This window comes from Mesocricetus auratus, unplaced genomic scaffold (assembly GCF_017639785.1).
Source record: "Mesocricetus auratus isolate SY011 unplaced genomic scaffold, BCM_Maur_2.0 Super-Scaffold_4256, whole genome shotgun sequence".
Classification (NCBI taxonomy): Eukaryota; Metazoa; Chordata; class Mammalia; order Rodentia; family Cricetidae; genus Mesocricetus; species Mesocricetus auratus.
In genome coordinates, this window is record NW_024429182.1 from 70,922,777 (window position 1) to 70,993,769 (window position 70,993).

Genomic DNA, 70,993 nt, shown 5'->3' on the forward strand with positions numbered 1-70,993 from the left:
TACACAAGCTTAAAATTTTTTTTTTCTTAAGTAAAAAGCCTAGAGAGATGGCTTAGTGACTAAGGGCACTTATTGCTATTACAAAGGACCTGGATTTGATTCCCAGCATCCACATGGGGGCTCACAACCATTTATTACTCCAGCTACAGGAGATCCGATACTCTCTTCTGACCTCTGTAGGCACCAAGCTGTACATGGTGCACATACATAACAAGGAGGAAAAACAGACAAAATATATGTCTAATTTTTTTTATAAAATTGGAATGGGCTGATGAGATGTCTCAGCTGGTCAAAGCACTTGCTACACAAACTCACAACCCCTAGATCCCACAGTGGAAGGGAACAACTGACTCTTGAGAGTTGTCTTCTGACCACAGACACACCCCACAACACAAAATTCACACAATTACAATTTTAAAAGAAAAGATTCATGGGAGGGCAAGTCCCCTGCCCATTTCATCTTAGTGTTCTCCCTTTTAAGCAAGGAGTAAACTTGAAAGCATTTTAACTGTGTTTGACTAAGCACTAGTGTGCTGTGGCTTCTGTTATGCCAACTATTGATGCACGATGGACTTGTCACTGGTTTAGGAGTATAAATGTTATAAATAACAGCAAGGTGGGGCTATGGTGGCACATGCTTATAATCTCTGCAAGATGCAGGAGAATCACTACAGAGCAAGTCCCAGGGCAGCCGGGCTAAAGAGCAGGGAGGGTCCTGGCGTTTTGCTTGCATGCATGTCTGTGCACCACATGTCTGTCTGATGCCCATGGAAGCCAGAAGAGGGCGTCAGATTCAGGCCTGAAGGTACAGGTATTTGGAAGCTACCATTTCCTCTGGAAAGCCACTGGTGCTAATCATTGAGCCATTTCTCCAGCCCCAGGTACTTTTTAAATCTAGCCTCTACATGATGCTTTTGGAATGTTGTAGATGTTCCACAATGTAGAACTTTTGAACAGAGCTAAGGGATTGAGAGGAACCATATTTTAGTTTCTCTGTTGAGACCATACCACCCTGCTGGGTACTCACAATGCATTTTCTAGGGCTCCAGAATTGTAGATGAGAGTGTAAAGTAAGACTCACTGGCATTGGTTTCCTTTTTCCTCCTCCAGGTCTTAGAAGTACTAGGAGTTTTCCGTATTAATGATCTCCATGTCTGCCGCCCAGTATAGTTTGCCAAACAGCTTTCAGAGGTTGATTGGGATATATTCTTGTAAAAAAAATTGATTGATTGATTGATTGTGTGTGTGGGGGTGAGGCATAACACATATGCCATATGTGTACGTAGTAGACAGTGGACAACATGCAGGAGTCAGCTCTCCTACCATGTGTTGGGCTTCAAAGCAAGCACCTTTACCTTGTGGGCCATCCGGCTGGTCCTGAGATGAGCACTCCCCTTAGGAGTGCCCGGGTGTGACTGCATGTTCGTACTAGACAGCTTAGGGTGGTTGCATTTTAGAAAGAGGGGCTGCCAGTATGGCAGGAAGGAGACATCAAAGCCTACCATATGAGAGTGGCAGTTAAGTACAGCACAGACATCTAGAGAGTTCCTCGGCATTCAGGATAGATTAGTTAACAGAGGAGGGTAGTTTTTGTTTTCAAGTTAGTACCTATGATATTTATGGAGCTTGGTTTTGTTTTCTGTGACACAGTCTCACTGTATAGCCCATACTGGCTGTTTTTATTTTTTTAAAAGCTTAGATGTGTTTATTTTGTGTGTGTGTGTGTGTGTGTGTGTGTGTGTGTGTGTGTGTGTATAGTGAGAAATCCACATGCATCTGTTTAAGGGGCACAAAGGATTTATTAAGATATGAAAAGGGAAAAATACACTCCCAAGTACAAGATTTGGTAAATCCAGTTGCAGAGTCCTTGGGAAGCTGGGGACCTATCACACCTGCTTCAAGTGCCTGACCACCAAGGGAGCACAACAACGACCCCCTCCCTCCTTCCTTTTTAAGAGGTCACAGCACTGCCTCTATCAGGCCAGATAGCCCAAGGTCGTGGGCAGAGCTAATACCCACTGCTCATGTGCGGGCACATACAAGCTGTGGTGCATGTACAGAGAATCAAAAGATAAATGTGGGTTTGACTCTCCTTCCACCGTGCCAACTTTGGAGATGGGACTTAGGTTTCAGGCCTGGGAGCAAACACCTTTACCTGCTGAGCCATATCGATGGCCAAATATAATATTTTAATTAATAGCTCAACATTCTCCCCCCACCCTGTACTTTTGCTTATAATACCTCTAACCCTTCATATACAATGAGGTTGTGATATTTTGTACAGAAATAGGAAATTCAGCCTCTCCTCTGTCATGTCATTTATTTTTATAGCCCTTGTGATATGGCTCTGTGTATCTGTATAACGCTTTGCTTAACGATGCTTCCCACACTATAAATTCCACTGGGCTTTAGGGACTTTTCCTATTTTATGTAGTACTGACATCGCAGCCCAGCACTCGTATTGGATGTTTAGTGAATAGTTGTTGAGAAAACAAATGGGTTATTTGAGATAAGTTTGTAAACTATTTACAAACAAATGACTGTAAAAAGCAAAAGGGTACTCCTGCGGCCAGAAGGGACTAGAAGCCCTGTGTACAAAAATGGAGAATCTGGTTGTCTGCTGAAATGGGGAGGATGTCGTGACCCTGGAGACTCTTGGGTCATTCCACTTATTTTCTACATCAAAGTTCAACTGTCTCCTAAAGTCTAGGCAGTGTTCTACCACTGCCCTGTGTGAGGGGGTTGGACCATGGGGAGAACCCCTGGAAGCCCCTGACTGACGAGCAAGGGGGACTCTCCAGCGGGTTGGTCTCCTCTACCGCTCTCAGTGGGGCTCGTGGACGTGCTTGTGTGAAGGTTGGAACAGAATTTCCTAGAAGGGAGTGCTGTCTTTCCTTCGCCCTGGCCATGCATGCCCTCTGCCACCTGCTGAGGCTTTACTGTGTGTTCCAGTGAGTACCTGTTCTGCTCCCGGGCTGCTGATGACTTTTCATTAGGAATAGCCTCTGTCAGGGTTTTAGTAACAAGAATAAAGGCAGGATGTGTAAAAAAAGTGGAAATCTAAATTTAATAAAAGGTTTTGAAATGAAATGATAGTTTTTTCATATTCTGGGAACAGTGACCTAATTAACCACGTTTTAAAATCATGTGTGAGGGAGAAACACACACACACACACACACACACACACACACAGGGGGGGGAGGGGAGAATGAGAACACAGGTGCACATACTAAGACATGCGAATGGGTTCTCTCCTGCCACCTTGTGGGATCTAGGAATTAAATTCCAGTCACCAGTCCTGTGCGTAAGTGCCTCTCCCTGGCCTTACTATATTTGATTAAAAACAAAACAAAGCATTCACTTAAAACTCACTCCTTTTTTGTGCATGTGTGGGAAGGGGACAAGTGACAAGATGAGCATATAGAGGTCAGAGAACAACGTCAGGGAGTTAGGCATTGAGCTCAGGGTAGCTGTTGCCGTTCTCCCCTCCGTTCATACATGACACTTCTATATATTTTTCCTTTTTTGCTTCTTCTTCTTCTTCTTTCTTCCTCCTCCTCCTCCTCCTCCTCCTCCTCCTCCTCCTCTTCTTCTTCTTCTTTTGGTTTTTCGAGACAGGGTCGAGACAGGGTTTCTCTGTGGCTTTGGAGGCTGTCCTGGAACTCACTTTTGTAGAACAGGCTGGTCTCGAACTCACAGAGATCCATCTGCCTCTGCCTCCCGAGTGCTGGGATTAAAGGCATGAGTCATCACTGGGCAGCAAGGAGGATCTCAACTTGGCGGTCAGCCTGAACCACATATTGAGACTCTGTCTTATACAAGTGGAAAAGAAGAAATAGCAGAGGGAAGGAGGGTGTGAAACTAATAGCTCCTGCACTGTGAGGAACCATGAAGACGTTTTGCTAAGTGGAGTAAGCTAGATTTGTTTACATTGTTAAGGTTGTCAAATTAAAAACAAATAGAGTGTTAGAGCTGAAAGGAGTGCAGAGGGAAGCTAGCGAATAGGTAGTGTATCCGACTGACAAGATGGAAATTCTGGAGAACTGCAATGTGTATCTGGATACCTAAAAACAGGTGGAATGTGGAATTTGATGCTGTATTTATTTATTTTTGTTGTTGTTGTTCTTTTTTTTTGGTTTTTTTTTCTGAGACAGGGTTTCTCTGTGGAAAAGGAGGCTGTCCTGGAACTCCCTTGGTAGTCCAGGCTGGTCTCGAACTCACAGAGATCCACCTGCCTCTGCCTCCTGAGTGCTGGGATTAAAGGCGTGTGCCACCAACGCCCGGCTGTTGTTGTTGTTCTTTGTTTTCTGCTTTGGTTTATTTTTTGAGACAGGGTATCTTTGTGTATCCCTGGCTGTCCTGGAACTAGCCCGGTAGACCAAGCTGGCCTTGAACTCACAGAGATTGGCCTGTCTCTATGATTAAAGGTGTGCTGGGATTAACGGCATGCAGCACTGCCCAGCATGTTTAAATTGGCAACTCATGCTGTAGGGATGTAAGGGGAACACTCATCCTTTGTTGGTAGGAGTGAAAACTGGGGAAATCAGTGTGGTGGTTCCTCAGGAAGACAGGAACCAAACTACCTCAGGGTCCAGCTCTACCACTCTAGGACATATACCCAAAGAACACTCCCCCCTATCTAGGACATACACCCAAAGGACACTCCATCCTACCACAGAGACGCTTGGTCAACCATGCTCATTGTTGCTCCATTCACAATAGCCAGAAATTGGAAACAACCTAGATATCCCTCAGCAGAAGAGTGGATGAAGAAAATGTGTATTTACACAATGTAATTACTCAACTGTTAAAAAAAATAAAATCATAAAACTTTCAGGTAAACGGATAGAACGGAAAAAAAAATCATCCCAAGTGAGGTATCTCAGACCCAGACAGACAAATATGATACACATTTACTTATATGTGGACATTAGCTTTTAAGTCAGTAATAACTAAGCTACAACCCAGAGAATCACAGAGGTTAAGTATAGAGTAAGGACTGGCAGTGTGGGGAGGGCAGGCAGATCTTGCTAGGAAAGGGAAATAGAGCAGATAGTTATGGATGAATGGGGTGGCTGAAATGGGAGTACCAAGTACAGAAGGGGAGGGAAGAGGGGAACAAGGGAGAGAACATGGGGGAGAGACAGTTAAAACTAAGGGCCATTTGAGGGGTAGTATGGAAATCTAATACAGTAAAAGCTTCCTAAAAAAATATATATATACATATATACATATATACATATATACATATATAAGGGTGATCTAAATGAAATCGCCAAATAATGGAGAAGACAGAGCCCCAACTAGCCATCTTCTTGCAACCACATGAAGCTTCCAGTACCAGGATTGAGTACTAATTCAGTTTTTGGCTAAAGGCGTCCCACGGGCACCACCAAACAACCCAGGCTATCAAGACTACAGGTTGTTCTCCACAAACTGATGGCAAGGCACTGTGGCTGATGATAACACCACACAACTCATTGAACAAAGAGAGGTCAAGCTGGTGCCTCCATCGAGCCTTCACCCGTTTGTGCTAGCATCTTTGGTACAGGAAGGCACTCTGCAGGCTACTAAAGGAGAAACTTATACACCAACCCAGCCATAAAAACCTTTGATCCACAATGTGCCTTGTCTGCAAGATACGCTGATAAAACAGTGGCACAGAGCTTGTGGGAGTGACCAACCAGTATCTGATTGGGCTTAAGGCTTACTCCACAAGATGGAACCCATAATCAATGCTGCTTCAGTGATCAAGACTTGAGATCAGAGAGCTCAGGGGCTTAGGGTAAAACCAAACACTACTGTTCTAAAACAAACAAACAAACAAACAAACAAAAAAGCAGGAATAAAATAACGCCTAATGACAACCTGTTATACACATAGATGGCCTTGCTCAACCATCATCAGAGAAGCTTCCTCCTGCAGCAGACTGGAACAAGTACAGAGACCACAGTTAGACACTATGCAGAGAGTGAGGGACCTTGGAGCATTCCGCCCTAAAAGGGATGTCTCTATCAAATCTCTTGCCTTAGGGCTCAGAGAATCCTGTGGAAGAGGAGATAGAAAGAATGTAAGAGCCAGAGGGGAAGGAAGACATCAAGAAAACAAGGCTCTCCAAAGCTACGTGATCAAAGCTCATATGAACTCAGAGGCTGAGGCAGCAGGCGCACTCGGGTCTGCACCAGGCCCTTTGTGTGTTTACGGCTTCCAGTTTAGTGCTTTTGGGGATTCCTGGATGTACACACACATTTCTTGTGCCTCCCCTTGGGCTCTTTTCCTTCTGTTTACTTTGTCCAAATACAGTGTGTTAGTTTTGCTTTGTCTTGGTTTTATTTTATTATTATCCCCTAGAAGCCTGTTTGTTTTCTAATGAGAAGCAGAAAGGAAGTGGATCCAGATTTGGGGGGGAGACTGGAAGCAGTAGAGAGAGGGGAAACCATAACCAGGATATCTTATGTGAGGAAAAAAATCTATTTTCAATAAATGAAAAAAAAAAAAGACAGACAGCAAACAACTCAGAACAGCTTCAGGAAGTCCCTGAAACTGACCAGATTCACTAGGCCCCTCTAGATGTGTATGTATTGCATTCCCCATGAAAAGGCCGTCACACAACAACGTCCAAATGGGGGATGTGCTTGTCTCTGAAAGCCATCATCTGCCATTTTCCCCACTGTGGTTCTCATGAACTCTTTCCAGACCTTGGAAACAGACCAGTACACTGACCCAGCTCCTCCCCAGTCCTCAAACTGATTTCTCTGTTATCTCACACCTCTTTCTGTTCATTGTCACCAAAGAGCTATCGGCAGTTTCCAAAAACCAGTGAGAGTCTTAAAATACCTTACCTGAAACACTCACAGGACTGACATATACCAAAGAAGTTTCTGAGAAGCTCAAGCATCATGTTGCCCAGATGGCCTAGAGGCTGTGTAGTGGTGGCGAAGGCACTCAAAGGTTGTTGCATGAGGACAGCATTTGAAACCATACTTTTCACTGTGCCAAGCACCTAAGAAGACTTCAGTCACTAGTACTGCCACCGTCACCAAATCTTCCCTCTTGTGTGGACTAGGCAAGTACAATCATCAGAATTTTAAACATCAGTTTAGTAAAATGACATATGCACATTGTAAGAGTATGAAAAACCAGACACTACGCCTTCCTTTCCCATCTTGGGGACTTTCTCTTCAAGGTTTGCAGCCTTTGCTTTCTGGCCATTTCTTGTGATTTACTTAGTGGGTTCACAACTGAAAACAATGACTCACTCGCTCCCAGAATCTATCAGTAGCCAACATTGCGAGTAGGGAAGGGGGTTAGGTGACTGGTATTCCATTATATCCACACGCCAGGAATTTTCCTTCCAGTCAACTGTTGATGGACATTTGGTGTTTCCAATTAGTGCTATTTCAAATAAAGCAGCTGTGGACATTCTGTATTCGGCTCTTACATACACTTCCATTTGAGATTTTTGTGACATTCTTATTTGGCGAGCGTGAGTTGAGTGTGTGTATGTGTGCCCATGAACATGAGGCACAGTGTGTGGAGTCTGGGAACCACTTTCAGGGGTTGGTCATCTCCTTCTACCATATGGGTCCCAGGGACTGAACGCAGGTCATGACGCTTGGCAGCAAGCGCTTACATGCTGAGCCATCTGCGGGACATATGTTTTCATTTTTCTGTGGAATGTTTGGATTAAACAACAGACATATGTTTGACTGCCTTTAAAAAAAACATACTCCTGTACCCCAGGCTGGCCTCAAACTACTGTAGCTGAGGATGGCCTTGAACTTCTGATCCTCCTGCTTCTACTGCCTGAGTAGTTGAACGACAGTCGTACAGTTCACTCCTGGCTCCTGTGGTGCTGGGGACTGGACTGGAACAACACTGCCGAATGAGCTGCGTCCCATCCCTTAGTGTTTCAAGCCAGATTGTTGTTATATATCCCGGGCCGGTCTGGAACTCTTGCCCCTCCAGCCCCTGCCTGCCCTAGTCCAGAGCCTCTGTGCTCTAATATTTCCCTAAATAGTTTCTGCTCCTTAGGTGGCTGGAGAGGGAGCCTGCTCACACGGCCTTCTCTCTTGTCCCTAATGCTAACTAACCTTTGCGGCTCCGTCTTCCTGCTTCCTGAGGTCTGAGCTTTCCAGGCAGGAGCTCTCTGAGCTCCGTGGGGGCACCGCGTTGTGCTCCCCGGGGCACTTCTTGCACTCACATCCTTCCTCCTGTTAAGGGCAGTTTCTGCTCCTCTGCCCACTCTCAATGGGTTGTGATCTCTCTGCGCGCATGTGCTAACCCTTCTGCCATTTCAAGTGGCCTGCAGGAGGAAGGAGAGCTTCGCACCTTCCTTTGATCCATCAACCTAGTGTTGACTGTTTCCTACATCAGAGACCTTTGCAAGTGCTGGGACAACAGTGAACCAAACAGAGCCCATGTTCAAGGGAGAATGTAATACGGGGAGTTAGAGGGAGGGGCCAGCAAAGAAGAACCCTGAAAAGTATACTGTGTTGGAAGGGACCCACTGTAACACAGGACGCAGGGATGGGGAAAAAGAAGGTGTGGAAGGGTTCGCTTGCTCGCTTGTTTAGAGACAGGGTCTCATGTAGCTCAGGCTGGCCTCAAACTTAGTATGCAGCCAAGGATGACCTTGAACTTCTGATCCTCCTGGGCTGTTCTTCAGGCGCCAGGATTACAGACATGCATGAAAAAGCCTAGTTTATGCAACACTAGGGGTTGAACCCAGGACTTTATGTATCCTAGGCAAGTAGTGCACCCACTCACCTGCATCCTCAGTCCTGGCTCTGCCATCTTAAACATGCGTTGTGGGGACTTGGATGAGAAGGCAAGAGAGGGACAGGACCTGTGGAAACAGCCCTTGAGCAATACTTACACCAGGGAAGAGTGCTCTAGATACATGTAGGTGCTGGGCACAGGCAGGGTACAGGTGAAGGCGTCTGGAGTCCTGAGGAGGGTGAAGTCACCACTGGGAGCTCACAGGTCTCTGTGTGGCCCAGGGCTTCCTCTCAGGGTGATATCAAACAGTGTCAGGCAGAGTGTTGGCATGAAGACTTCCCTGGGTGGGGCAGTCTCCCTGCAGACTAGGTTTATGGCAGATTACAGCCAAGAGGAAGCGGGCTGGGAGACTGCTTCATTCATGCAGACGTGGTGGCTTTGATGGAATGGAGGGAGCAAGAAGGGTCAAATTCTGGATTTATAAGGACTACTCAGCAGAATCGACGCAAGATGGGAACAATGGCTGGCAGATACTGTCTGAGTGGCTGATGAGGTACTGTTACCTGGTAGAGAGCAGGAGTGGGAAGGGAGAATTTTTTCTAGAAACATCCCATTTGAAATGTCTTACTAGACTGCCCGAGGAGGAGTTCCTCAGAGTCAGGGGTGGGGGTGGCTGAAGATACAAGCATGAGCACCCTGGATCTGGAAGGCACACTTGAACTCTGGGTAACCATGGCTTGTCAGTGTAGGCTCCAGCACAGATCACAGATGTCTCTATGGTGTGGGAGGCCTGTTGTGGGGGGGAGGCTGCCCATGTGCAGGTCTGACAACAGGAAATCTCTGTTTAGTTTTGCTGTAAACCTAACCATTCTCCACAAAATGAAGCTGATTTTTGTTTCTCTCTCTCTCCCTCCCTCCTCCCCCCTCCTCCCCCTCCTCCTCCTCCTCCTCCTCCTCCTCCTCCTCCTCTTCTTCTTCTTCTTTAGAAAATGCTTAGCAAAGAGAATAAGGGGGCAGGAGTCAGTTCCAAGGGCCAGGTCTTTGGTTCACTGTCACCAAGGAGGGATAGGTGACTGTGGGACAGCAAGTGAGGAGAGGGCAAGGAGCAATGGGGTCATAGGAAGGGGCCAGTCATGGAAAGTAGGGGCCCTCAACAGACCTCGGAGTGAGACAGCGGAGGGTTGACTGTCAGTCTTCCTGGGTGGTAGATAATGCACCAGTGAGGGCTGGGAGATTAGAAGAGGACCCAGGCACAGTGAGAGAGGGTCAGTTCACTTGAGGCTTTTTGTTGAAAACTGCTGTGATGAGGTTGGGTAATAGAACAAATGGAGAAGTGAGGACTTTTAAAAATTGTTTTGAAGATGTATTTCCCTATGCAGCGCAGGCTAGCCTCGAACTCATGATCCTCTTGCTTCTGCATCCTCATTGCTATGATTACAGACACATAGCACTATCACACTGTGGAGGGAAGTTTATTACTTATTGTTTTGTGTGTGTGGTTTTACGAGACAGGGTTTCTCTGTATTGTTTTGGAGGCAGTCCTTGGAACTCATTCTGTAGACCAGGCTGGCCTCGAACTCACAGAGATCCACCTGCCTCTACCTCCCAGGTGCTGGGATTAAAGGTGTGCACCACTAACACCTGTTTATTACTTATTTAATGAAAAATATTGAATTGGGGGACTAGAGAGTTGGTTCAGCAGTTAAGAGTGTGTATTACCCTTGAAAAGGATCCAATTTCAGTTTCCAGAACCCACATTGAGTGACTCACAGCTGCATGTAACTCTAGCTCTAGGGGTTTCAGTGCCTTCTTCTGGCCCCCTTGGCACCTGCATCCACCTGCACACTCCTATAGAACACACACACACACACACACACACACACACACACAGCTGAAATTTGTGCTCTGTGATTCCCAGTTTCTGTCTTCCCCACAGCCCTGATCCCTGGCAACCACCATTCTCCTTGGTGACTCTCCTGTTGAGTGGATAGACTCACAGTATTTATCTTTCTGCGTCTGGCATATATCACTTAGCACAATGTCCTTCAAGTTTACCCAGTGTGTCAGGAACAACAGTATTTCCTTCTTGGGACTGTTTTGATTTTGAGATAGAAGAAATACAAACCTGAATACAAGCTGATAGACCTAATCAGCCTTAGCTTGGCATTGGTGGTGCACGCCTTTAATCCCAGCACTTGGGAGGCAGAGGCAGGCGGATCTCTGTGAGTTCGAGATCAGCCTGGTCTACAAGAGCGAGTTCCAGGACAGCCTCCAAAGCCACAGAGAAACCCTGTCTCGAAACCCTCCCCAAAAGAACTAATCACCCTTATTATTATTATTATTATTTTCTTAAGACAGTATCTAACTGTAGCCTAGCGTAATCTAGAACTCACATTGTAGTCCAGGTTGGCCTCAAACTCTTGGCAACCTTCCTACTATAGCCTCTCTACCGCTGGGATTATAGACATGAGCCACCACCACGCCCTGCTAGTCTGCAGATTAATCTGAAATGCTATCCAGAACCTTCAGCTTCCCCTCCATGGATGCAATGCAGTCCGAGGAGGATGCTCACCGTAGCCTAAGGAAGGTGCTCCCAGCATGTTCATTAATTGAAAATAGCCAGACCAAGTTCAGCCTTCAGCTTCCTGATTTGCAGCCCAAGATACTGGCCTCCAAGGATCTCTGAGCTGTGGCATGCCAGGAACGCATGGGGTGATGTTCAGGAGAGATCAAAGCTGGGAACAGCAGACGCTATCTGCCTGATCCTCCCATGGGGCACTGAGTTTTAAGAAAAACAAAAACAAACAAAAAAACCCAGATGTAAAGATGACAACCCAGAAGAGGAGGGTGGGGCATGAGCACAGTATAGTGATACATATGTACAAAATGTCATATGGGAACCACTAAATCATGTAATTTCTATATAATACATTACATTCACTAATAAGCAAACATTTATAAAAACAAAGCCTTACATATTTGTATCATTAAATCCAAATAGAGTTTTGAACTAGGTCCTGATTTCTGATTTCTGGCTCTCTGGTTGAAAAGTATGTATCAGCACTAGGGAGGCAGAGGCAGATGGATCCCTGTTTGAGGCCAGCCTGGTCTACAGTGAGTCCAGGACAGCCTGGGCTACACAGAGAAACATTGTCTCAAAAAGCCAAACCAAACATAACAACAATAAAGGCATAGGAACTGCAGTCATTTTGCAAAACATGAGTATATATATATGTATATATATACATATATATTACTATAATTATAATATAATGAAAACATAAGTCACCCAAAAGCATATTATCCAAGATAAATTCTAGTAACATTTAGTGTGGTTAACTGCTAGCTTTGTATGCATAAATATTGAACTCATTCATTCAAAAAGCTAAGGGCTGACTCTACCAACTAAACTATTCCCAGCCAGGCTTATCAAACTTTAAATTAATTAAATTTATTAATTAAAATATATAATTAATTTAAACTTTTAAATTAATAATTAAATTAAAATATTTAAATTAATGACTAAGTTATTAATTTAATTGCATTCATTCATTTATTGTTTATGGTTGTTTATGTGCCATTGCATGCATGTGGAGAGCTGACTTTACCACTGAGCTAGATCCCCATCAGGGCTTATCAAAATTTTATTCTATGTATTTATTGTTGTGTATATGCATGGTCATGCATGTGGAGGCCACATGACAATGTGCATGAGTCTGTTCTTGCCTTCCACTATGTGGGTCTGGGGATCCTATTTTTCTGTGTAGGTTTTGTTAAAAGTCTGCTCACACAATACCACATGAGCTTCATTTGGTTTTTTTGTGGTTGTTTTTTGTTGTTGTTGTTTGTTTGTTTGTTTGTTTTGGCAGGGTCTCACATAGTCTAGGCTGGCCTCAAACTCACCATGGCGTCAACAGTGACCCTGAATTTCTGGTGTCCTGCTTCCATCCCTGAATGCTAGGATTAAAGTCAACTACTACCACACCCAGTTTTTGTGTTGCTGGGGTAGAATCCAGGCTTCCTGCTTGCTAGGCAAGTGCTCTACCAACTTAGTCACATTTCCTGCTAGCACATGATCTCTTACAACTGTTAAATAGTCTATCATAGGAATGTGTTATAGCTTGGTCATCGTCTGAGTGGGCATTTTTAGCTACCATAAATAACACCGAAAAGAAGCTTGCGATGATACATGTAATAATTGCACTGATTATCCTTTTTGTATTTTTTTTGGCAGAAATAACTGGTTGCCAAATTATTCACTGGCTCAATGGATGTAAACACTTCAAAGACTTCTACACATAATGCCAAGTAGCATCTTACCATGTCTGTCTCCCTGACCAACTGAGCATTTGTAAGGACTTTCTCCCCCCTTACATCTTGTAGGAATTACTATTAGTAATTATACCTTGTATACATCTCACCGTTACTACCATGTCAGCTTCCTATAATTAAAAAGAAATTCAGAGCTGGGGTCTAGCTCCGTGGTAGAGGGCTTGTCTAGCATGTGTAAGGCTCCAGGTTTCAGCTCCAGCACCACAAAGAAGCAAGGCAAACACTCCCCAAAACATTTCAACCGTGTGTAGGTTGAAGTTTAGTATTTATGGAAACGACTTGAGGTGGGAGTACGAGTAATTTGGATTCCAGTGATTTCTTTGTGCGCCTACATGTGCTAGGCACCATGCCAGGTGCTTTTTCTGTTTATTACTCCTGCAACCACACCTTCAGAATGTAGGTGTTATCCTGTCCCATGAGGCTGAGATATGCTGAGGACAGAGGGCTTGTCAGTTTGCATGGTCAAGATTGGTACCATGCTGTTTGACTTAGAGTCCAGCATTGATCGATTTGCAGATTTAGCCCTACCTCAAAGGGCTTAAGATTGATCTGATATATATACACCTGTATTTATGTAATATATGTATATACTATGATATATGTATATATGATACACACATATATGTATGCACACATACACTATATAACATGTGATTATATGTGTTATATATGTGTGTGTGTGCATGTATCATGAGATGTATACTAACATTCACAGCTTACCAGTTTTTTTTTGAGACAGGGTTTCATGTAGTGTAGGCTGGCTTTAAATTCACTATGTAGTCAAGGATGATGTTAAATTTCAGGTCCTCTCCCTCCTGAGTGCTGGTGTTACAAGTGTACATCATCATGCCCTGTTTTATTTAGTGCTGGAGATCAAACCCACAGCTTGGTGCTTGCCTAGCAACTGAACTGCATCACCAACCAAGCCTACCAAGTTTTGCTACATTTATTTATTTAGCTATTTTTTACTTTACCTTATGTGTATGAATGTTTTCCTTATACATGCATGCCAGTTGGATCCTCTAGAACTGGTATTACGGACGGTTGTGAGTTACCATGTGAGTCCTGTGAATTGAATCCAGGTCCTCTGCAAGAGCAATGAGTACTCTAATCACAGAGCCGTCTCTCCAGTCCCCACATATACTCACTTCAGTTTGTGTAAGTGTATAAGAGTACATATTGGGCTGGGTGTGGTGGCACACGCCTTTAATCACAACTCTAGGGAGGCAGAGGCAGGGGGCTCTCTGTGTGTTCAAGGCCAGCCTGGTCTACATAGTGAGTTCCAGGACAGCCAGGGTTACATAGAAAGACCCTGCCTCAACAAAACGAAATAACAACAAAATGAGTGTACACGCCATGGTGCGAATGTGAACATCAGAGGACAGCGTGCAGGAGTCGGTTCTCTGTTTCCACCATGTGGGTACGAGCTGAGCCATCTCACCCATCCTCACTAAAGCTTAAAGTTCCTGGGCAGAAAAAGCCACACTGACCTATAAAGCTCTGAAATCCTGATCTATCTGAAGAACTCTAGGGCCACTGCTTCTGATCTGATGTGGTAGCTGGTCCTTTATCTAAAGGTAAAGCCAACGGGAGGAATGGGGCCTAACCTATTTGCCTTCTTGGTCAATCAACTGCCATCATTTCTTTTGAAGACTTGATTGAGAGGAGCAGCTGAGGGGCAAGACTCGGAGGAGTGATGCCTCTTGGAGGAAGAGTGACTTCAGTTAGGATGCAGACTGTGCCCAGAACCCACCCAGGTGAGCACTGTGAGCCGGCTCTGACAGCTTAAGGCTTTTTTACTTTTTGTTTGTTTTATTTTGTTTTTGAGACAGGGTGTCACTATGTAGCCTTGGCTGTCCTGGAATGTCAGAGTGGCCTCAAACTCCCAGAGGTCCACCAGCCTCTGCCTTTGCCTCAAGTGCTGGCATCAAAGGTGTGCACCAACATAGGCCTTTTACTTTTATTCTTGGTCTTCTGTGTACTACATGTGAACCCTGGATCTTGGATCTATGTACATGAGCACTTTGTCTGCATGTTTGTATGTGTACCATTTTGGTACCTGGTGCTCAAAGAAGCCAGAGGAGGACATCAGACCCCTGAGACTGGAGTTACTGATGGATGGGAACTGTCATGTGAGTGCTGGGAGTCAAAGCCTGACCCTTAACCCCTGAGCCATCCGCCTAGCCCCAGCTAGCAATTTCATGAGTCTCATAAAAACAGAAACAAAAATAACAGAAAACTAAATGTTTACTAACTCGTAAGCTGTCTTTTGGCAACCTCACAGGAAAGGGAGACAGGTTTCTGAGCTGTTAGCTTTCCCCATTATCCCCCATTGTCTAGGATGCTTGGAGCTCTTAGCTCAACCTGGGCCCCAGAACAGCATATCCTAGGCCACACCAGGCTGGTTAGGGCATGGTGAGGTAGACCTGGCTGCTAGTGTTGGGTCTGGCTGGCTGTGTCTAACTTCTACTCCATTGTGTCAGTCTCCTTGTTTCCTGTGTTAGCTTAGGCATATTCGTGATTAGCCTCTGGAGAAGATTTCAGTGGAGGTCGGTCAGGAAAATTCTGCTACCCTTCACAGAAGGTAGTGATTTTACTGAGATGGCTAAACTCTGCATCCATCTATCTGTCTATCAATCATCTGTCTGTCGTCTGTCTATCTATCTATCTATCACCTATCTATTGAGGAGACTCTCTATGTAGCCCTGGCTGTCTTGGAACTTGCTATGTATACCAGCTTTCCTCTAATTCAAAGAGATCCTCCTGCTTTGCCTCCAGAGTCCTGGGACTGCTGGGATTAAAGGAATGCATCTCCATGCCTGTCGCTTTAGGTTCAACTCTATGACCTAAGAGCCATTTCAATGGCTGGGAAACCTGTCCCGGGAGTGGGCGAGGGGCAGCGGGAAACATTCAGAAAGCCCGGCTTGGAAGCCAGGCTCTCTGATGACACTTACCTGCAAGCCACAGCTGAAGACCTCTACAGCCTCTAAGGGACGAGCATCCTTTTTGGATAGCACAAAGGGCCATGTTTGGAAATGACGGAGCAGGAAAGGGTAGGGAGAGAATAACCACAGAGGACCAGAGCTGAGGTGGCGTTGGGACTGCGGGGTGGACAAAAAAGAAGGAAAATAGAGCAAAATGGGGAGCTCAGAATAGAAGATATAAAGGAAAGTGCCAACTAGTGAAAATCCTGAGAAAGAACGCGTGGGGAGGGGGCTGGGGAATGGTTTAGAAAAATAGCAATTAGCACAGCTAAAAATAAAGACCAATTTCGAGACAAAGCCAGATCCAAAGGAGAAAATAAAACTCGCCAGAAAGACAATTCCTTGCAAACCAAATGCTCAAGGAAATGGGGCTAATGACACCCTCCCCCCTTGGGCTGTTTTCTAGAAGAAATGGGAAACTAGATGAGCGTGGAGCGCCGCGCTGAGCAGGTGACAGACACCGGGAGAGAAGCTATGAGCCGGGCGCTGGAGCCATCGGGATTCCCGTAGTTGAGCGTAAAGGTCCTCCTGAGACTGCATCCAAGTGTCGTCCAAGTTAAAAATGTGCCGGCGCGCTCCGATCCGCGCTGGAACCGTAGAGGCTCAGGCAGCTTTCTCCGAGGTCTGTCTGTTCCAGAGCCTCGAAACTGGGGGGCACAAGGCGTGGCGTGAACCGGAGTGGGCGTCCACATCTTGGTCCCGGCTCTGGTGACACCTCCCGGGCACCCGCGGCGTTAGCAGGCCGTGCACCCACGGAGTCGGAGTCGGGATCTGGGAGGTGACTCGGCCTGGCAGGGACATGGAACGCTGTGCGTCTCCCAGGCCGCGAGGGGAGGGACCGGGATGTGCGCGGGAGCTGAGGGTCACCCGAGGCCACCGCGCCCTGCCCTGCACCGGTAGCTGGGGGCTGGACTTAGTGCCCACGGGCGCGGGTGGGCAGGCAGAGGGGAACGCGGCGGAGAGGAGGCGGCGGGCGGGGCCTGGAGGGGCGGTGTCGCGCGGGCTCCTCCTCCTCTTTACCCTCTTCGGGCTCAGCAGCGGTGCTGCCCGGCTGATCCGTCCTCCGGGCGCCCGCGGCAATGTTCACCCGCGCCGTGAGCCGACTGAGCAGGAAGCGGCCGCCGTCTGGTAAGCGGCTGTGGGCGCTGGGGCGCGGGAAGGGTCGGGTCGTGGGGTCCCCTGGCGCGGCTCGCGGTGCCGCCCGGACAGCAGCCGCGCTCCTCCCGCTTGCTCTGTCCCAGACGCGGCGGGAGCGCAGAACCCCGGAGCCGCCCCGGGAGGAAGTTAGGCTTGAAGCTGGAGCCACAGCAGCTTTTTTTTTTTTTCTAGAGAAGGTCTGGGAGCCACAGAACAGCCCCACACTCTGAGGCAGCGTGGGCTCCTGTGTGCAGCCTCCGCCGCGGGCCGAGCGGGGAAGGATGCTCCACCGGACCTCTGCATCCCCCGAGCGGCTCGGCCCCGGGGCGCCAAAAAGTACAGTCCCAAGGTGGCTGCACACCCGGGCGGGGGAGGTACTTGTGTGACACGGCGGAGGAGTCACTTTGTCTTTACCCCTGGACCAGCCCGACCCACAGTTTGGGGCAACTTGGCAAGACAAAGAAAACACAGTGCAGAAACGGTTGATTCGAATTCTGCATCCTTTTTGTTCATAATAATACCTAACACTCTTTGATGGCTTATGTTGTGGCCAGGAGCTGTGTGTTGACACCTCTTGTCTTCATCTTTAGAAAAGCCGAGTCGGAGGGGTGGGGTTCTGAGGCCGGGGTGTTGGGTGACCTGCTCTACTCTTAGTTGGTGGATCTCTCAAACCCAGGTTTGTTTGCTTGCTTGACTCTGGCTCGGAGTTCGCCGCTTGCTTTCCTGTTGCCCAGAGAGTAGCTACGTTACGTGTCAGCCGGTTTCCTCTTTTCACCTAAACATCAACTGTGGTTAAGCGACTGTAGTCAGACAGATTGAATCCCATTGCCATCACTCACCAGCTGTGCAACTTCTTTGTGAGGCGTCGGGATGTGCAAAGTGTAGCTTTAAGTGCTTAATTGGAGCCTGCCCTCCACCAATCAACTCATGCAAATCATTTCATTAAATATTTAAGACAACCCTACTAACGTCAGAATCCATGGGGTTGTTTGTAAAGAGTTTGCACCGTTGCCTAATATGAATTAAAGTGTTCCATTAGTGTTGTCCGTGTGGTCGGATTCCCTTGTGCGTGTTGATGGCTGACACAGTGGTCAGATTCTAGGCACTGGGGTTGAACTTCTAATTCCAACCTTGACTCTGTAGTTCGGCCACACTGAATAGTGAATGTCCTTGGACCTTTCTGTGCCTCAGAGCTGCACTGTTGCTGGCTTAGTGTGGCTTGCAAGAGTCAATTGCTAAATATTCCGGGTATCTGAGAACTGGTTGCTAAGTCATAGGTGGGCTGAAATTAGCCGTGGTGGGACATACCAATATATATGTCAGATATCCAGGCTTGATGAACCTTGTACAGTGGATTCCAGAGAGTTGTGGACTTAATTACATACTTAATTTAAAAAAAATTTAGATTGTGTGTGTGTGTGTGTGTGCACATGCCACAACTTGCATGTGGAGGACAGTTGTGGAAATAAGTTCTCTCCAACTGTAATCAAACTCAGGTCATCAGGCTTGGATACAAGCATCTTTACCCACCCAGCCATCTTGCTGGCCGGTGACTACGGACTTTAATTCCGATAAATATGTGCTCATGTTACCAATAGCAGGGCCAACAGTTAAATATGAGAAGCTCCATATTCATGAGAAGCAATTCTGGATACATGATAAAGATGGAGGAGTTACTAGCTTCCTTTTCATTCTCTTTTTTGTTACATAGAGCAGTTGTGAATAGCCCTGCATAGGTTTCTTGTTGCTTTGAATTATATTTGGCCTAAATCTAATACAAATAGAACCACTGAATCATGACAGACACATGGATTTTGGAAGCTTTTGCATATGGCCACATTGCATTTCCAAACTGAAGGGCAGTTTTAGAAGTGTTAGCAGCATGTGCTCCAGGGCAATAGACTTTTAACTCTGAAGAAGTTTGCCCACCCCGCTGATGATAGAAAGGGCAGGAAATAAACAGCAGGGGGTGGTGTGGGATGTCAGGAATGCAAAGAGTTCAGTTTCCTTGAAGTCTGTGGGTATAAGGTCTGCCACCCTTGTGAAAGGACATGAGCCAGTTTGGTCACTTACATCACTGCCCAACAGCAAGAAAAGAAGGAGCCAAGTGAGAGAGGGAGGATGAGGGCTTCTTATAGAGAGGATGGGCAGCAGGCGAGCCGCCCACAAGATGGTTAAGGATTTGGGGAAGGGTAGTTTTGATTATGTTTTTCTTGTGGAGCTAAGGGCACACCCAAGGCCTTACACAAGGTAGGCAAGTGTTCTGCCACAGAGTGACATCCCACCCGAACTGTTTTTTTTCCAAGCTATCCAACCAAAGCTGGGTGCACCCCACCAAGAGCCTGGACTTGGAGCTGACAGTAAGCCTGTCTTCCCCAGTGTATTTTATGTGTGGCAGAAAGAGCTAAATCTTATCGAAGACGGTATCCAAGAGCTGTAAGCTCCACCCATTTCTAAGGTTCATAGCTGGAGGCCCTTTGTCTCATTTCTAAGGTCTCAAGTATATCTTGCCTACTAGGTGGGGGAAGTGGAGACTTGATAAGAGTCAGACCCCAGTTCAATCTTGGGAACCCAAGAGGAAGAGGAAGAACCAACTACATTTTTAGCAAGTACCCCAGTGGTTTTTATGCTGAAGTGTGAGGACTCCTCAGAGGATCTTGTCCCCTACCTACAACTTACACTACTAATATCTGACAAGATTCTACCTCAGAACCGAAGTAAAAGCCATGCCCTACAGTCAGCCGGCTATGCGGCCTGTCAGAGAAGTTCTCTTTACATTATCCCACTAAGCCCTAAACATTTCAGAGTTATGGCTGGGCTTAAGTTTTTATTTGGAGGTGATAATCTGCACAGAAATTTACCGTATTGGTTTTCAACAATTTGACAGAGTGTCTTGGTGGTTGGGCAAACTTGCATTTGTAGAAACTCATGGGCTGGGTCTTGGGGCTGGGGGAGAGCCAGGCTGGCGGGCAAGCATGGGTTGGCCAAGATAAGATGGCGTCTTTGTTCAGATGACATCAGCTCAGCCTGCTTGGGTCCCACCAAGAGCAGCCTGGCAAAACAGGCGGGCAGGAGGTGCAATGTGGCTTCAGTAGCAGCTGCTCATCCACGTTTTGTCTGTCTCCTTTCCTTAGAACAGGAGACTGAGAGACCCAGGCAGGGTCTGGACTGGCTGCTTTCTAGAGCTTTCTTGGGGAACCACGTACTTCCCTCCCTGAGTTGAGCGATCCCCTCGGGCCCCTCATGCTGGGTTCTAAGAACTTGTTTATACTGTACTAAATATACTCTGGTGGCTTCTGCTTCCCCCAGATAGCTAGCTGTCCACTGCAGCTGCCTCAGGGTGGCAGTGAGAAGAGAGGGGGCCTCAGGCAGGCAATAGCAGCAGCCCCTTGATAAGGGCTGTCAGGAGGCGTCCACTATGGAAAACGGTCCCTGTAGACTTCCAGGGACACGTTTCTCTTTGGATCTGGATCCCATCTCTTGAGGGTCCTGCCCAGTGCCCAGGGTTGCCTCCACCTGGTCTGTCCTTCTTGTCAACCCGTTCTCCCACCCCTCACTCTGCCTGTAGGGTATTGGACATTCCTCACCTCCTTGAAGGTGTCCTTCCTCCAAGCCTGACTGGCCCTCAGCACCTGACAGTAGCCTGGGAAGTTGAGTCCCAAGGTGTGGGAACTACTTCAAGGCTACTCATTTCCAAAGAAGCAGACAAGACAACCTGTCTCGGACCCTAGTCCAGGGCTCCCTGCTCTCACATCTCAGTCAGCTTGTTACACATGCAGTGGATCAGTATGGAGGTGACGGCCTGTCCCCTGTCTCCTTCCTTCCCATCTGGGAATCCTGGTTTTATTTCTCAGTTCATAGTAAATAAGTCCGTGACTGAAAGTCAGGCTTTCATTTGCTGCGTCTTTTACTCCACCTCCCATCCCAGCTTCTCCAGCCAGTCATTCTGAAATAGAATCTGGCCTCCTCCATCCTGTCGCTTGCTTCTTTGTAGTAAGTTCTTTCATTCACCGCTGTGCGCCTCATTTCCGTGCTGGGCTACCATACATTCTCAGTGATTGGCATCTGTCTTAGCAGCTGCTTTCAGTGCTTCTGACCCCTTGGTCAGATTATGAGCCATATGCAGGAGTCCAGATGTGGGGTTGACCTTGGAGGTGTGGACTGGAGCCAGGAGAGAGAGTGCGGTAGTGAAATTCAACATTGTTGTTTATTCAGCATTAGGACCGGACCCAGTCCCCAGAGCCCTGAGGGTGGCACATGCTTGTAATCCCAGCATTGGTGGGTGGAGTCTTGTGGATCCCAGGAATTCACAGGCCATCGAGAGCCTCGGTATCAAGAGGCAAGGTGGACAGTGCCTGGGGACAGACACCCGAGTCTTCACCTGTGCTTGTGTGCACTCACCAGCACATGTGTACAGTAGCAAACACAGACAGGAACAGACACACATGTACACCAGCACACACAGGAACAGGCCCACATGTACACCAGCACACATGTACACCAGGATGTGTATACCAGCACACACAGGAACAGGCATACATGTACACCAGCACACATGTACACCAGGATGTGTATAACAGCACTCACAGGAACAGGCACACATGTACACCAGCACACATGTGCACCAGCACACACAGGAACAGGCCCACATGTACACCAGCACACATGTGCACCAGCACACACAGGAACAGGCACACATATACACCAGCACACACAGGAACTGACACACACGTACACACATGTACACCAGCACACATGTACACCAGGATGTGTACACCAGCACACACAGGAACAGGCACACATGTACACCAGGATGTGTACACCAGCACACATAGGAACAGGCACACATGTACACCAGCACACATGTGCACCAGCACACATGTGTACCAGCACACACACAGGAACAGACACACAAAGAGAAGTAAGTGGGCTGGGGCTGGGGTGTAGCTCAGTTAAGAGAGTGCTCGCTTACCCAGCAGGCACAGATCTCACACCATGGTGGAGATCTACACACCATGGTGGAGTCTAGCACCAGAGAGGCAGGGCCAAGGCCAATCAGAGCTGCACGAAGCCCCCTCTCAACCCAAATGCACACACCAAAAATATCAGCAGCAACAATAAACCCAACCAGTCAAGCAAGCAAGAAAATGAATGTATGGGCTAACTCATGAATGACTGCTTGGGAGGCTGAGACCAGCCAGAGCTACACAGGAAAGACCTTTCCTGAAAACCGCCCAGCCCCTCACACACAAAGAAAGCATGGCTGATTCTGACAAACAGTTTTCACAGGGTTTGGGATTAACCCAGGGCCCTGTGCATGGTGGGTAAGTGCTCCTCCACTGAGTCACACCTCTCGCCCAGAAGTCCCTTATCTTGAAGTGAGGTAGAGACTGGGAAGAAAGAGTGTGGGGGAGGAAAGGTACATTTATGCATAAATGTCCAGCCCAGTTCTTGGAGACAAGGGAAGTCAGTGACAGAGCCTTGGGCCCGTTGTTGGTTTTTCAGGACCTTGGAGGCCATTATTGTTTTTCTGGGCCTCTTGCAGCCTAGAAAGTGGGGATTCTTGGGAGGGTACAAACAACAGTGTGGCATCCTTATTTCCTTCCCTCTTGTTAATGCTGGAAGCCGTGACCATCTGTTGTTTAGTCCACCCAAAAGAGGATGTTGAGGACTGTTTTCTTTTCGGACCGAGGGCGTTAGGGAGCCCTGAGCCCCTGCCTTTCTCCTACAAAGCAGCTTTGAGAAGGCAGCGGTGGTTTGCCTGCGTCGAACTTCTAGGTGGATTGGAGGATGGACCGTAAGGACTACCCCCAACTCCTTGAGAACATGTTCTTGGCTTGCCCAGGGATGGAGCAGGGCTTGGGGGAGGGTGTTTTATGGAGACAAGCCTGCCGGTGACTTGGTGCACACTTGCCTTTCTTTGAGTCCGGAGCTCTCTGATCAAAGTGTCCCAGCGCATGTTCAGAGCCGGGCCACCCTCTGTGGCCTGTTTTCCTGTTCTCATCTTATGTGCCGGTTCTTAGTAGGCTTGTTTTAAAACTTAAATTTCAGCATTGTTATTATTATTTTTTTTTGCTAACTGTAGTGCATTTCCTTCTCCCCAGCTGGGGCCTTGCATGTCTGTAAGGTAGTTCTCACAGACTAGATACCAGAGTGATAAATACGTAAAGTAATATTTAGATACAGGGTTTCCATGACCCAGTTTCTGTGGGGCCTTCAGCAGATCATCAGTTAAAACAAACAGATTCTCTGCTTCTATATTGGGATGTAACTTTTAAAAAATGTATTATGCTTGATGTGGTGTAGGAGATAAGAACTTTTTGAATAAGTTTTGTGGGTGTAGTCTTCCCTTGATACTTCATGGGAAGGGACATATCTGTTTTTCTTTCTTTCTTGTACCTTCTTTTGTTGTTTTAATTTTATGGGCCAGGGTCTTTTGGAGCTCACACAGGTCTGGGGACTTTGTTATGTAGCCAAGGCCAGCCTGGTCCTCCTATGTCTCAACCTTCTAGGTAGATACTGGATTATAGATGAGAGCCGCTATGCCGGGCTTGAAGGAAGGTGTTATGTCTAACTGCTTTGGAATTTAGGGCTAACATCTCTGCCTTTTCCTGGCTGTGAATGTCTCCTTTGTCTCCTTCAGTGTGCTGTGAGTTTGTGGGTACTTAGAGCAGATCCCGGGAGGATATAAGTTGCCTCTGCTATTGAGGAAGTTGGATGTTGAGAGCTTATTAAAATATTATTTCAGTGGGGGAAATTGTCTACTCAGGGTAGACACGGCTTACATGGCTCTCCCTACAGAGTATGAGCAGAAAGCTAAGCCTCAAGCACTCCGGTCTGTAGAGTGCTGCAGATGCCTTTTGCGTATGGATTTCTAGGGAATTCCTGTCTGGAAAAAATCTTGATTAGCCGTGACATCATAGCTACTATAAATAATGTATTACAAAATGGATCACAGGCAACGCACTCCAGCCATCTGCATGGCAGTGCTGCAAACATCTTTGGAGAAAGGCTTTTACTGAAGTCAGAAACCACACGGAACAACACTGATGGAAACGAAACTATCTGCGCATTCTGTCTGTGTGCTAGATGCTTCTCCCTCAATCTTACAGGACTCCTCCCCCTTCCCCCCAGTATGGAATTGACCTCAAGCTCAATCTTTCCTCACACTGTTCTCTCTCTCTCTCTCTCTCTCTCTCTCTCTCTCTCTCTCTCTCTCTCTCTCTCTCTCTCTCTCTCTTTCTCCCCCTCTTTCTCCCTCTCTCCGTCTCTCCCTCCTTTCGTCCTTCCCTCCCTCTCTCCAGGATCTTACCACAGAGCTCTAGCTGAACTCTTATGTAGACCAGGCTGACCCGGAACTCAGAGATGTGCCTGCCTCTGCCTCCAAAGTGCTGGGACTAAAGGTGTGTGCCACCACGTCCTGTTGTTGTCAGTCTCTTTAAACCTGCTCTTTTCTGGCCTCTCACCGTAAAGATGAACAGAAGTCAAAATTAAACACAGCAAGGGAGCCTTTTGGGAAAGAGCAGGTGCCCTGAAGCCAGACTGTCTGCCTTTGGACCAAGATTTCCATTTCCTAGCGAGGTGACCCATACAGGTTCCACAGCTCAGCTTCTTCACCTGTAAAATGGGATTGCTATAAGAGAGTGCTTTGTGAGGCCAAAATGATTCAAGCCACATGAAAGTGTGGAGCGCAACCTCACACCCGGCAAACAATTTGTAAGTGGTATTGTCATCAGCTAAAGGTAAATTTACTGAAAATTTAGGGCTAGGCATATAGAAAATTGAAGATCTAAAAAAGACTAGGAGTGAGTAAAAAAGAAAACAAAGCAAAAAACAGTTGAACAACGCCAGAACCCCCTTTCTTTATTGCAAAATGTGAACAGAAAAAAAGAGACAAACTAATATTACTGCAATTTACTTCTTCTAGCTTGAGAAATCGTAAAACTGCTAGAAAAACTCATTTAATGCATCTTTCCCCACCTGGGCATTCTAAGCCTGCCTTTCTTGCCTAATGGTCTAAAATGGAAACTTGTGGCTGAAAAAGGATGAGCGGACTGGGAGCTGGCTCAGGCAGCCAAGTGCTCGCTCTGAATGCATGGGGACCTGAGTGTGATTCCCAGACCAGGCAGAAGAAGCCAGGTTAGTTTGCCGTTGTAATCCTAGTCCTGGGGAGGCAGAGGCAGGAGGACCCCCAGGGGCTCATGGGCAGCTAACCTGGCAGAACCAACCAGTTCTGGGTGAAAGTGAGAAACTCAGACTCATAACCAAGGTGGAGAGTGGCTGAGGAAAAACACCAGGGACCTCTGGCCTTTACACAACACACACACACACACACACACACACACACACACACACACACACACACACACACACACATGCACACATCCATGTGTATGAGTGAGAGAGTATCTGAATGTTTTGGATTTTCAGGACAAGGTTTGGGCATCTGTGAAATCTTGGTGTTGCTTTATTTGTTGTTTTTTTATTAGGATTAGTCTTTTGAGAGGGTCTCCCCATGTAGCCATGGCTGGTCTGGAGCTCCCTTTGTGGATCTTGAACTTCTGGGGACCCTCCTGCTACTGTCTCCCAGTGTGTGATTACAGACATTTGCTGCCATGCTTTTAAGTTTAGAAGTAAGCTTGCTTGCTCTTCTGAAAAGTTATTCTCCCTTTTGTATGTTACTAGGTGAAATAGCACGTTGAGAGTGAACTGAGATAGTGTAGGATCCTTTACAAAGTACATTAAGTCTTCTGAGCAGGGGACATTGAGTCACAGGAGTGCCTTGAACTCAGGGTGACTTCTTGGGCAATGCCAGACGGAGTGGGCTGGTGATCGTCTTTCGGGAGCCTGGGGACAATGGCTTGCTATGATCCGGGTGCAGTTTGAATCTGTCTTGAAATGCAGTTCCCATTGTGAGGCATCAGGAAGGTGGAAGGAACATTTTCCAGATATGCTGTTGTGATCTGGGGCCTCTGGGAGCCGAATTAATGTGCTAAAATAAACCTCTTGTTTTCTAAAGTAACCTGCTCCAGGCAAGTTGTTGCAGAAATGAAAAAACTAGACAAAACATAAATGCCATTAGGTGAATTGTGTTTGCAGATGTTGAAGATCTGTTTGGTGTAACAACAACAAAAGTCTTACTCTGACTTGAAAGTCAGGCTGACTCTGATGGCATGGACCTGTAATCCCAGCTCCTCAGGAGGCTGAGGCATGGTGGTTGTGGAGCTCGGTACCTATCTGGGCTACAGAGTGATTTCAAGGCCACCCTGGGAAATCGTTTCTCATAATGAAGAAGAGGAGGGGGAGGGGGAGGAAGAGGAGGGAGAGGTAGTGGGTGGGAACATAGTTTAGCAGAAGAGCATTTGCCTAGCATGTGCAAGGTCCTGGAGTCAATCCCCAGTCTTGAAAAACAAACAACAAAAACCCTTAAAGTCAATCTGAAGTCTTGGAAAAGACCCAAACCAATATCCAAGGAAAGTGAAAACACATGACAGGAGCAGGGAGAAGAATCCTGTGGGAAAGTTACAGTGGCAGAGATGGACAAAAGGGAAGGCTTTCTTTTAGTTAAGAGAGAACTCAAAAGAGGCTCAGCAGCTGAGAGTGCATACCACTCTGGGAAGACTTGAGTTTGGTTCTTAGTATGCTGGTTCCACAGCTCACAACCATCTGGAACTCCAGCTCTGATGCCCTCTTCTGGCCTCCTTGTGCAGTGCACCCACCTACACACACACACACACACACACACACACACACACACACACACACGCCCGCGTTCTGAAGTTAAAGCACTAGAAACCAGGACTTTTGAGAATACCTTTCTAAGCCTCCCCTGAAAAAAAATTACACAGTATTATTTTTTCCTGATGAAAGGGAGAAGAGAGCCCTAGAGCATACCTGTGAGAGACTACATTTTCTGTTTTCCAAGAACCCTAAAGTCCTGTGGAGGTGGTCCTGATGGGGACAGATAGATCCCACTGGTTCCATGTGGTGATTCTTTAGACATGTCATCCAGGAGAAGTCATTGTCTTAGCCTTTTTTTCTGGTTTTTTTTTTTGAGACAGGGATTCTCTGTGGCTTTGGAGCCTGTCCTGAAACTAGCTCTTGTAGATCAGGCTGGTCTCGTACTCACAGAGATCCCCCTGCCTCTGCCTCCCAAGCCCTGGGATTAAAGGCATGTGCCACAACACCTGGCTTAGACTTTTGTTTCTAGTCCAGGAGGCAGTCTAAATAGTGGATATGGAGTTGTGCAACTTCGCATGCATGTGTGTGCCGGTGCACATAATTCTGTGTATGTGTGTGCTTGTGAACATACATTATGTATATATGTGAGCTGGTGCACATGCATTCTGTGTATGTGTGTGTTTGTGCAATACAATCTGTGTATGTGTGTGCTTGTGAACATACATTCTGTGCATGCCTGTGCTTGTGAACATACATTCTGTGCATGCCTGTGCTTGTGAACATACATTCTGTGCATGCCTGTGCTTGTGCATATGCATGAGTACAGCGTATGTGTGGAAGCCAGAGATTGATCTCACGTCAGTCACTTTCACCTTGTTATTTTGGGACGTGATTTCTCACTGATTCTGTGATTAAGCTTGACTGCCTTGTCAGTGAGCCCCAGCAATCCTGTCTTTGCCTCCCTAGAACTGGGCTTACATAGGTACTGCCACATGTGGGTGTATGTGGGTGCTGGTGTTGTATGTGGGTGCTAGGGATTGACCTCAGGTACCAAAGGGGCCATCTCATTTTTGTTCTCCTGGAAGCTTCCACAAAAAGCTAATCCACAAATTTGATTAGCATCAGCAGTAAAGGGGTGGTTTGCATTTCCCCAGCAGCAGAGCCAGCTTTCAACGCATGAGTGCAATCCACCAAATGCATTTATTTGCCAGAGACCAGGGCAGTGAAGCCCCTTGCACGATGTGGTTGATTATTTAAAAGAGTGCCAAGAATTCTGCCGTCCTTTCAGACCACGGCTGAAAACATGGACGAGAACTTGTGGCTGGATGAGGTAGTTCCTAGAACAGGGCACTTGTGTCCTGCTGTTTATTTGCTTATGAGGATCTGTTGGGGCAGTGGAGTAAATGGTCAAACTGTATTCTCCAGGCAGAGGACAGAAGGTAAGTTGGAGGGATGCCTGGCGGAATGGAAATCTCTTGTAATGATGACTTAAGAATCTGACACATGGGGAGAAACTGTGTCCAGGGATTGACGTTCCATGATGGATAGGAGTCAGGCACCCATTTCTTTCTTACCCATGAGCTGGAGAGAGTCACTTCAGAAGGTCTGCAGGGGCGTTTGGTAAAGTGTTCCAGGGAGTTTGCTCTGATGAGAGAAGTGGCACTGTACAAGTAACTTCTCACATTGTCACCAGCATCAGCAGCACACTGTCCCAGGTTTCTGATGCTGTTTTGTAGAGGTTCCTGAGATGGAACCCCAGCAAATAAGAGGTTAAGGTGTGGATCTGCATGTGGTGGTACAGACACGCAATTCCAGCCTGGAAAGGCCAAGGTAGAAGATTCTAAGTTCTAGGCTAGCTTAGGCTGCAAAGTGAGACTCTCAAAATCCCAAATGAAATCAAGCCTAGGATATGTTTCTTTGCCCCCTAAAAGAACACCAACTGTCAGCTCTTAGGTCTAGCATTCTCTCTCTCCCTCTCCCTCTCCCTCTCCCTCTCCCTCTCCCCCTCCCTCCCTCCCTCCCTCCCTCCCTCCCTCCCTCCCTCCCTCCCTCCCTCTCTCTCTCTCTCTCTCTCTCTCTCTCTCTCTGTGTGTATACAGATATGCATGTAAGTGTATGTGCATATGTGGGGAAGCCAGTGAACAACTTTTTGAGTGTTCCTTAGTAGCTGTCCACTTTGTGTTTGAGACAGAGTCTCTCAGTGGCCTGTGGCTTACCAGTTTAGTTAGGCTCACATGTGGGAGCCGGGAATTGAACCCTGGTCCTCATGTACAAGAGGCACTTCACCACCAACCTAACTCCTTGGGCCCAAGTCTAATATATTCTGATATGAATTTTCTTAAAAGATATTTCAGCTATTTTCAGTGATTAGTAAGTTATAAGATTTTTTTCCAATCATGCTTTAAAAGTGATTTACTTTGTTGGTCTCTTAATTGAAAGTTTATTTTCTCCTAGAATCAAGTTGGTTTTTTGTTTTTCTTTAAATATAGCCTTGTCTCTAGTGCTGTACATACAGTCCCCTTGGTAGGTCATTCTCTCCAGAAAGGGGAGAAAGAGACTGACAGGGTGCTGCTCTCAGATAGACTTACTGTTTTTTGTCCCCCAATGGAAACACAGTAATTCTGTATATTTGTTAGACATGGGGGGGCATTTAAGTGCATTGTTGTATCAGGATCAGGTCAGGGTAATTACCGTATCTTCCACTTCTGGTTCTTCTCATTCTTTGTGTCGAGAACATGCAAGACCCCCCACCATGGTGGAGAAAGTATACACTTTGTACTTTCGTCTTGAATCCTTAGATAACACTGGAGGAATCTCTCCATGTGCACACACAGATTTACCATGACCTTGTAGCTCAAGCCAATCAAGCTGGGTTTTGAACTCTGACTCACCTGAAACGACATGCTAGTGGTTTTCCCATGATTCTAGGACTGGGTCAGGTCTGTAGACAGATTTTGTACATTTTTTCCTCTTTCAGCCAAGTGGCCCCAGTGTGATGGTCTGACCCCTTCTGACACTTTTTTCTTTGGTAAAGAGGGTGTTAGACCAAGCCTGTTAGTGTAAGACATTCCAAGCAGTCACGCATTCACCCTGTGCCCCAACAGGTTAGGGGTCTGCCTCAGGGTCAGTGATAGTTCATTCATTCATTCATTCATAGACAGCATCTCATCTTTCTTAAGCTGGCTTTGAACTCACTGTGTAGCCAAGGATGACTGAATTCCTGATCTCTCTACCTCCCATGTGCTAGCATCCTAGGCAGGTGCTACCATGGCTGCTTTTGTGTAGGTGAAGAAGGGACCCTGGGGTCTGAGTATGCTAGATAAGCACTCTTCCAACTGAGTTACATCCTCTGCTATCTTTTTAGAGATGCGACATATTTAAAAAACAAAAAACAAAACACTAAACTAGTGCAGAGACCGCCACAATGGACCGGATAATGAACCTTTAAATAAAAACTGGCTAAGTGTGGTGTGAAACCAGATGAAGTTGATATGGAGACACTGGTGCTTTATTTACAAAGCTGCCATTTGCTCGTCATGGATTTCCTTTGTTCTGGGACTCAGGCTAGGCAAAGCTTTCTAACCCTTACACATCCCTAGCCCCATTGTGGATTCTTTGAGCACTAATTGTGAAATTAAAAAGAGCTCACATGAAGATATGTATCTTGCTGCCTGTGGGTCTGGACAACCCTTGGTGTGATTGTCCTGGTCCTGGTCTTGCTTTACATGCTTCCATGTAAGGAAGATGCCAAAGATGCTGCTGTATGGGAGTTTCGGATCCATGGAGTGACCATAACTGCAACAGGGGAGAGGAGAGAGTCGATGCTGAGGTGGGGTCCTTGGGAGGTGGGATGCAGAGAGACTCAAGTGTCCCTGGACAAACTGGGACGTAGTAGGGTGTAATAGAAACGGCAAGTCCCTCTCTGATCCTCACTTAGTTGTTTTTGCTTTGTTTTGCCTGAACAGCAGAAGGAATAGTGACTCCCCACTCAGTAGACTGAGTCTATTGTGGCAGTCATGCTGGTTTGGTGACAATGTCAGTGATGACTTTGCAGTGTACATTTACAATAATATCCTCATATGCACCATCTGCGTGGGACAATCTTTGGGTGGTGACATTGTCTGAACTGTGTTTTGTAGATATCCATGACAGCGACGGGAGCTCAAGCAGCAGCCACCAAGGCCTCAAGAGCACAGCCAAGTGGGCATCCTCCTTGGAGAATCTTCTGGAAGACCCAGAAGGCGTGATGAGATTCAGGGTTTGTCTTTTCACTGATCATTAGAACTGATGCAATAGGAAAAGCTTAGCTGTGTTTGTGGTGGGGAGGTGGGGGCACGGGGCCAGGACAGTGTTTAACACTGTCTGCTCCAGCCAGAGTCTGAGAGCTGCTCATCTCTTATGACCACGCTGGACTTTCAAAGGGACATGCAGCCTGTCTCTGATTTTCATACAGTTGGGGGTGGGGTAGGGTGATGGGGAGGGATGCTCTACTAGTGTGGGATCTGGAGGAAGGATTTCCAGGACTGGCAGGGATGATCTGGGCTTCTCTGGCATGAAGGTTTGTTCTCTCCAGTCTCAGACACTCTGGATGCATCACTACTGGTGAGAGAGGCTGGAGGGTAACTGACAAAGTGAAGCAGGGGGAAGGAATCCCCCAAAGGAGGGCTGATGGACAGGAGGGACTGATGGACAGGAAGGACTGATGATGGACAGGAGGGACTGATGATGGACAGGAGGGACTGATGATGGACAGGGAAGGACTGATGGACAGGAAGGACTGATGGACAGGAAGGACTGATGGACAGGAAGGACTGATGCACAGGAAGGACTGATGCACAGGAAGGACTGATGGACAGGAAGGACTGATGCACAGGAAGGACTGATGGACAGGAGGGACTGATGGACAGGAAGGACTGATGCACAGGAAGGACTGATGGACAGGAGGGACTAATGGACAGGAAGGACTGATGGACAGGAAGGACTGATGGACAGGAAGGATGGACAGGAAGGACTGATGGACAGGAAGGACTGATATTAAGAAACAACTTTTTCTACCAGTATGACTGCTGTTGCCCATTGGAGGGTCACACATGAATTCCAATACTGATCCTTGGCAACTTGGCTTTTTAAGTGATAGGCCAAGGTGCCACTGGTCCCCACGGAGCTCCTGGGCTGGGGAGTAGAACTGTAAGCATCTTCTAGATGCCAGGGAGGCTTGAATGCAACCACAGAGCTGACCGAGTGCTAACTGTTCCATAAAGCACACCTCCAACTTAAAATGGTCTCTATCATTGTGATTTGGACAGGCTTAATATGTTTTCTTTTCTTTTGTTTAAAAAAAAGGGCCTGGCTTTGGAGGAATGCACTTTGTTTAAACAGTGTCTGGAAGGGGCTGATATATCTTCCACTTTAATTTACTTTTTGGTAATTTATTGTCAGCTTAGAAATGCGAATAGATTCCCCGCTTCATTTTTATTCTGCCTTGCAGTGTCAAAACCATTAAGGTGAAATGCGTAAGAAATTCTTGCTTCAACATTAAACATGCTCTTTGTTTTTCCGGGTGGAGTTTTTTCAAGAGATGATTAAACTAGGCTCCTCTGTCTGCTTTTGCCTTGTCATCTTCTAAAGGAAACTTGTGTTTTCTCAACGTTGGGCACTATATGATTCCCTTCCCCCTTTTTCATCTATAGGAATTTTTAAAAAAGGAATTCAGTGAAGAAAACGTCTTGTTTTGGCTAGCGTGTGAAGATTTCAAGAAACTGGAGGACAAGAAGCAGGTACCTCTCTGCCTTCTGCTTTTGCAATGAGTTTTTCCTGCCATTATGTGGTCACAGCAGCCTGTTGCCTAGGATTGGGAACTGCCCAGACTCTTCTGACTCATTCTAGATCCGAGGGAAAATTCCAACTTGCAGCTGGTACCTTGTGCTGACCAAATACTAATAATTTTTTTTAAAAAGGGCACATTAGCCATTTCTTTCTTTCTTTCTTTTTTTTTTTTTTTTTTGGTTTTTCGAGACAGGGTTTCTCTGTATTGTTTTGGAGGCTATCGGTCCAGCCCAGCCTCGAACTCACAGAGATCCGCCTGCCTCTGCCTCCCGAGTGCACATTAGCCATTTCTAAAGAGAGCTGTTCAAGCAGGCCAATATTCAAAGTAGGTGTAAACATTTGTCATTTATAGCTTGCCATTGTGTTAACTGTTTTCTTCATAAATCATTCATGAGGGTGCTCCCCGAGGTGACACTGGTGTTGTCGGACATGAGCCAAGCGATCGATTAGCAGATGTGTGAAAAGCACACTGTTCTTCAGGTAGTTCGCAAGTCTCTGCTTCTTCGTGAGCGCTGAGCCGCTGTCGGGCATCCTGTGTAGGAACTCTCTGACTTCCCAGAAGGCGTTTGTCTTCTCAGATCTGGCCGTTAGTCCCTGTGCAGCCACCAGAGGATGGCTGTGAGACAGGTAGGCGGGGTGGGGTTCTGAAGTTGCCTCTCTGTCTTTCCAGAGGACCACCAAAGGCCCTAAGTCCCTGGAAGGACTGTGGGTTCTGGGCAAGGCTGTTGAAGGGCGGGGCAGGGGGTGGGGATGTCTTGATGTCGCCTCCTGCTTCCAGCACCCACCCTGCTTACTGAGGGTCCTCAGGGCTGTTTACTATCTGCTTGACTACCCTGTACCTCTCTGTCCCTGGGTTCTGGGGGTTAACCCTCTTCCCATAGAGTCTTCTCCCATGATCGGACATTTGGATTCTTCTTTTTTTTCCCCCTTCTAGTGCTGGGATTTAATCTGGGGTGAAGTTCATGTCAGGCAGGCACTTGACCACGGAGACACGTGCCCAGCCCTTGTGCTGTCTTTTGGGTCTTACTAAGTAGTCCAGGCTGGCCTTGATCTCACCCTTGACCTGCCACTGCATCCAAGTAGCTATGATTATAGGCCTGTGTCTGCAATTCTAAAGTGAAACCATCTAATTTGTCAATATTGGAACTAATTTTCGTTTATAACCTCGCTGTGAAGAGACACTATGACCAGGGCAACTTATACAAGAAAAGCATTTAAAGGGGGAATTGCTTACAGTTTCAGAGTGTTAGTGTATGATCATCATGGTGAGAAGCTCGCTGGCAGGCAGACAGGCAGCAGTAGCTGAGAGTTTGCATCCTGATCCGCAGGCAGAAGGCATGGAGTATGCATGCGCATGCATGGGTGCATGCACACATGCACGCGCGCACACACACAGAGACAGACAGACAAGACAGACTATGAGACAGGTCCTGGCATGGACTTTTGAACCCCCCCCAGGGACACACCTTCTCCAACAAGACCACAACTCCTAATCCTTTCTGAATAGTTCACAAACTAGGAACCAGACATTCAATCTCATTGAAACCACCACACTTGCCCCCCAAATGGAACAGAATCTCCAGGGCCAGCAGCCGTGAACTGTTTGCTGACAATTGTCTGGAAAAGTCACCTCATTGCTCCCTTTCAAGTCTGCTCCCTAGGATGGAGCAGCCTGTGGCCTTCTTCTTTGGAATGGGCAAGAAGTGATTCTGAGATGGACTCCTCTGGCTTGCGTCTCCTGGGCTTGTCTAGCCCTACTAGGAATGACTGTGGCTTCTGTGTCTTTCTGCTATTTTCTCCCCAGAGCTCACTGGCTGGAGAAGGGACTTAGTAAGGAAGTGGTAAGTGGCACAGCATTGGAAAGGTAGGCTTTAGGTAGGCTTCAGGGTCGAGGTCCCCTGGTGAGGAGTGCACACCATTCTCTGCCTCCAGCGCTGAAGACAGGCCTAATGGAGCACTGTTGGTTGCTGGCCTTGTGCAGCTGGTGTGACCAACATCGTGCCATAAGCATCTAGCTCAGCGTCAGGTGGCCGGGTGGATGTCCTTCACATGCCTCGTTCTTTGAAGGTCGGGCAGGGGGAAGACCACAAGAGAACAAATCTGTCCTTGTGGCCCAGACAGGAAGCCAAGGCCCTGGGTAGAGCTGGGCTTACACGGTGCTCTGTAGCTACCCAGTCATCCTCCGGCACACCTGCCCTGTGTGTATCTGTTCTTGGGGCCTGCCCAGTCCTTGCAGAGTGCCTGCTCAGTGCCAGGCATGGTGAAATGCCCTGGAGTCCCCCACTTTACTGACAAGCCAGCTAAGCTTCTTTAAAAGCTCGGCAAGTCTAATGCATGTAGACACAGGAAATGTGAAACCTAAGGACACTCTGGCGGTGGAGTCACCAAGGTCTACTAGGAAGTGAGTTGTAGCCTGAAACCTGCAATGGTGGTTGGAGAAAGGGAACCAGTGACTCCAGAAGCAGGAACAGCCTGTGGGAAGATCAGCTTGGTGACAAGAGCAGGGGTGGGAGGGTCCTGCTTGCTGGCGGGGCTACTGGGCTGTGTTTGAAGCTAAGGGTACGTGTGGCCAAATCTGGGAATGCGGGTGCACGGCAAGAAGGGGACCTCATGCCAAGGCCCTGGAAAGTCATTATAGGACTTTAATGTTGTATGTGGCTGATGTAATGTTGGGCGGCACTGCTCTGTTATATACTATGGAAAGCTAGACTCAGCAGCCCTTGTCTTCACACCCACGCCCAACACCCATCACAGGGTCTGGAAGGCTTATGCCCCTAAGTCTGGAATATACCCAGAGGTATAACGAATGCCGTGTTGATGCCCCCCCCCCGCCCAAGGAACAAAGATGCTTGTCTCAAACTTCCCTTTGGAACATCACACATCAGGCCTCCGTCTTCTGCACTTCCCTTAACTACACTTTTATCTTCCAAGCTCTGACAGAACAGCTCACCAAGCCCAAAGTTCCAGAGTCCTTCTACAGTCCTCCCCAAAACTACATGGTCAGGTCTGTCCCAGCAATGCCTCACTCATGGTACCAATTTCTGTGCTAGTTATAGCTGCGATGAGACAAAAACGGCGTGGAGAGGAAAGGCTTATTTGACTACACTTCCATATTAAAGTCCATCACTGAAGGAAGTCAGGACAGGAACTAAATGAGGCAGGACCTGGAGGCAGGAGCTGATGCGGAGGCCAGGAGTGCCACTTACTGCCTTGCTCATCGTAACTTGCTCAGCTGGTTTCCTTACAGCACCCAGGGCCACTAGCCCAGGACTTGCGCCACCCACAATGGCCTGTACCCTCCCACATCCATCACAATTAAGAAAATTAAGCCTTGTCTGCAGCCCAACCTTATGGAGGCCCTTTATCAACGGAGACTCCTCCTCACAGATGACGGTAGCTTCTGTCGAGTTGACTCAAAACTAGCCAGCGCAGTGCTGCTGGGGACAGCGGAGCCATTGGTGACACTGGAGTGTCTGGGTCTTGGTTTGGGCCACAGCATTGAGCCTTCGCACTGCTACCACTCACAGATGCAGGGGTGTGACTTGAGAGGTTTGAGAGGTCAGTGACATTTTCCCTGGTGAGGTTAACGGGAATCGCTTTCCATGAGTCGTTTAAATGAGGTGCATATATCTGCCAGTCTCGAGGTGGCTCGAAGTGGACACGTGCATTTCAGGGTCTTGGAAGAAGAGAAGATAGAAAAGTTAGGCTGCCGCATGCTGGGTCGGCATGTAGAGCCAACCTCTGGCTCCAGGCCCACGGGCTCTCCTGGGTCCTGCTGCTGGGGAGGTAAAACTAGGCAATCAGCTCTGAGTAACTAGTTTCCAGGAGTGGAGGAGGAGGCAGGCCCTGCAGAAGGCACCTAACTGAATTTCACAATCAAACTTACCACATCTGCCCCAAAGGGAGCGGGGGAGGCTTTATCTCTCTCTGCAGTCAAGTGAGGCAGCTGTGAGCTTGATGCAAATCAGGCCTTCAAACCTCTGCTAGTTTGAGGACAACTTTGTTGATTTGTTTTTCTTTTTCTGTTTTCGTGTGTGTGTGTGTGTGTGTGTGTGTGTGTGTGATGCATGTGTGCATGAGGTTTTTTTAGGTGTGTGGGCACATATGTGAGGGTGCTCATGTACATGTGAGAACATGAATGTGGGGGCCCAAGATTGATGTGAAGAATTAACCTCCATCACTCTCCCACTTTAGTCCTTGAGCCAGGGTCTCTCAAACCCAGAGCTTGTTCATATGGCTAGTCTCACTAGCCAGCTGGCAGAAAGCCCAGGCCGAGCTTACAGGGAAAGCCACCACACATAAGTTCTAGGGATCTGAATTCTGGTGCTCACACCCGTGTGGCAAGGGCTTCACCACCGAGCCTCTCTTCAGTGACTCTGAGCGTCTTGTATAATTTACTTCTCCATCTTTTGTAGTCTGTCTGTCTGTCTCTCGGGCTCATGAGTCCAGGCATCTTTGTTTTTCTTCCTCTCCATAGTATCCAAACACTCAGACCAGGCCCACACTGTTTTTTCCTCTCTGTTGGCTGAAGCTGTGCCTTCCACTCAGGCTGGACTCCCGCCTTGTCCTGAAACCCTGACCGTGACAATGGGCTCGAAAGATGAGCACATACGTTAGCCTGCTGGGACTTTCACTGTTGGAAGCCCCGAAGGGTAGTGCAGCCTGCATCCTCTCTTTCCTGGTCTATGCTCCACTGTGACCCGGCAGGCTACTGGACAAAGCAGGGCCATGACTTCTCACCTCCTGCCCCCAGGCTCTCTTTGTTTCTTACAGCTTCCATGTATCTGAAGTCATCATCTTCCATCTGTTATGGTTTAAAGCTGTTCTCTCATTTGCCTTTCCCCTGTGAGTTAGCCTGCGATGTGTTTCTAGCTTCCAGCGTAATGCAGCATTTATACCATATAAAATCAGAGACGGCACAGGAGAGATGGCTCACCAGCTCAGAGCCCAGTCTACTCTTCCAGAGGACCAGAGTTTGGTTCCCAGCACTCATGTCAGGTGACTCACACAACCTCCCGTAACTCCAGTTATAGGGGATGCGATGGCTCTGGGCCCTGTTGGCACCCACAAATATGTGCACACCCCCACACATATACACATAATTAAAAATGGAAATAAATCTTAAAACGAACTCCCAAGAAAGCTCCAATAAGGTATTCATTTTTGGCTAATCCTGAGTTCATTTGTTCATTCATTTATTCACTCACTCATCAGTCAGTTCATGTACACTGAGCCTGTTTACAATGAGATAAGTATTGAAAAGTACTTGGCATTGTGCAGACCACATTGAGAATGGGGCAGGGAGGTAGGGTAGGGACTGGTTTCCAGTGTTCACAACTCTGAGAGCTGTGCCAGTATTTAAATATGATAGCCTCTTGTATTTTAGTAGTATTTCAAAGCTTACAGTTATGGGAGTCTTGGTATTATGATTATTATTGGAATATTTTGTTTAACATTACAACTTGATCTCATAACTGGCTATTTTGAAAAAGTGTCTTAAAAGAGTTTAAAATGTTCCTTAGAAGAAGTTTGCTCTCCATCAGTGAGTGGATTACATAAGAGGGGAAAAGGCCCTCACCCTCAGCACCCTGCAGAACTCAGGGGCCACCTAGTTGGCGGACCGTCTTCGTCTTTCTGACCACAACCTGTGGTGTAAAAATTTTAATCTATTTAATCCATTTTCACCGTGGGAGTAGCAGGGTCCACAGTGCACCTTAGGAGCTCGGCGTGATGTTGGTCTTTGTGCGTTTGCTTTTCCCTTTGTGAACTGCAGGATGGAATCGGGGTATGGAGGCCTGGGGGCCCATCAGTGCTTTAATACCAACACATCAGCTGCCCCCTCTCCTCCCTTCCCCCCTTTGTGCCACTGGAGACAGGACCTGTGGTGTGTATAATGACTCACGGGTGGGACCAGAGGAGGACACCAGGGGTTGTCATTCTCCACCTCGTTCCCTTGAAACGGGGTAAACGGGGTCCCACACTGACCCTGGAGCTCATTAGTCTCCAGCTCGGCTGGCTGCACTGCAAGTCCAGGAAGCTTCCTGAGACGAGAGCTTGCTTTGCTGTCCAAGGTAACCTTGAACTCTTGGCCTCAAGTGACCCTTCTGCAACCATGTTTTTGTTTGTTTCCCATGATGGCCCCTTTAGCCTGAGTTGAGCTCTTCATAGTAATTTTTTCTTTCCTCCCTTTTCATCTCCCTGTTTTTTGGTTCCTACTTTTATTTATTTATTTATTTATTTAAATATTCCAACTTTATCTTAGATGCTCCTTTCGGACTTTCCCCGATTTTGTGTTTTTTCCCCCCTTTTTTCTGCAGACAGGGCCCTCCAGTCCCTTCCTAGTGGACTGCAAACCTGATGCATTCATAAACTGGACACATTTCCATTCAGCTGGCCGGGAAGGCTTGGCTGGGGGTCTGTATTTGGAACTCACCTTGACCCCTGTATTCATCTTGGCAGCCCCTCCTTGCTCTCATTCCCCTGGAGCCTCCCTCAACCAATTTATTTTGTTTTTACTTTTAAAGCTGAGGACCCATGCTCTCTACCACTGAGCTAAACCCCAAATCCCATCTTTAAATTGTTCTTTATTAGATTTAGTCACTTTATTTTATGTTTTGCATCCACATATGCAATTGCACCGTGTGTGTGTGTGTGTGTGTGTGTGTGTGTGTGTGTGTGTGTGTGTGTGTGTTGGTACCTGGGAGGTCAGAAGAGGGCATCAGATCTTCCCCGGAACTGGAGAAACCCGTGGCTATGAGCCACTGTGCAGATGAAGGGAATCGAACCTGGAAAAGCAAAAGTGCTCCTAGCTGCTGAGTCATCTCTCCAGTACTATACCCCCATTTAAGAAAAGATTTTTTCATTTTTTATTTTGTGTGTGTGAGTGTGGGTCTGCCTTTATTTTATGTGCATGTGTGTACTTGGTGCTCATGGAAACCAAGAATGATTGTCAAATCCCTGGAATAGGAGTTGAAATTTGTTAGGAAGTTTCATGGAGGATATATATATGAATTTGTGTGTGTGTGTGTGTGAGTATATTGCGATGTGTGTGTGTGTGTGTGTGTGTGTGTGTGTGTGGTTGTGGAGTAGAGATCAGAAGGGGGCTTTGGATCTCTGGAGCTGGAGTTACAAGTGCTTGTGAGCGCCCTAACATGGGTGCTGGGATCCAAACTCCAGTCCTCTGAAAGGGCAGGAAATACTCTTTTATTTGGGGGTTGGGTATTTTTGTTTTTTGTTTTTTTAAAAAGTCTATCTGGCTGTCCTGGGATTCACTCTGTAAACCAGGCTGACCTCAAACTCACAGAGATCGGCCCGCCTCTGCCTCCCAATTGCTGGGACTAAAGGCGTGCACCACCACACCCAGCTATTAGGAAACACTTTTAACTGCAGAACTATTTTACAAATAACATTTTGTGTGTGTGTGTGTGTGTGTGTGTGTGTGTGTGTGTTATGAATGCAGATGTACAAGTACTTCGATTTGTATGGAAAGCGAAGGGAAGCTTTTGGGGAGTCACATACACACCCCACTACCACTTGGGAAAGATGGCCTGAGGCACAGATTCAGCTAGGAAGGTGGGGAGAGTGGGTGGGGAGCGACCAGAGGGAGGACTCTCCTCTTGAGATGCATCTGCTGGGATTGGAGTGCCGAGACTGTTTGCCACCAGGAAGTGAGGTAAAGCCTTTTATGGTGGCAGCGCACAAGTCGGGGAGAGGAAACCGCACTGCACCCCCGAAGTGCTGGGCAACCCATTACTTTGCTGCTCCGAGTAGATGGGTGTCTGGGGCTGAGAACGAAGTGAGTTCGCTTCTCTGAAACCTACACTGGTTGGGAGCAGGGTTTGAGGGCTGACTTCCTACCCGGTGTTGCTGCAAACCAGGCACTGTAGTACCTGAAGGCAAGGCCCTGGCTTGTGTCTGGAAGGAGCTCACTGGATGCATCTGCCTGTCTTTCTCAGGGAATGGAGGGCTGTGGTGGGGGCTGTGGCTGGACATGTCTGTGTGTGTCTTCACAGATCTAGAACTGACTCTACCAAGATACTTCTGCACTTGTTCTTACAGCAGTTAGAACAGGCTTAACACAACCCTGGAAAAACCTACCAGAATAGCCCACGTGGCCAGTTCTTCTTTCGTGTTCAGTCTTCCCAGCCTGGACAGAAGGCCTTCCCGTGACTGGCCTGCGGTCAGCAGTCTCAGGGTTCCCCTTCTCGGTCATACTTCCTATCCTAGCCCAGAGATCCTCTGCTGCTCATGCCTTCTGGTGCACGCCCTGGGGCAGCGCAGGGGCTCATCCTGTTCTCAGACGCTGGGGAAGGGCAGCTGATGGGAGAGGGTTGGCTGAAAGCCAGGGTTTGGACATCTGCAGCCTGGCACCTGCTTCCCGTCTCCTGGGCCACCTGCCCCCCCCCCCCATACTGGCATCTCAAGCTGCTCACTTGCATATCTCATTTTCAGAACCACTCAAGATAGCCTGAACCCATGCGGGCCACGTGTGTGCCCTCACGCACAGCAGAGCGTTCTCATGCATGTGGATGTCTTGGGGAGGGGAGGCCTACAGACTTTTGCATGCAGTCTGCTCATCTGGCCGACTGAAATTCTACTTTCATGAAGTAACTTTAAAACAGGAAGTGGGTTTCCAAAAATGTTCCCTTCTGACAGAATGGCGGTGGTGGGAGAGGTTCGTGGCTGTGTGGAACCTGTGGGTCTTTGAGACGTGTGGAGTTCCACACTGCTGCTCTGGGCCTCATGATGGTCTCCAGACCAATCCTAGGAATAGTCGTATTTATCTTAAGAGGCTCCTGTGTCTTTGCCTTTGACATTAATTAATTGTTCCCGTAGTCAAGAAAGAGCAGACACAGGGCTTTGAGTGGTGACCCCACCTAGGCACTGTTCCTGTACCAGCAGAGGTCTAGTCAGGCCTCGGCCTCCTGGGGTCTTTTGCCTTCTGGTCTCTGGCATGAAACAAGCTCATTTTCTTCTGTTGTCAAGCTCCTACTAATTGAAGACTTCCAGGGATTTTCATAAGACCAGAAGTTTTCAGAGTCTGTTTTTCCCTCAGCCAAGCTCTGCAAGCATCCTTAGAGGCTGAGGGCCTCTCTGGGAGAAAAGTTCTTTCTTAGGGCCTCCTGACCTCCCTCATTCTCCACAAACCACAGCTGTGTGCTGCACGCTAAGGGCATCTCTCAGTTGCCTTACTCGGTGGGATCAGATGAGGCCCGAGACCCGAGGTTCACTCAATAGCTGTCTGCTGTGGGGAGGCAGGTGCACACAGATCTTCCTTTTCAAGAAAGGGAGCCTCAAGGGAAGTTCTGGTGGAGCGTGCTGAGTTGGCTGCCCTGCCCGAGGCACTTTGAAGACAGTGCCCACTGTAAAGTTGGCTCCTTCCATTAGGGAAGGTCACAGCCCTGTCATCGGCTCCTGCCATGGAGTATGTCCCAACCCTGCTACAGTTCTCAGTGCAATGAGAGGACACTGTCTCTGGGATACCTCCATGCTTTCCTGGCAGTCTGCACTAGGGATTTCTGGGCACACAGTGAGTGTTCTCTGCAGTACTTAAACTTAATGTTTGGCTACTTGAAGGGAAATACCCTCTTCTGGAAGACTGACAAGCCATGCACCCTGGAGAACTCAGTGAACCTCATGGGACCTGAGTGGTATTGAAGTTTGGAATTAGACAGCCCTGATGCCACCTGTCATGACCCTGGTCCTCATCAGGAAACCAGCATTAACAGAGGAAAAGACTAAGAGGTTAGGGGAAGGGACTAGGCCTAGTGTGTCCACAGTAGAGCGGGTGCTGGCCGCGATACATGCATGTGTTTGTGGCTTCACCGGACTTCACTGATCCTGGTGAAACACACATCATAAAAAACGTCTTGTGAGTGTATTCACAGTGCTGTACAGACACTGACACGCACTGGATCCCAGGTCCTTTCAACACTCCAAAGACAATCCTATGACCATCACACCACTGCTAAGGGTGGTCAGAGTCTGGTCCAGGTGTTTCTAGGTGCTCGGTCAGGGAACTGACATAAAGATGCAGAAAGACTGGAAAGTAGCAAGGAAACTACCCAACAGCAAAGCCATAGTACAGCTCTGTCAAGAGTGACAGCAGGCACTTGGTGTGGTGGTGCACACCTTTAATCCCAGCACCCAGGAAGCAGAAACAGGTGGATCTTTGTGAGTTCGAGGCCAGACTGGTTTACAGAGTGAGTTCCAGGACAGCCAGAGCTACAGAGTGAGACTTGGACACCCTCATGGAGGGCTTCACCCTCCCTGGGAAAATGAGGGGGTATTGGGGGGGTTGGTGGGAGTGCATGGGAGGAGGGGGAGGGAAAGGGAGAGGGACCTGGTATTGACATGTGAAGCAACCTTGTTTCTAATTTAAATTTAAAATAAAAAAGAGTTTAAAAAGAGAGAGAGAGGAGAGAAAAAAGAAGAGAGAAGAAAAGAGAGGAGACAGAGAAAGAGAGAGAGAGAGAGAGAGAGAGACAGAGAGAGAGAGAGAGAGAGAGAGAGCAGGTCACATGAGTGAGTATTCAGGGCCCCAGGTTATTGACTGGATTTCCTTGATGGGGTCTAGAGGAAAGAGTGGCTGGTTACTACAGGTATGTCATGGTGGCTCTCTATTTTGACAGACATGCCTAAGATATGACTTTTACTGTACGTTCCCTTCCTATAATGCATGTGATCCCAATCGTATGCACACTCAGTTGTACATAGACGTAAGATGGCAAATAGAGGACTCTCTCTAAAAATTCACTTAGATGACACAGTTTGCTCTATTGTTCATCCACCCAAAACTAGCTCAGGACAGAATGGCCCCCTACCAAGGTAACTAGTTATGCCTGGAGTATGAATGAATGGAAACATGAATACTGTTTGATAGTTGGTGGGGGAAGGGGTGGGCTGTGTGTGTAGCTCCATGCAGGTGGGGCCCTAGGTCACTACGTGCATTCATTGTTAGGATAGCGGTGTGTGTGCACATAGCATTGTTAGGATAGCAGTGAGTGTGCACATAGCATTGTTAGGATAGCGGTGTGTGTGCACATAGCATTGTTAGGATAGCGGTGCGTATGCACATAGCATTGTTAGGATAGCAGGGGTTGTGTGCACATAGCATTGTTAGGATAGCGGTGAGTGTGCACATGGCATTGTTAGGATAGCGGTGCGTGTGCACATAGCATTGTTAGGATAGCGGTGCGTGTGCACATAGTACATGTAGGTGAAAGCCCTAGGCTGCCAGTGCATTACTGGAAGAAGGGCGTGTGCACATCCGTGATGGAGTGAAGTCCCAGGTTGCTAAGCTTTTCTTTGTGTTTGTCCCCCTCACCTTCATTCCCATTTCTCCCTCCTACTAATCTTCCTGCTTCTGGGGTCTGCACATTCTAGGTGTTTTCCCATGAGCAGCCTCTTGTGTCTGCTTTCCTTCCTGTAGCCTAACAGCTCCAAGGTTCACTCAGGTTGGAACTTGGACCAGTGAGTGCTTCCTTTCTCCCTCAAGACCGAGTAACATTTCAATGAGCTCTGAATTCACAGGCTTCCCAGGATGGTCCCGAGTTTGGTGGAATGCCACTTTTATTGTTTTTGAATGTTCAGTGTAGCACTCTTGTTTCAGGATTCTTGGCTGCAGATGCACTAGTAGGTATGGGGTAGGCCAGGCTGCTGTGGGCCCTCTCAGGGAGCTTGGCTCTGGAGGCAGCTACAGCTCCCAGCTGCAGCTCTTCCACGGCTGGCTGGAGTGTGGAGCTGGTTTCAGGCCAGGAAAGGCTGTTCTGGTGGGTAGCAGTCCAGCGCCTCTATCTCCTCCAGATGCAGGAAAAGGCCAAGGAGATCTACATGACCTTCCTGTCCAATAAGGCCTCCTCTCAAGTCAACGTGGAGGGGCAGTCTCGGCTCAGTGAGAAGATTCTGGAAGAACCACACCCCCTGATGTTCCAGAAGCTCCAGGACCAGGTACTGTGACCTCCTTGCCTGTGTCTTGATCTGGAAAGCTGTGTTCACTCCAGGCCTGGGAGAATTCTTCAGGGAAATGCCACATTCCTTAGGAAATCCGTCACCCAGCTGTACAGGCTGAGGTTACTGAGCCCTGATTGGTGAAGGTTGGGGAACCCCAGGTTCTGAATGTAGACTGTGTTGACTTTTGTTCTATGTGCCATGGGATAGGAGGTTGGATCTGTCTGAGGACACAGGTTCAAGAAATGTGGCAACCATTGAAGGGAGGGACAGGTAGGAAAGTCTTGAAACAGTGGCAGGGAATCTAAGACTGTTTTTTGTACAAATGGTCAAACGACTCCCTTACTGACAGTGGCCCAAAGCTGTAAGTAAATTTATAATGTGGCCTCTCAGTCATAACGACAAAGAGAAAAGTTTGTAGTATATTCCACTTAAAACCAGAAGAGGTAAGTTTAAAAATGGACATGTTAAAGAGGTGAGTAAGTTTCCTGGCAGAATGTCTTATGAGGAATATTCAATAAATGTCACTAGACCAAAGGGATGCGGCCTGAAATTCAGACCTGGATTATAAATGTGTGTGCATATCTACACTCCGCTGTGAAATGTGATCTCCACACCAGGTCAAGGGTGTGCTTCTGCTGGGAAGGCAGATTGAAGTTAAGGGACACACGGGGAAGAAGTAACATGAAGCAGCTGTTGAAGGCAGAGACAGAAGATTCTGGAAACAGCCACAAGGATTCAGAGTAGCAGGGAACCTGGGGCTGTTTTTGTACACATAGACAAATACCTTCCTCACTTCCTGTCCTGAGGAGGCCACTCCAACTTGAATAAACTAGTCTCGTGAAGGGTGTTTCAAAACTGATGATAATCCCAATCCAAGGGTTAACTGTTCAGAGCTATAGGTTATACATGGTGTAGGACCACCTCCCCTCGTTCCCAGGGAAGGCTGTTTTAACAGGTCTGAGGCTACACACTGTGCAGACTTTCTGTGTGTTAGCTGAGCTTTTGCTATTTGGGAGGGGCTTTTTGATCACCTGGTGCATAGAGCCTAGAGCAGTGGTTCTCAACCTGTAGGTCATGACCCCTTTTGGGGGGGTCACATATCAGATATCCTGTATATCGGATATTTACATTATAATTCACAACACCAGCAAAATGACCGTTATGAAGTAGCAACTAAATAACTTTATGGTTGGGGGGTCACCACAGCATGAGGAACTGGGTTTAAGGGTCGAAGCATTAGGAAGGTTGAGAACCACCGGGATAGAGGATGTCTCAGTGTCTACGAGGGACATCTTTGCTCATCATCTGATAGAAAACAAAACACCCAGGCAGAAACACAAGCAGAAGCACTTTGAGAACAGTTTCCAACTGACACAGTGGCGGGTATAGATTCCAGGTAATTTTGAACCAAGTTTGAGTGTTGAAGGAACTCTGGGTCTCTGGAGAGACTCATTAAGGCCATCTGCGGAGTGACTTTGAGCTGTGGGCATAGGTTTTGGAGAGAGATGCAGACAGGGGAAGGCAGATTTTGCGACTGCAGCCACGTGGGCACATCTGTCTATTCTGGCCCTCAGGATCTTCTAAAAGGCTCTGTCGGGTGCTCTAAACCACATCCGGTGTTGAGAGCCTGGCCAACTATTAGATTCTAGATTATCTGCCGCCACAGTGCCCACTACTGTTGGGCTGTCCTGAGAGCTGTTGTCTCGCTTGGCATGAACTCTCATCCATTCTCCAATGAGAGTTCTTATCCTCATGTTGTTGACAGCAGCAGCAAGGGTCATGGAGTTGTAGAGGTCCATTAGTTAAAGTCACTCGGACAGTAAAAGTTTCTAGAGGCTGATTTTCCACCTGCCTACCTTCCTCCCTCATGGCTACCACTATCTTCTAGTTCAAGGGCGGCTTCTCTGCTCGGCAGAGGCCCGTGATACCCTTGGGACAGAGGGAGTGTGGAGATATGTGGACACAGGCAGTTGCTTTACGGGGCTCAGAGTCCAAGGTGGGAATGAGATGAGAGAGGCTGATGGGATTCCGCACAGAGGCCTGCACACAGTGCCAAAGCCCAACAAGACATCCAAAACAAAGCCAGCTGCTGTGGTCTGCACCCAGCCCAGCAAGTGTCTGCTGGGGTGGCTAGGGGTGGGGTGAGGGGGACTGGTGGCACAGAGAGGAGGCATGTGCCAGAAAGGGTGATTTTTTCCCCCTGAATGACAACATGATTCTTATTCTGAGAACATAGTTTGGCCTCAAACTCAAACTTTGTTCTTCTGCCACACAAATGCCAGGGTCACAGGTGTGTGCCACCATACCTGGCTAAGTGACAACAGTTTTTAAAATGCTTTTTAAAAATCCACCTGATAGTAAAAGGCACTTGGGAACTAAAATATATTGAAGGCACCCACCCACCACCACCACCACCATGATTTCACCTGGAGATAGTCACTAAACAACATTCCACCTCTAGATACCCATCTTTCATGTTCTATAAATAACATGTGCTACCACACTCGTTACCAATGCGGTTCAGAGTTTGACTGTAAAGGAAGTGTTTTCTATCCTGTTGTGAAGCACTGTTTGAGAGAGAGAGAGAGATAGAGACAGAGGGAGACTAACTGTCCTCCTAAGGTATAGGTGGGTGGATGAGAAAAAGTTGCAGCCGTCCATGTCTTGGTATCCCTGGAGACTGGCTGCGGGAACCGTCCCGACACACACACCATGTGCTCAAGGCCTCCCTGTCAAGTAGTGTTAGGTGGCGTGTAACCTACACACATCTTCCCACATGGTTTAAATCTGCTCTGACGCAGTGCCATGTCTGTAGTCACATTATATTTCTTAGGGAACTGTGACAGAAAGGAAAGCTCGGTACACATTCAGCTTATGTTCTCCTGTGGCTGCACAGCACTGCCTGCCTGTGCAGCATTTGCTGGTTTCCTGGAGGTGGGGAAGGCTGAAGGCACCTGGTTTTTGCTTCATGTCAGGGCCTAGACACCAAGAGGCTCAGCATCACCTGTAGTCTTGGCTCCCACAAAGCTACTTTGAGGGCCCTGCTTTCTGAAGTGAGAGACCCCAAGATTTTAAAAACGTTTTCATTTTTGATGTATTTATTTGGGGGGCGCATATGTGTGTTTGGGTACATTTGTGTATGTGTTGCATATAAAGGCCAGAGGTCAACATTGTCTTCCTCAATTGATTCCCACCTTATTTTTGAAAGATATTTCCCATTGACCTGGAGCTCATGGGTTAGATTAGACTGATTGGACAGGCGTCCTCTAGTGCTGGGATTACGGACATGTGTCACCGTGCCCAGCTTTTAGGTAGGTGCTGGGCATCGGAACTCAGGTCATCATGCTTGTGCGGCCAGCACTTTGCTGACTGAGCCATCATCCCCCAGTTCTAATTTAAGGTCTCCCTAAGCCTATTCATAGCTTCTGTGTCACCATGACCACCATGTGACTTAAGGTGGGCCTACCTCAATAGGCTGCTAACTTCTGCTTTCAGCCATTGCCACCAGAAAAACTTTATAGGTGGTCAGCCACACATAATGTGGCCTCGTTCTGCTGCTCTCGGGGAAGATGGTGAAGCAGCATAGCAAACACCCTTGAGCTCTGATTAGAAAGCCCTGCATCCCTACACCCTTAAAAGAGCCTCTTAGGCCCTTTACTCAGGTCCTTCTAACTCTTGGCTTACAGACAGTTCTAATAGGCTCTTCAGTTCAGAGATTTGATGTGAAATACCAGTAGGGGCTGGATGGCTGAAAGCAGTACGTACAACAGGGAGCAGGCAGACGACGACACTGAACATTGACCACAGTACACACGGGGCCCATGTCCCCACACAGCATGGGCTTCTCCACACTATAGGACAGCAACTTGATTGGTGAGCTAATGGTGCTCACAAGACATCAAGGAGAGGCCAGCGGTGGCCAGTGTGTTGTGTAAAGAACGCATAGCGCATGTCAGTCAAGTGTTTCAGCGAGAGCAAGAGAAGTGAGGGGCTTACCTCCCATCTGGGAAAGCTCCCTTTGGAATAAGGGGGGCGATGGCTGCCCGATTTAATTTGTGAGTTTGGCTTGTCTGTGTGCCCAGTGGTGACTGGTCAGGAGAGGTGGGGGTTGTACTGTGTGTGTCGCTTGCGAACTGTAGTCTAAAGGTGGAGGCTGAGCTTCGCAAGAAGCAATAAGGGAGGTCACTTGGCTTCTTCAGTGACTATGCTAAGAGCTATTGTGATGCAAGGAAATCAGCTCCTGTCCATCCGTGGGGACAAAGCTGAGAGACATCTGGGAGGGGCACGGGGGTCTCTTGGTCCCTGGAGAGGCCAGAGCCCTGAAAGACAGCAACTGCTGGGAGAGCCCTGGGAGGCAGCATGTTCCAGGAGAAGCCAGTATAAAGACTGCCGCTCCCAGGCATCAGCCTGGAAAGCCAGCATGGGACTGATCAAGACCCCCTGAATCTGGGTGTCAGTGAGGAGGCCTAGGGAATCTATTGAGCCTTGGGCAGCAGATCAGTACCCATCCCAAGTATACACATGGACTTTGGACTCCCATAGAACAATGTGAGGTGCACTCTCACCCCGAACTCTTGGGGAAGGGTCTAGGCCCTGCCCTATATGAAATGACAGACTATGCACACCCCCATGGAGGGCCTCACCCTCCCTGGGGAAATGAGGGGATAACGGGGGGGAGGGCTCAGGAGGAAGGGAGGGAATGGGAGAGGGACCTGGAACTGACTTGTGAAGCAACCTTGTTTCTTATCTAAATTTAAACTGGAAAATAAAATTAAAAAAAAAGAAAAAGAAAAAAAAAAGACTGCTGCAGGTGTGGGCGGGGTGTGTTGGGAAGGTCATTGTACAGTGTCTGAGTGACAGGGTGGGAGCTTGTGGAACCCTGCAGCTATGGTGCCAGTTTAATGGAGGAGTTTTGAAATTTAGCTTTTATTTATTTTTTAATCAGGTGGGTCAGTTACACTAAGAAAGTTTGATCTTGAAAGCTGGCCCACTTGGCCCTGATCCCCACCCCCACCCCACCCTGGCTATCCTGCCCTTTCCTCTCTGGACTAGAGAGTGCAGATGACTCAGTACCACTGTTGACCTTGGCTTCCTAGTCGTGGCTTGTCATTGGTCCTTGGCCCTCCTCCCCATCCCTGTCTCAGCCCGGCACTTCCTGGATACTGGGCTCAGAGTCATGGTCATGATCACCATGTGGTGGATTGGCTCATGGCATCAGGAGAGGGACGTGGGGGCTCAGAGCCCGTCCTGCCTCAGACCCCACATAGGTTCTGTTTCTTAGTGTGGCTTCTGTGTCCCCACATGTCATATGGGGACTCTGCTGCACCTGAGGAGAGGCTAACGTGCTTCTCCTCTTCCAGAGGGAGCCGTGTGCTGTTACCTACAACAGAGCCGGCGTGTTGCCAGGATGGCCTCATGCTAGGTAGCGCCAGTGTCTATTCAAGGTTCCAACACAGCAGAATGACCTCCGCAAGGTGCCAGGTTCCCAGCCACAGCCTCAACAGAGGAAGGAACCAAGTCTGGACCCTTTTCTCAGTGCTGTTAGTCCTAGGGAGATTCGGAAACTTTTACTCCACATTATCAGAAGTGTGTGTGTCGGGGGATGGGGTGGGGGATGGTGATGGGATTCACCCGAGCTGCCCTGTTTCAGTCTGAGCCCGGCTGCACCATCATTGTCCCTCTTTCTGGGCTGAGGTTGGCAGTCAGAGCCAGGGTGCATGCCATCGCTGTCTCACCTGTACTGTTGACATTCACAGATCAAACCCAGCCCAGGAACGAGGCCACGAGGTTTTATCCCAGTGGGAGAGAGCAAAGGGGCTCCACATCTGCGTGGTCAGGCGCCTGTGGCGTGGAGGATTTTCAGATTGACCTTACAACTTTAAGATAAGTGACACCTTGTCATGGCAGAGATGCAGATCGCTGCTTTCACAGACTCCCGGGAGAGCCACAAAGGGAGAGTGTGTTTTGCCCCATGCAGAGGGGTCTTTATGACTCCATTTCTGATCTTCTTGGAGTTCTGACCCTGCCCTTGGCACATTAGCCTGTCTGTGAACAAGAAGTGCTGTCCAGATCAACGAAGCCTCTCAGTGGCTCAAGCAGGCTTATGGGACAGCGTCTGCACTTTGCCTGGTACTAACCTGCTGTCTGCCAACTGCCCTCAGACCTCCTGGGTGCATCTGATTCCTTCAGAAGAGGGATAGGGACCTCTCTCTCACCGGTGGGCACATCAGTTCTGTAGGTTCAAGGAGAGACAGAAAGAGAGAGAGAGAATATATATATGCTCTAAAATGATGAATCAGTGAAATCCCATTAGCAAACTGACTGTTACATTGAAAGTTTAAAATTTTTCCTCCTTATGTGGGTTGAAGTAACCCAGAAAAGAAGGGAGGACGTATTTAGTTTAGCCATTCTAATGTACTGGATTCTGAGGTGATCAAATATTTATCAAAAAATACAGTGGATAGAGTCAGTGTATTAACCTGGAGCGGCCGCCACTCTGAGGCTGAGAGCTTCTGATGGAATCCTTCCCTAGAGCAGTGTGTTGGGCACCTCGAGGGTGTTTTTGCTTCTGTTTTCTCCTTTGCAGCTCCATCTGGGACTTGGGGCATAGTGTGTGTCTGGGTGATGCAAGGAACAGGACACAGGCACAGGACACACCATCGCTCTTTCCTCCCAGTCTGGAGGGAATCCTAAGTAACGGGACTAAAAGCTTATAGTGCAGACATGCAGATGTGGGATCTGGAGACCAGAAACCCTTGCTAAACCACATCCGTCTTGGAAAAAAGGAATCGCAGGAGCAGCCAGGCTGCCTACTCGGTTTCTGCTTTGCCCCTCTGGAGACAACTCACCCTTGGGCTGTGCTCAGAGGTCTCCTGGCCACTTCCACCAACTCCTGTCTGAGTTGTCTCCATCCTCTCCTCTTCCCTGAAGATGTCTAGGATTCTTGACCACATTGTTTAGGTCCAGGTCAGTTATGTTGGTGGGGCCAGCTTTGCCTGTGAGAGGCCTGGCTTTATAGAACTCAGGTCCTGAGGGCCAGCTCGTCCCTGCTGGAGTCCGTCTTCAGAACTGTGCAGGAGTTCATGTCTGTGTCTCTGTGCTGGCAGCTTCCTAATGTTGTCCTAACTGCTAACCAATTCACACGTTTCCAAACAGCTAGACTAGGAGTCTGAAGTCATGTGTGGGCAGGGTCTGGGCTCCCGACAAAGGCACTAGAATGCCTTTCCTCTCCAGCTTCCTGTCAGTTGCTTCTCATCCTTGGAATTCGTAGGCCATAGCCATGTCACTCCTGTCTCTGTCACTGATGTCAGATGGCTTCCTTCCTTCTGGGTCTCTCTGTATGTCCTACCCACCCGCTTTTGGTCCCCCTACCCTGTAGGGTGAGTTCAGCTTGTCAGCCATCACTAGATCTGTTTCCGATTTTGAGGTTCTAGGTGGATATATGTTTTCAAAAAACACTATCTAACCTGCTGCTAATCTTTTTTGTTTTGTTCTGTTTTGGTTTTGGTTTTTCGAGACAGGGTTTCTCTGTGGCTTTGGAGGCTGTCCTGGAACTCGCTCTGTAGATCAGGCTGGTCTCAAACTCACAGAGATCCACCTACCTCTGCCTCCGGAGCGCTAGGATTAAAGGTGTGCGCCACCACCGCCCTCAGATCTCATTCTTAATAACTGCATAGTGTTCTGCCGCACACATGTCATGTCGGGGGTGTGGCATATGGGATGGAGAGGTGGCCCGCCAGGCTTGGCCTCCTTTCTGTCCCCTGCTCACCGTTATAACTGAATTGTGCCCTTCCGCTCCCGTCCCATTTCATATATTGAAATCCTCACTTGCAGTCCCCCAGAATGTGACTGTGTCTGGAGACAGGGTAATTAAGTTAAGTAAGGTCATGTGGGTGGGCCCTGACCCAAAGTCACAAGTGTTTGGTTTTCTTAAAGTGCTGTGTTTATGTGTGTGGCAACAGTGAGCATAGGGCAACTTCGAGGAGCTGGTCCTGTCCTGCCAAGTCTATGTGAATTCTGGAAATCAAACTCTGGCTACCGGGTCCGCATGGCCAGCACCCTCACCTGCTGTGCCGTCATGCTGGCCCCTCATGGGTGTTCTTAGAAGGCATACACAGGGGACGGCCTTGTGACGCACAGAGAGGAGTCCTGCAAGAAATCAGCCAGTTGGTAGCTTGACCTCAGATCCTGGCCTCTGGAACTGTAAGGGAAAGTTGTTCTGTTTTGCCAGACAGAGCTGATCAGCCCTCCCCATCCCACCAAGCACTAGCTCCAAGTCCCTATTTTTCCCCTTCTGTGAAACCACAGTCCCCAGGGTGCTGTGATTGTTTCATGGGAGAATGTTCTATCTGATGCCTAGAGTGTGTGGCCACAACCTCTCAACAATGTTGGTCTTCGCCTGACTGTCTGCTGAACACATGGGAAACATATGCCAGGCTCCGTCTCAGCCATTGCCCTGTGATAGGCTGTGGTCTGTAGCTTGTGACGGATTTCTAGTCGATTTCTGCATGTTCTGTGTCACCCTGCTGCATACCACCCATGAGGGGCTTTATCATGGCAACTGCTGGGGCCCCACATCCTCGTGTCTGTGCACCGGGAAGCTGGCCTCTGGATCCCAAGCAGAGTCCCAAGGCCGTGAACAACCAGGAAGATGAAGACTTCGTGGGCCTTCTGCCCATGGCTGCTTCCTAGTCCCTCCAGCACCTAGAGGTGATGAAAGCCAGACATCCAGAAACCACAGCCTAAGGACTTTGGGGCTGGCTGGGCATTTCACGCCTGCCCACCCCAAGGAATGGCCCTGTGAGCTTGTTAAATAATTTGTGTCAGGGCCAGCAAGGTAAGAGCATTTGCCCTGAGAAGTCAGAAGAGAGCATCAGATCCCCTGGGACTGGAATTACAGATGGTAACTCCATTGTGAGTTACCATGTGGGTGCTGGGAATCGAATGTGGGTGCTGGGAATCGAATGTGGGTGCTGGGAATCGAATGTGGGTGCTGGGAATCGAGTGTGGGTGCTGGGAATCGAATGTGGGTGCTGGGAATCGAATGTGGGTCCTTTGCAGGAGCAGCAAGTGCTCTTAATTGCTGAGCCAACTCCCCAAGAGCTGGATGGGCAGAGGAATGCAGAGCCTCTGGGGCTCTTGAGTACATCCGCAAATGAAGCAGCCTTCCTGATTCAGTCTCTCACCTCTGCACACTCTGGGTGCCTGCAAAGTGCACCTGTCTCTTCTCTCTGAAGTGTGAGCTTGAGAGTCACAGAGGCAAACAGGATACTCCCCTCCCACCCACAGAGACTTCAGCCGAGAGGCCCTACCCTGCTGCTGGTGCTGGGGGAAGTGACAGGGGTACAGAGCTGCGTGCCAGGAGAGGCCCCCATGGAGCTGGCTCCCTTAGTCACACCTGCAGCATCCATTCTGGATTTTGAGTCAGGCGGGCATCTGTAAGATCCCCTTGGGGAGTCCATGTCCTGAAGGGCTGAAGGATGCCCAGTGGTGCCGTGTGTTGACACCTGCCTTGCATGTTTGAGGGAGGCCAAGAAAGAAGAAGGGGTCCCTTATCCCCAGCCTCTTCCTTCTGTGCTGCTGGCTTTCCTGATTTCTGGGCCGTTATATTCTCATAAAAAGTGATGTGACCACACTTAGCTAGTTACACTCACTTCAAAATTACAAAACTGAGCCAGGCATGGCTGCGCACACCTTTAATCCCAGCACTCCGGAGGCAGAGACAGGCAGATCTCTGTGAGTCTGAGCAAGTTCCAGGACAGCCAGAGCTATTACACAGAGAAACCCTTTCTCAAAAAACAAACAAACAAAATTTACAGTATTCATACAAAATAGGTAACTACTCCAAAGCTTGCGTAAGAATGGCCCCCGGAGAATGGCAGTCACCTATTGGACAGTCTATGCACAGCTCAACATGCCCGATATTTCCTGGGTATGATCTCTTCACAGTGGGTGGTTTGGTTCTGTGGCCCTTTTGAGAATATAAGGGTGAAAGACACAAGGGTCCTGTCCTTTCCTGAGGCACCTCCCGCCTTCCAAGCAGATATCCTGAGGCCTCAGCCCCGTGTGTGTTGGGAGAAGTCAGGTTTAAAGATTTTGCTACCCTCTTGTCAACCCCGCCTGACAGTGAGTGGCATTCTGGAAGTTTCCATTCAGCCAAGCCAGAGCTAGTGCTGTACAGGAAGACACCTTGGTGTGCCTTGTGGCTCTTTAATCTGAAAGTCAGAGAGAGAGAGAGACAGAGAGACAGAGAGAGAGACAGACAGAGAGACAGAGAGACAGAGAGAGACAGACAGACAAAGAGAGAGAGACAGAGACAGACAGAGAGACAGAGAGACACACAGAGAGACAGAGACAGAGAGACAGAGACAGAGAGAGACAGAAACAGAGAGAGACAGAAACAGAGAGAGACAGAGAGACAGACAGACAGAGAGAGATAGAGACAGAGACAGAGAGAGACAGACAGACAGAGAGAGACATAGAGACACACACAGAGAGACAGAGAGACAGAGACAGAGAGACAGAGACAGAGAGAGACAGAAACAGAGAGAGAGAGAAAGAGAGAGAGACAGAGAGAGAGAGAGAGAGAGAGAGAGAGAGAGAGAGAGAGAGAGAGAGAGAGAGAGAGAGAAAGAGAGAGAGCAAGAAAATGTGTCCTTCCTTTCCTCTATGTTGTAGGGTTAGGGAGGGTGAACAGGAGTAAGCTCGGGATCCTCGAGGGTGTGGCCCAGAGACGGGAGAGGGGGCTTCTATGTGGAGACAGCCCCCGCACAGCGCATGTGGCACATGTAGTGCCAGCAGGGGCAGCTCTTTGTAGTCCCCAGGACGCAGGCTCCGTCAGGGGTCCTTCTAGACACCTGGGCCTGTCTGGCTGTGTGGGGTCTGGCCTGCTGCCGCCTCCCCTGATGGAGACTGCGTGCTCACTCCCTCCCCTGCATGAGATCCCTTTTCTCTTGGCCTGGTAATAGGTTTGGGATCTCCTATTTGAAAAGACTTGTGTTTGTTTTTGAGACAAGGCCTCATGGGCTCTAGCTGGAGTCACACTCACTGTAGAGCTGAGGCTGAGCTTGAACACAAGTGCTGGGGTTACAGGCGTGTGCCACTGTACCCAGCCAGCTGAGACTCTTAAGGGAGGCGAAGGTATGACTCAGGCTGTGTGTATCTGTACTCCCATGGAAAATAGATATGTATTCGTGTGTGTGATTCTCAAACCTACAGAGTCCACTGAGACTATTACATGGTGACCAAAAATATCCAGGATGTCTGACTCAGCACAGCCCTACCCTAGTGCTCTTCTTGTTATTATAATCAGTGTGTGTATGTGTGATGTGTGTGTCGGTGTGGGCATGTGCATGCTGTGGCGTGGGGGGGGCTGGAGGACAACTTTTGAAATCAGTTTTCTCTGTTTCTACTGTGAGCCTTGCGGATGGAACACAGGTCATCGGGCTTGCATAGCAAACACTCTTACTTGCTGAGTCATTTCAGGGGTCTTACACTAGCATGTGTGTGTGTGTGTGTGTGTGTGTGTGTGTGTGTGTGCATGCGTGCTCACGAGAGTGCACAAGGGTATTGCTCTTTGACCCTTGGTAGGTAGGTCTTTGACACGGTGACTCACGGTCTGAGTTGGTAGTAGCCCTCAGGCTCTCTCTCCTTCCTCTCTAGATCTTCAACCTCATGAAGTATGACAGCTACAGCCGCTTCTTGAAGTCTGACTTGTTTTTGAAACATAAACGTACCGAGGAAGAGGAAGAAGAGTCTCCCGACGCTCAGACTGCAGCCAAACGAGCTTCCAGAATTTACAACACATGAGCCTGAGAGCTGAGGCCTTCACCCCCATGGAGCAGAGGATGGACTCTTGGAACTGAGCAGGGTTGTCATTGCTCTGTTATGTTTGAGGACTGAAGTATGCAAGACCTCCCCTCAAGATATGTGTATTTTATTAACTGTTTGACCAGTAACTCCTGCATGTCGGCTAACTCTCCATTAAAAACAAAAGTAGCTTTAAAGTTTCGGTTCACAAAAAAAAAAAAAAAAAGAGAGATTTCTCCAACACCAGATACAGCGTTTTAATCTTAATTAAGTTTCCCGTGAGGCCGCAGGTGAAGCCCTTAGCTCCTTCGACTTCGTAAGCCTTCGCCTTGCCTCTGGCCCGGGCTGTGTGGTCCAGACGGTCAGTCTGACCAACACAGCAGTGGTGGGCAGCGTTTGCTGACTGCTTTGGGGTTGGATAGTTCTGGAGAGAAGTCCAGTGCCGTCTAAAGCAGATCTCTGACGGCTGCTGAATATTCGGGGAATTGAACAGCAGCCTTAGCAAAGGGTGGTTATTTCTCATAAGGAGGGGGGCTGGTCCCTTAATCCATGGCATTTCATGCAACACATCCACTTAGAGTCCATTTCCACGGAAGCACTGTCTCAGGCAGGGGGAATAACAAAAGAGAAACCAGCCAGGGCTGAAGACCGCTCCAGTGGTGTCCAGCAGGACCTGGGCACGAGATACGTGCTGAAGTTGGGGTTGATGGGATGCACCCCCGTTCCCTTCTACCACCCAGGGACAAATCAACCCCGCACCTTCTCCTGCCTTCCTCCATTTGTGAACTCTGGCTTGAGATTCCCATGAGGGGAAAGAAGAGCCGTCTACATAAGCTCAGGTCCACGGTCAACCTGGTCTACATATAAAGCCGGCCGCAGCTGGGTGGAGAGGTTGGGAATGACCAGTGGGTTCCAGTTGTCCCCTCTTTTACAGTGGAGGCCACCAGGGCCCCGATCAGGCTCGGCTGCCTTCAGCTGGTGTCCACACCTCTTGCAGGGCTCGGCACTGCTGCTGGACTGACTGACTCTAGCGTGTTTGCTAGCTCTCATTTGTACCCACAAAACAATGAGCTTCGGCTGCTTATGGTCCTCCTGGACTCAGGCTCCGTCATTTGCAAAATCCCCTGCCGTTGAGGTGACTGTGCAACTTACCACTTGAACCAGACCACTTGAGAGATAAGGTGGGGTACATTTTAAAATTATAATGGCCAGGCGTGTTTTAATCCCAGCTCTTGGGAGGCAGAGATCTCAGTGAGTTTAAGGCCATCCTGGTCTACACATAAAGTTCAGACCAGCCAGGTATTCATAGTGAGAACTTGTCTCACAAAACAATCAAGAGCAGGAGAGATGGCTCAGTGGTTAAGAGCCTTTGTGGCTCTTGCAAAGGACCTGGGTTCAGTTCCTAACATCTGCATGGTAGCTCACAACTATTTCTAACTCCAGTTGGAAGGGATCTAATGCCCTCTTCTGGCCTCTGTGGGAACTGCAAGTGCATTGTGCATGTATATCCATGGCAGGCAAAACACTCATACACATAAAATAAAAATAAAAAGGAAATATTTAAAGCATACAAAATCCAAAAGAAATATAGTGTCCTGACATATCTGATAAACCACTAACAGTGATTCCCTGATGAGTCTTCTGGATGCTTCCTGTCTTTTCCTCTTGGACTTGGAGGAGGAATGGCCTTTGGGGAGCTATTCCCTGCTGAAGACAGAGCAACCACTGAGTATCTGCTGGCAACTACAAACTCAGGGCATTGCACATCCTGAACACATGCCTCTTATGTGTGTCTTCTCTCTGCCTATTACTGGAACCTGGGACTGAACCATGACACAGAGAAGGACCCCAAGGGCCCTGTTACCAGAGCCATAGTCACTGTGAGCAGAGTAGTTCAGTACATTTTAAAGAGTGAAGGTTAATAGTGCAGGTCCTCCAACTCCTTTGCTTGGTTGGCCAGGGCTATGCAGGGGACCAGGGGATGCAGTGGATGCTGGGAACCAGGGAATGCAGGGATCAGAGGAATGCAAGGGATTAAGGGGATCAGGGGGATGCAGGGGATCGGAGGATGCAGGAGATCAGAGGGATGCAAGGAATTAGGTGGATGCTGGGTAGCAGGGGATGCAGGGGATCAGAGGGATGCTGGAGATCAGGGAATCAGGGGATACAGGGGATCATGGGGATGCAGAAATTCTGGGGATCAGAGGATGTAGGGATTCAGGGGATGCTGGGGATCAGGAGATGCAGGGGATCTGAGGGATGCTGTGTATTAGGGGATGCAGGAGATCAGAGGGATACTGGAGATCAGGGAATCAGGGGAGGCAGGGGATCAGGGGGATGCAGGGAATCAGAGGAATGCAGGTGATTAAGGAGATGCAGAGGATCAGGGGGATGCAGGGGATGGGGGATGCAGGGAATCAGGGGGATGCTGGAGGTCAGGGGATGCAGGGATCAGAGGAATGCAGGGGATTAGGGGATGCAGGGGATCATGGATACAGAGGGCCCTCTACATCACCGAGGATGCAAGGGGCCAGGCCAGCACCTTTCAGAAAGCCCAGCATGGGCAGTGACCAGTGTAGCTGCAGGCCTCCCTCTGACTTCTCTTACACGACTGGTTCACAGACTATGTTTGAAGACACTAAATGGAAAAGAATGACCAAAGAGAGCCAGTAGACTGTCATAAGAAGAAAAGTGCACTCTTCCATTCCCTCCCTCCTTACTTCTTAACCACCAAACTCACAGAATCTGGCACCTGAATGAGCAGTTGCAATGAGATTGAAATGTAGGGAATCCATGCAGCCAAATAAATGTTTCTATCCAGACCCTCACGTTTACCCTTGTGTCTGTCTGTCCAGTCCATCCACCTACCCACCCACTCACCCATCGTCCATGCACCCATCCAACACCCATCTGCTCACCTGCCCATTTTCCATCAACTCATTATCCATCCCTCCACCCACCCTCCATCTATCCATCCAACATCCATCCACGGATTAGTGTCTAAGCTACGTCTGCAGTGTTCTGAGGATTGTTAAGATGCCAGAACTGAAGGCAGATAAACACTGACAGTTCACACACCATTGAAGCCTATAGATGCAGTTTTACTACTATTAAGGTCTAGTGAGGCCAACAAGCCAGAAAACAGTTACTATTTATCAATTTGGTTGCTCTCAGTTCCTAAGAGGAGAGATGTACAGTATGCAGGGCTATATGGGGCTGGCTGCACAAGGGTGTTGTCAGGAGGCAGAACAAGGGGGGTACGGAGTGAGCCTTTGTTGTCATTTTCTGGGTAAGGCAAGCAAAGTCAGGGTGTTTGGGATGACCCAGTCTGAATATTTCTACTGGGCTCCTGAATGTGACTGTCCCCATATATCGTATACCTGTCCATGGGGCCGTAAGGATAGGTGGACAGCGGCCCAGCATAGAAGAAGCTGATAAAGGTATAGTATAATTGGCATGCCCTGACACGGTTGCTTTGTGTATAAAGGATTCAATCCAGTTGCTTACGGCCTAGAAGTTGCCTAGCCCTGGGAGAAACATCCTCTCCAGTGTCAGCAAGGTCCCAGACCTTGCAAGGTCACAGCAGCAGAATAAAAAGACATGCTTAGTACAACAGTCTCCGGGGACCTCAGCCTGCCGGTCATGGTGCATTTTGCTGTCTCTGCCTGGGCATCTGTTTAAAATCTGGCTACGCTGATGCCACAGGCAGATGATGGCATCAGCTCCTGGAGCCCATAGGCTCCCCCTTTGTGCTGCTGCTCAGTCTCAGGCCGCTCACAAGCCTGTTAGCAGCCCATTCTCGATGCCCACCCCCATCTCCATTTCCCACCTGCGGAGAGCACAGCCCAGGGGACCTTTTTCTCTGACTTTCTGGCCACTCATTCCTCTTCCCTATCCACTCCACTGCCCTGCCTGACTTTCTGAGAGTAAGCCACAGTGGTTTTCTCCCTGGGGGTTCTGCACTGTCTCTCCCTTCTTTTTATTGCTAACATTATGTGTGTGTGAGTGTGTGTGTGTGTGTGTGTGTGTAAGTGCACATGACAGCACACATATGTAGGTCAGAGGACACTTTGCAGGAGTTGGATCGCACCTTCCCCCACCTGGCCCCCAGGAATCGATGCAGGTGGTCGGGCGTGGCAGGGAATGCCCTGTCTGTGGAGCCATCTCCATGGCAGACTCCCCTCTGCAGGCGACAGAAACCACTGCTGCTTCTTTTTCTTAGCCTTCCACCCAAAGAGATCTGGGTGAGAACACCTAGTCTAATGGTAGACACAAATACACGCTTGTGAGAATCAGAATCTGAGGGGGGGAGCCACGCCTGTCTTCTGACCCAGGTACTCTTTGGCCCATCTATTCACTGGACAGACCTTTGCCAGGCCAGGCTGGGGTGCGTGCTGGTCTTGAAGCAAGCATGCTCAGTTCTTACCCAGCAGGTATTTAATGAGCACCTACTATGTGCATCCTGGGTTAAATAGTGGATACAATGAAAATGCCATGGGGAAAGTGCTGTATTTTTTCTTTTTATTATTATTATTTTTTATTTAGGTTAGAAACAATCTTGTTTCACATGTCAATCCCAGCTCCTCCCCCGCCCTCCCCACCAGGTCCCCCAGTGCCCCACCCAATCTCCACTCTGATCACCAAGGGGGGTGAGGCCTTCTATGGTGGATCTCTAGTGACTGTCATTTCATCCAGGGCAGGGCCTAGGACCTCCCAAGAGTCCCAGCTGAGAGAGCCTCCCATATTGTGACATGGGCACTCAAAGTCTATTTGTACGCCAGGGATAAATACTACCCAAGGCCCCATAGATTACCTAGGCCTCCTCACTCCTCACATTCAGGGGGTCTGGGTCAGTCCCATGCTTTTCACACAGCCATCAATCTGGGGTCCAAGAGCTCCCCCCTTGTTCAGGTCAGCTGTTTCTGTGGGTTAAACCAGCCCAGTCTTAACTCCTTTGCCCATCAGTTCTCTCTTTCTGATGCTGGATTCCAGGATTTCAGTTCAGTGTTTGTCTGTGGGTATCTGCCTCTGCTTTCATCAGTCGCTGGATGAAGGTTCTGTTTCCTAGACTCTCTGGCAGTGTATGCTGGCACTCCCCTGATCCATGTCTAAAATCCATAAATGAGGGAAAGTGCTGTATTAATCCTGCCTTCAGGGAGGCAGTTGGGCAGGTGGTGGTGCAACTGACCTCCAAGAGGGCCTGATGGGCATGACTGGCCAATTGTGCCCAGCCCTGAAGCTCGCGAGCTAGGTTGTGTTGGTGGTGTTAGTTTGAGATGGGCAGTGGTGGGGAGTTTTCCATTCAGCCTCAGATGGCAAGAGCTGGGCCTGCGCTGAGCTTCTTGCTATGACCGTGCTGACTGGGCCATGGGCGTGCATCATGTCATGTGTCATAGAGTTAGAAGCTTATTAATTGATAGCCAGCTCTCAGGCCCCAGCTCTGCCTTGGGGAGGATTCGTTGTTTATAAGCTTTGCAAACTATCAGGCGAGCACAGTCTGGGTTCACATCCGCTACTATTTACTTTCATTTTTCCCTGTGGATGTTCATTTGTTTAAATGCTCCGAAGTCTTGTACCGTTAGCTTTCAGGGATTCCATTTTTAATTGTCTTTCTTCACAAGGTTGTTTAGTACAAGGCGGTGAGCGCTATAAAGAGGCCAATGGCTAGCAAGGGCATGAGGAAACTTCGATGCTGAAATGAGCCCTAACCCTTGAGCAGACAGTGACCTCTCATAGGATTCCCACCCACGCTGCGAGTTGAAAGTCACACGGAAAGCCATGTGTCCCTCTTGTAGGAGCCTGTACGTGAGAGCACTGCAAATGGTAAATGTGCTGGGGGCTGGACTGGAGGGGTGATCCCAAAGCTGCAGCCACCTGGAGAAAGGTGGCCGTTTTCAAATTTCTCACAAAGTCAGTAGAGGCAGCTGGGTGGTCACAGCATCTCTTTTTTCCCCACACTATGACATGTGATGTGTCACTAAGTCATCTTGGGTTTGGGTTATTTTGGGGGGCATGTGTGTATGTATGTGTTCATGTGTGCATGCACGTGTGGAGGTGTACATGTGTGTGTGTGTGTAGGAGTCCATGTATGTGTAGAGGTGTTCATGTGTATGTGGGTGTGCATGTGTGTATGTGTGTGGAAGTGTGCATGTGTGTGTGGAGGTGTACATGTGTGCTTGGAGGTGTGCATGCATGTGTGTGTAGGTGTGCTTGTGTGGAGGTGTGTGTGTAGGTATGCATGTGTGTATGTGTGTATGTGTGTGGAAGTGTGCATGTGTGTGTGTGTGTGTGTGTAGGTGTGCATGCATGTGTAGAGGTCAGAATTTAATTCTGCTTCAATTGCTCCCCACCTTGTCTTTTTTGTCCCTGCTCTCCTGCTCTAGGGTTATGTGTGCAAACGCCATGTCTGTCATTTATGTGGTGCTGAGGATCTGAACTCAGGTCTTCATGCTTTACAGCCAGTACATTACCCACCGAGCCTTCTCCCCAGCCCAAGTCTTCTAGATTCCTCTTCAAGATCCAGCCATGCTGCATCATGCTCCCACTCCACTACCACAACTTGATCGAGACACCCTGCTCCTGCCAGTGCCTGCTCTAGCTTCCCCTCACCCCCGTTCTGCCCCGTGTCTGTCAGAGGCACAAACCTGGCCAGATGCTTACGTTCCCTCTGCTGTCTTCCTCCTCTTCCTCCTCCTTCTCCTCTACCTCCTCCCCTCTCGCTCCCTCCTCCCTCCTCCTCAGAATGAAAATCCAGGTCACAGCTGTGGGCTTGGAGGCTGCGAGACCAGAGAGCTCCGTGTCCAGCGGCACCTCAGCTCCTGTAACCCCCAGGCTCACTCTTTCCAGCCTCTTGGACCTCGCGTCAGATCTGTACTTTTGGCGGCCTTTGCATGGCATTCTCCTCTGCCTGTGGTGGCCTTCCCCTGACTGTGGAGGCTCACTCTCCCTCATGCACCAGGCCCCAGGCTGCCTGCTCGCTCCAGAGAGACCTCGAATCAGCCCTTCCCCTGTGGCCTCTCCTGGCTTCCTTTGACTCTTTCCCATTCTGTGTCCCCAGGGACAGGGACCAGGTCTGTTTCCTGGAGAACGCAGTGGCCCCCTCAGTGGTGCTTGGCCAGAGAAGCCACACAGAGACACGCCAGAAACACTCCCTGTGTTGAGTGTGGAAAGGGCTGGAATCTAAAAGTTTCGGCGGGTCTCATTCATTGCCCATTTTACTGGCATAAGAGTAAAGGTGGAAGACCAGAGGGTTGGGCCTCCACAATCTCCTCCCCATCACAGGCAGCACTACGCTGCAGCAGCTATGATTCTCCAGCGCCCTGTGGCCTGCAGGGTTGCTGAAACTATCATGGGTGACTGGGGCTGTACTCAGGAGCACCAGAAGCAGAATTAGGTTTTCTAGACATGGTAGTCCAAGAGCTTTCCCCGCACTACAACAGGTTACTTCCAACTTGAGAAAAGCTTGGGCTATGTTGTCTAGAAAGCACGCCTCCAGAGACTGGGGGAGGTGGTTCAGTTTGCTAAATGCTTGCCCCACAAGCATGAGACTCTGAATTTGATTCCCAGAACTCATTCTGGATGGAGACAGGAAGGTTTCTGGGCTTACTGGCAAGCCGATCCTAGCCTACTGGTGAATTCCAAGCCAGTGAAAGACTCTGAAAAAAAAAAGAATGTCACCCAAAGTTGTCCTATGACTTCCACATACATGCTCTCATGTACACACATGATAAAGAAAATGTGTCCTATTTCTCTGGCTTCCACCTACATGTGCACACATGTGCACACACGCATACGCACACACACACACACACACACACTTAAGAAGAAGGCTGTAGGACACAGTCTTGGTCCTGTCTTCATTTTGGTCTCCAGGACACTCAGAGGGGTCCTGGTCCCTGCCCAGGGACAGAGCCAATGCTCCTTCCAAAAGTTCAGTTCCATGTTTACAAGCAATTTTTTCCTTTACTGATATATAGTGAATTCCTTTCTATGCTAATAAACATAATTATACACCATTCCCCAAAGTCTTGTCTGGAGATTAGATGGAAGATAAATGTTTCCCTTGTGCTAATTCTGGCTTGGTTTATATTACTGTTTTGCAGCGTAGGCAAACTGTTTTCTTCTTATTTAAGCATCTAAACTCTGTTTTTTAAACTGTTATGGCACACAGATCGCCTCAGAATAACAGATGTCAGCTTGATAGAGCTGTTTCCCAGGAAAATAGCCGGCTGCTTTCTGGTCTCCAGAGAAAGGGTGACTGTGCAAATATGTGTGCTGTGGCTCACTTGTCACCCTCTCACCCTCTTAAGATTGAAGGGACAAATACAGTGCCTCAGGCTGCCTTATCACTATCTGCACATACTGATGGGGACAGACGCAGAGGCAAGACTCTGGTATCTCAGGAGGGTGATCCTGCCCCTCCCTCTTGGAGGAAGGACATTTCTTAAATTTCCTAGATGAGCAAGGTCGTGACACAGAGACATCAAAATGTGTGTGTACTTTTACTAAGTTTGCAAGTTTTCCCAGGATCTTAGTAGGTAATCTACCAGTTATCACTACCACCATCATGGTAACTGTCATCATGATCACTGCCACCATCATCACCACCACCACCACCATTGGTATCACCATCCCTTTGATATGGAGAATTCTGGCTCATTCGTGTTGAGATGCTCCACTGCCTAATCTAACCCTGTCACTTCCTAACTGTGTGATCTTGGGTGCCTTACACATCCTTTCAAGCCCACTTCATCTCGTTAGATGGTGACACCTCGGGTGCCTATGCTTTAGTCTGGTTAGGTTCCTCTAACAAAACGCCCTAGGCGGAGTAACTCACCGGAGTAACTCACCGACAATAGAGATTCACTTCCGAGGCTGGAAGTCCGGGGTCAAGGCACTGGCAGACTTTAACTCATTGTGGGGCCATCCTCACACAGGAAGCCTCTTTGCTGTGTATGTTCCCACTGCTGCCAGGGGCAAGCAGTCTCCCTCAGGCCCCTTTTGTAAGGGCACCATTTCCATTCTTAGGTCAGAATCCTCAAGACTTAAATTTCCTCCCCAAAGGCTACCCCTCTTAATCAGACCACACTGGGGTCGAGGTTCCCACACGAGACTTTTGAAGGAACATAAAGCTTCAGACTCAGCACTGCTTCAGACTGATGAGACAGTACATGCCATGGGCAAGCGTGGTGCCTGGCACAGGGGGCTAGGAGATATTAGTGTCTGGGGGAGCTGTGGAGCCGCAGAGGTCACACAGCGAAGGACAGAGGTTCCTGGTCTGACTCCTAGACTGCGTTTCTTTTCACCATCACCTGTGCAGACTCCGGTGTTGTTTGAGCAGCCACAGGAAGCGCCCCAAGGGCCAGAGCTGTGCCTGCAAGTCACTCAAATGATTAGTGTCCCAACCAAGCGCACCTCGAGCAGGATCTGCTGAGGCCCAGAGGAGGGCCAGCCAAGGAGCCAAGAAGAGAAAGCGCGCTAATGGCAGAGTTCCCAACAGCTGGGACACAGCTCGGTTTCCAACCTGAAGCCAGCCTCCTCATCAAGAACGGTGGCTATGGCCAAAAGCAAGGGAGTGGGAGGGGCTTGGCGGGCCACGGAGGAGGGGAGGGAGTAGCTGGGAAGGTCTGAGTGCATCAGAAGGAAGGAGAGGGGACCCTAGGGTCCTTGTGTCATCTGGCAGGACTCGGGTGGTGGCTCAGCTGGTAAAATGCTTGCCAGACGAGCGTGAAGGCCTGAGTTGGGCCCCCAGTACCCACACGAAGAAAAAGCCTTGTACGGTAGTCACACCTGTAAACCCAGTGCTGTGGGTCACTGGCCAGCCAGTCTAGCCAATCACTGAGTTCCAGGTTCAGTGAGGGACCCGTCTCAATAAGTAAGGTGGAGGGTGACAGAAGATAACCGACATACACGTGCGCATACACATACACGTGCGCATACACACACACACACACACACACACACACACACACACAAGGGAAGGTTGCAGGATGGTCCCTGCAGTTCACGTCTCTACCTCAGGGGGGCGATAGCGAGCCATGGAAGGAGAGCCCCTTGACTCCTGGATGGATTCTTTCAGACATGAGGGTGCCTTGAGAGACCTTTCCTTAGGTCTGGTTGTGAAGGCTACTGTACTAATCTTCAAAGATCTGCCAGGTCCCGAGCTAGGTGGCCAGGCCACTGACCTGGCAGCCAAATGTAGGTGGCAGAGGCTGACACTCAGTCTAGATGAACAGCTGCATCTCTCTTCTGGCCAGGTCCTGGGCTGCCTAGACAGCAAGAGACTCACTGTACTTCCTGACGTGCTGAGATTTCCCTCAACTCTTGTTTTTTATTTTGATTTCATCCTCTGCTTTGGGCTCTGCCACTCTCAGAGACCCCACACATTCCCAGAATACTCATATTCGTTTCAGTTTCATTAATGTTGCTTCTTATTGTTTGTAATGTATGAAAGCAACATTTTGTGGGGTTTTCTTGTTGCTTTTTGGTACTGGGTCTTACACATGTAACCTAGGCTGACCTTGAACTCATTAGGCAGCCCAGGCTGGCCTTGAACTCATGATAGTCCTCCTTCAGTCTCCCAAGGGCTGAGATCAAAAGTGTGTATCATCAAACCCAACAGAAGCATCATTTCAATGCAAGGTTATTACATAAAAGAACTGCAGGATTTTTATTTTATTTTATTTTACAATGAACTGCCTGACCCTAAAGCTACATTAACAAAGATCAAGAAATGACTGGCTGGGTACACAGAAGCTCGAAGGGTTAAGATGCCTGAGATACTAAACGTCTCTCTTACCCTCTTACTCTCTACTTGACTTGAAAAGCGAATATTTAAATCCTCATCTTGAGTCTAAGAGATAACTCAGCAAATAAAGTTGCTGGCAGCCACGCATGATGACCTGAGTTGGATCCCAGGTCTCACGCGGTGGAAGGAGAGAGGCTGTATTCTGACCTACACACACACACACACACACACACACACACACACACACACACACACACACCAGTGGTGCCATGGCCTGGGCTTACACCCCCCACTCCAAGCATAAATACAGGTGCACACATAATAAAGTAATACAAAATTTAAATCCTCACTTTTTGCTTCAGGGGTTCTTTCTAAACTATAGTTATTATTTCTTAAACTTCAGAGACAAAAGGGCTAAAATTTAGTTCTTTCTACCCCTGCTGGCTGGGGTAATTTTATTGAAGAGATGAAACATCTACTAAACCTTTCAAACCTCAGAGCTAGGTTGACCTCCCCAGTTCATTTCCTGTTTCACAGTCTGGTCTTTATTGTTACAGCATTCTAATTATACAGACTAATGGATTTTAATTATATGGATTAAGAGATTCCATTGTGCCCATTTCGTGCATAAATGTAGCTTACTTTTGTGATGAACTTCCCTTTTAATCACAGCAACACGAAAAGTCAACGTTTCAAAGCTGTGACTCTGTCTGAAGGAATGCAAGGCTAATGCCAGTGACGGAATGGACTCGCCAGCAAGAGAGAGAGCAAGGGCCATCGGTAAGACGAAGACGGCGAGCTCCCTTTCTCCACGTGCTTTACACGGGCTGCCAGCCGAAGCTGAGCCTCCCCCCCCCCCCGTTAAAGGCCGATCTTCCCACCCCAAAAGATTCAGACTAAAAGTGGCCATCCCACTTTTACTCACAAGGGATGTAATTAAGAAAAAGATCCCTCACTGGTTCATCCAGCTGCTTGGGTTTTAGTTAATTCCAGATGTAGTCCTGTTGACAACAGAGACTAGCCATCACAGGTTCACGGCCTCTTTCTGGGTCAGGAGCCCCATGCTCAGGTCTGGTCTCTTCCTGTAAACATAGCGTAACCAGAAATCTTGTGGGAAAAGAAGAGGCCATCAGAGTGCCAAGGAAACATCTACGACATCCCGCCACCCCACCCCGTGTGTGTGTGTGTGTGTGTGTGTGTGTGTATGTGTGTGTGTGTGTGTGTGCATGGGGGGGCAGTTGTTGGATGTTTTCCTCAGTTGCTCTCCACCTTGCTTTCTGAGACATATGTGCCACTGTGCTCAACTTGTATTGGGGTTCTGGAGATCAAACAGGGGTCTTCATCGAGGGCTTCTTACCAGTTAGACCACTTTCCCAGACCCCAATCCATAATCTTTAAATGCATCTCACCTCTCATGTCCCCGTTATGTGTGAGGACCATTCCTCTAGGTCACCTCTGACAGAATTCACTGTAGGGAAGAAAACAGGAAAAGATCTGTGACAAAGCCCACTCTTCACCAGTTAGCACGGAGCTCCAGCTGTACTGTCCTTGGCTCTCCGGAATGTGTTCTGACTGAGCCATCATGGGGCAGCCACTGAGCTCCAGCTGAGCTGCCAGAGTTGAGCAAGCCCAGTCTTGTCCTTGAGTTGTCCTGCAGCTTCATAGAGGACAGTAATGGTGTCCATCAGGCTGAAGATACATCTCAGTGGTAGCGTGCTCTCTTCCCACGCAGGGAGCTGTAGGTTCAATCCCCCGTATGGGGTGTCTATCAGAGCTGACTTGAATAGGGGTGGATCTAACAGTGTTATTGCAGTTTTCCAGGGATATGGATAAAGATGTCATTTTTCCACAGCCCTTCCCACTCCCATACTTAATGAGGCCATTTTTCCAATTCTTCCAGAAGGAGTTTGGGGCTCTTTTTCAACTAAAAATACCAGTATTTCTTTGATGAATTATTAAAGTTCTAAATTGCAATGTTGGAGCTTTTCTAGTTTTATTATCCCTTAATAATTAATAATAATGATCTATTTACATGAAGTCTCTCTCTCTCTCTCACACACACACACATTTGCACTGAGACTGGTGTCTGGTGAGGCATGGATCTGAGGCAAAGCCCCCATGTGGTATGTGATTGCAGAGTTGTGCTCTGGTCCAGCATGACTCCTGCTGCCTTCGTGCCCTTAGCTGCAGCACTTTCCTCAAACCTGTGTCAAAAGCAGCTCCAGCCTCCAACCTGCAAAGATGCCGGCGAAGGGCGATCAGGCTTAGACACCTCTCCGTGACAGTTTCCTTCTGCTCACAATGTGGGCACTTGCTCTGTATAAGGCAGAGTGGGATTCTTGTTTTTCATCTCCTAGGTCCTCCACAACCCCCATTGGGAGTAGGGGCGAAGGTGGGAAAGAGGCCAGGACAGGGGCAGAGGCAGGGGCTGGGAGGCAGAGGCAGGGGCTGGGAGGCAGAGGCAGGGGCTGGGAGGCAGAGGCAGGGGCTGGGAGGCAGGGGCAGGGGCTGGGAGGCAGGGGCAGGGGCTGGGAGGCAGGGGCAGGGGCTGGGAGGCAGGGGCTGGGAGGCAGGGGCAGGGGCTGGGGGCCAGTACCTTCCAGTAGTTTCCCCGGGAGGAAGTCAAGCAGTGTCTGCTCAACCTCAGTATGTAGCAGAGTCGCAGCTGCCCAGAGCATCCATGCAGGGCTGGGCCACCAGCTGTCCATCATCCCAAGACTCCAGATCTGAGATCAGGCAAACAGAACCTAGAAGCTTCTTCTTCCACTCTTAGAGGTGGCTTATGGAAGATGTTTTTCATGAAACACAGGAAGTCAGGTAGCTCAATTTGTGTGCTTACCTGGCTCACACAAACCAGGCACAAACCAGGTGTATGGTGCATGCTGTGAGCTCAGTTCTTGGGAGGAAGAAAGGAGAGAATCAGAAGTGGAGAGCAGCCCCAGCTACATAGTATATTTTATGTTAACCTGGGCTACACAAAAACCTTTCTGAAGTCGGGCGGGACAGGTTGGAGAGATGGCTGCTCTTCCAGAGGACCCAGGTTCCATTCCCAGGACCCACATGCTGGGTCACAGCCATCTGTAACTCTAGTCCCAGGAGATCCAAAACCCTCGCTGGCCTCTACAAACACTAGGCCTGCACAGCCATAAACACAGGCAAAACATTCATACACATGATGTTAAAAATGTTTTGAAAGATAGGAACCCAAATTTTCATTTTGCACACAGGAAAAGAATGAGCTAAGAAGGGAGACTGAAGAAAGAAAAAAACTGCCCTTAAAGACCTGATTTATTTCAATCCTGGCACAACTTTTCAGCCTGCACTCTGGAGAGCTTTGAGGGCCATCACTCAAAACAATTGTGGTGGGATAATGAATATTAACCAGCTCCCTGGTTACCAGCAACCTTTGAAACTCCCCATTGCGAACAGCTCTACCTGCCTCACCACAGAGGAAGGATTCTGTGTGGCCCGGAAAGGCCAAGCCCAGCTCCACTGCTGGGGTGGGGGGAGGAGAAAAGTGCCTGGATTGGAAGAGCCTGGGAGAAGAGCCTGGAGAGAGGCTCAGTCATGAAGTGCCTAGTGTTCTCACAGAGGACCCGAGTTTGGTTCCCAGCACCCACAGACTCATAACTGCACACAACTCCCACTCCGGGGGGGTCCCACACCCTCTTCTGGGTTTGGTGTCACCTGCACGCACATGAATAAAAATAGTAAAGTAAATCTTGTTTTTAAAGGAGGCAGGAGATGTCAGGGTGGCGGCCTGGGTGAGGGCTGTGGTGAAGAGAAACTGGGGGGGGGGGGCTG

The 70,993-nt window shown here is 48.6% G+C and overlaps 1 protein-coding gene and 1 long non-coding RNA gene across 4 annotated transcripts; one reads left to right on the plus strand and one right to left on the minus strand.

Moving 5' to 3' along the window:
• Positions 1-6,414: 6,414 nt before the first annotated feature.
• LOC110341296 lies at positions 6,415-17,003 on the minus strand. Its single transcript, XR_005879907.1, has 3 exons — positions 16,009-17,003; positions 11,295-11,500; positions 6,415-8,849 (listed from the first exon to the last, which is right to left on the minus strand). It is a non-coding gene; the product is annotated as an uncharacterized LOC110341296 (long non-coding RNA).
• Positions 17,004-17,008: 5 nt separating this feature from the next.
• Rgs10 (regulator of G protein signaling 10) lies at positions 17,009-56,639 on the plus strand. Of its 3 annotated transcripts, XM_021228558.2 has the most exons (6): positions 17,036-17,166; positions 17,368-17,511; positions 30,996-31,114; positions 32,547-32,633; positions 44,488-44,631; positions 56,296-56,639. In XM_021228558.2, exons 2-6 carry the CDS (start codon positions 17,457-17,459, stop codon positions 56,440-56,442), a joined length of 552 nt encoding a protein of 183 aa, XP_021084217.1. In that variant the 5' UTR covers positions 17,036-17,166; positions 17,368-17,456; the 3' UTR covers positions 56,443-56,639. The 3 variants fall into 3 exon arrangements, with proteins under 3 accessions (XP_005064370.1, XP_021084217.1, XP_005064371.1); XM_005064313.4 differs by lacking the exon at positions 17,368-17,511 and having other exon boundaries at positions 17,009-17,166; XM_005064314.4 differs by lacking the exons at positions 17,036-17,166; positions 17,368-17,511 and adding an exon at positions 22,821-22,972.
• Positions 56,640-70,993: the final 14,354 nt, after the last annotated feature.

Excerpts from the sequence above, each read along its gene's own strand:
- Rgs10 (XM_021228558.2), top strand. The coding sequence starts at position 17,457 with ATGCTCCACCGGACCTCTGCATCCCCCGAGCGGCTCGGCCCCGGGGCG. Across the intron at positions 17,512-30,995 it reads CGGCCCCGGGGCGCCAAAAA|ATATCCATGACAGCGACGGG; the intron begins GTACAGTCCCAA and ends TGTGTTTTGTAG. Across the intron at positions 44,632-56,295 it reads TCCAGAAGCTCCAGGACCAG|ATCTTCAACCTCATGAAGTA; the intron begins GTACTGTGACCT and ends CTTCCTCTCTAG.